This window comes from Rhinoderma darwinii, chromosome 3, assembly GCF_050947455.1.
Source record: "Rhinoderma darwinii isolate aRhiDar2 chromosome 3, aRhiDar2.hap1, whole genome shotgun sequence".
In the NCBI taxonomy this organism is placed as follows: Eukaryota; Metazoa; Chordata; class Amphibia; order Anura; family Rhinodermatidae; genus Rhinoderma; species Rhinoderma darwinii.
The window spans coordinates 161,081,870-161,153,958 of NC_134689.1; positions in this window are offsets into that span (position 1 = coordinate 161,081,870).

The following is a 72,089-nucleotide window of genomic DNA, read 5'->3' on the forward strand; positions in this document are numbered from 1 at the left end:
ACATAGTCCCCTGTAGATAGCGCCACACAGCCCCACTGTAGATAGTGCCATACAGTCCCCTGTAGATAGTGCCATACAGCCCCCTGTATATAGCGCCATGCAGCCCCCTGTAGATAGTGCCAAACAGCTCCCTGTAGATAGTGCCAAACAGCCCCCTGTAGATAGTGCCATACAACCCCCTGTAGATATTGCCATATAGCCCCTTGTATATAGTGCCACACAAACCCCTTGTGTATAGAGCCACATAGCCCCCTTGTATATACTGCCACACAGCATCCCCCCTCCCTGTGTATATACTGCCACATAGCAATCCCCCCTCCCTTGTATATACTGCCACACAGCAATCCCCCCTGTATATAGTGCTACACTGCCCCCCTGCCATTGTAATATACTGCCACGTAGCAAACCTCCCTCGGCTTGTATATACTGCCACACAGCAATCCCTCCTCCCTTGTATATAATGCTACACAGCAATCCTCCCCTGTATATAGAGCCACACAGCCACCCCCCTTGTATATACTGCCACACAGCAACCCCCCTCCCCTTGTATACACTGCCACACAACAATCCCCCCTCCCCTTGTATATACTACCACACAGCAATCCCCCTACCCTTGTATATACTGCCACACAGTAATCCCCCCTCCCTTTGTATATACTGCCACACAGCAATCTCCCCTCCCCTTGTATATACTGCTACACAGCAATTCACCCTGTATATAGTGCTACACAGCCCCTTCTCCCCTTGTATATACTGCTACACAGCAATTCACCCTGTATATAGTGCTACACAGCCCCTTCTCCCCTTGTATATACTGCTACACAGCAATCCCCCCTGTATATAGTGCTACACAGCCCCCTCCCCCCCATGTATATAGAGCCACACAGCCCCCCTTGTATATACTGCCACACAGCAATGCCCCTCCCCTTGTATATACTGGCACACAGCAATCCCCCTCACCTTGTATATACTGCCACAGAGCAATCTGCCTCCCCTTGTATATACTGCCACACAGCAATCCCCCCACCTCTTGTTCATACTGCTACACAGCAATCCCCCCATATATAGTGCTACACAGACCCCCCCTCCCCTTGTATATAGTGCTACACAACCCCCTCTCCCCTTGTAATAGTGCTACACCGCCCCCTCTCCTTGTATATACTGCCACACAGCAACCCCCCTAGCCTTGTATATACTGCCACACAGCAATCCCCCCCTCCCCTTGTATATACTGCCACACAGCAATCCCTCCTCCCCTTGTATATACTGCTACACAGCACACTCAAAAAAAAGATTGCACTTACCTTGCCCCGCATGCCCAGACCGGCGTGATGATGTGACGTCATAACGTCGGCCTGTAAAGGGAGTCTTCACAGCGCCTTATAGGCTGCAGGCCTAACGTGGCCTCCAGCCTATAGTATTCATTTGTATCTGTGTCCTGAGGACGCACATACAAGTGAATGTGGCTGTTGCTAGCACCGCAGCCACTGCATCCGCCCACTGCCTGTGACAGTGTGTGGGCCCTTAAACTTTAATGAGCGGGCGGACTGTGGAAGGTGCGCAGCCACGCACCTGATAGGGAACACTGCCCCAGACCCCTAAATACATCAGACCTTAGACCAGACCCCCTAAATAAATCAGACATTAGACCAGACTCTAAATAAATACAGACCCCAGACCAGACTCCAAAATTAATTCAGACCTCAGACAGACCCCTAAATAAATCTGAACCCCCTAAACAAGTCAGATCCCTGACCCCCTAAATAAATCAGACTCCATGACAGACCCCCTAAACAAATCAGACCCCAGACCAGAATACAGTATTTACTTACTGATCCTCATTACCAGGCCTTTCTCCTCCAGGCACATTAGCAGTAAGTTTGCATGCTGTTTGGCTTCAGTACCCAGTGAGGCGGTGGTGGAGGAAAAAAGACCCGGGACTGGGAGCTGGCGATGACATTATAAATTCGATTTGATTTACATGATGCAAATCAAATCCAATAGCAGCCTACAAAAAAAATCATCATAGACTCCTGGGGGCATTGCGACTAGTACTCTTGCATCTATTGAATTCTATTTGTTTTTTAAAGGCTACATGGTTTAATTATTTGTCTTCCTCTTTACCCTATGCTGCCCTGAGATAGGGAGAAACAAAGGAGCATGGGATACCAAAAAGAACATGTGCTACCAAATACCAAATATAATGTTAAATCTTAATTGCAATAATGAATGAACAGACGACGCATGCGTTTAAAAACACTCACAGTAACGGCAGAAGCACCTTCAATATGATACACTATTCAAGGGACCGAATGTAAATTTATACAGCCAAATAATGCCCTAAATTTAGCCAGCATTAAGAAATTAATGTAAATATATAATACAGTATCAAATAATGGTTCAAATATCGATCCCCAGTGCAATTATTAGATGCATATGCAATTCAAAATAAGTGAAAAAATGGTCATGAACAATGAAATTAAGTAATAACCAGGAAAAAAAAAAAGCTATTCTAACATTAGTCCCCACATCTATCACTAGTTAACTGGCTTCCACAAGGGCTACTTTTACAGCCCCTACTAACTTCAGAAAGAAGAACAAAAATATATCATGTGAATGGATCAGCTATCTTCACTTATACCAAATATTGTTTGTAAATATTATATATCATAGTGCTATCCCAAAAGCTCTCTGACAGGGTCGGCATCAGCACCCGGCCAACCTGGGCAAGTGCCGGGGCCCACTGCTCTTGTAGGGGCCCACACGGCCTCCGGGTGCTTAACGCCACGCACCTGCTTAAATTAACTATAGCCGTCCATGGTAGATTGCAGAGAGGAGGAGATAAAAAATAATTTAAAAAAACCTCACCTAACACATTCCCACAACGAGCTGACCCTGCCTTCCTACTGTTACTTGGTTCCGCTCGCATCCACAATAACAATGCATTGCGGGGCAGATTAAGTAATCATGTCACGCTGACATGATTACGTCATCTGCGCCAAACCGCTTTGTTATTGTGGATGCGAGCAGCGCCAAGTACCAGTAAGAAAGCAGGGACGGGACCCTTCAGCTCGTCGCGGGAACGTGTTAGTTGAGTTTTTTTAAATTATTTTTATTGGAGCAAAGGCACCAAACTGGGGGATTAGGGGGATTAGCTTTTATATGAGAGCACAGGCAGAAGACTAACTTCTATATGGGGGCATGTATGTATGCATAGCCATATATGATACTGTCTGATGGGCCCTGTATCTAAGCCTACCACATCTTAGGCTTAGATACAGGGCGCCAGCAGACAGTAATCTTATACAGTATAAGATTACTGTCTGCTGGGGCCCTGTATCTAAGCCTACCTTGTGGTAGGCTTAGATACATGGTCTAACAGACAGTATCACACATGGGCCCTGTATCTAAGCCTACCACATGTGTTACTAAAAAAAAATTGTGTTTGTGTTTTTTTACAGGTTCGGTCGTTGGACTACGTCGGATTAGAGCAATACTTCGATGATGGCTTTTTTTATTTTCAATAAAATGGTTAATGAGTGTTGTGTGGGGGGTTTTATTTCAATAAAATATTTTTTCTATGCCTTTGTATTTTCTTTTAAACTTTTATTACTACCGCTTTATGAATGGCCGCTGGCTGATTGACAGCATCCATTACTAAGGTGGGGCTTAATGTTAGCCAGTAAAAAGGCTAAGGGTATGTTCACACGCGTAACAAAAACGTTTTTTTCAAGGGAAAACAGCTCCTGATTTTCAGACGTTTTTTGAGCAACTCGCATTCCTGCACTTCTTTTGACGAGCCGTCATTTTACGAGCCGTATTTTGACAGCGACGTGTAAAATGACAGCTCGTCTGCACAGAGCATCGTAAGACCCATTGCAAGCAATGGGCAGATGTTTGCCGACGTATTGGAGTCGTCTTTTCAGATGTAATTCGAGACGTAAAACGCCTCCATTACGTCTGAAAAGAGGTCGTGTGCACATACCCTAACACTAACTCCCATTATTACCCCGGTACCCACCACCATCGGTAAGAGCCAGGTACAATCCAGTACCCGACCATCTGCAGCGATGGCCGGTCATTGGGGCGGCCGCAGCCTGGGGGAGTCCAAAAACAGTGGTCCTTCCCACCCTGGTATTGCTAGCCTGCTGCTGCTGTGTTGTATCTGGCTGGTTATGAAAACTAGGGGGATCCCACGTAATTTTTTTTCTATTATTTTTTTTTTTTTAAATAATTTGAAAAAACGATGTGTGGTTCCCCCCAATTTTTCATAACCAGACAGATACAACACTGCAGATGCAGGCTAGCATTACTAGGGTGGGACGGGCCCACTGTTTTTGGCTTTTCCCAGTCTAATAACACCAGCCTGCGGCTGCCCCAGTTCCCAACCATCGCTACCACTGGTTGGGTACTGGATCGTACTCGGCTCTTCCCGGCAACCCTGGTGGCGGTGGGTACCAATTTGGGTTAGTGTTAGCCTCTGCATTGGCTAACGCTAAGCCCGCCATAGTAATGGACACTGTCAATCAGCCAGCGGCCATTACTAAGGCGGTAGTAATAAAGTTAAAAAAAAATCAAGGACAAATGTCCAGAAATATTTTATTGAAATAAAAACCCCCACACAACCCTTGTTAACCATTTTATTGAGAATAAAAAAAAAGCCGTTATCGAAGTAGTCCTCGAATCCGAAGTAGTCCAACATCTGAACCTGTAAAAAAAACAAACACAAAAAAACTTTGGAACGCATAAACAAAGCAAACAATTCTTATACTTACCTTTCCTGGGTCCAGCGCAAGAGCCGCAATGTCAGCGAGCTGATCCCTATATCTAAGCCTATCATGTGTGATACTGTCTGCTGTACCTAATCCTATCCATAGCTATAGGGTCGTAGTGCTATAGATATGCTGTCTCATATATATATATATATATATATATATATATATATACACACACATACATACACACACATTTTTTTGGGGGGTGGACATATGTTAGTACAAGGATACTTACTGCTGGGGACCTGTGTGTAAGTCTATCATGTGTGATACTGTCTGCTGGGCCATGTATCGAAACCTATCATGTGTGATACTGTCTGCTGGGGCCATGTATCTAAGCCTATCATGTGTGATACTGTCTGCTAAGACAATGCATGCAATTCTATCCAGCGGTGTAGCTATAGGAGCCTTAGTCTTATAGATATGTGATCTCCAATTTGTACGTAAAAGTTTATTTATTTTTCGGGGGTAAATATGTGTCTCAGGGCTTGTATCCCTGATCTCTTAAGACACTAGCAGTGCCCCGGGGCCTAACTAATATATGGGGGCACAATGGAGACCTAAAAAATATATAGGGACACAAAGGGCGCCTTACTAATATATAGGGACACAACTAATATATGGGGGCACGAAAGAGAACTACTATTCTTTAGGGGAAAAAATGGGACATTACTACTGTGTGGGAGCACATAGGGAGGTATTACTGTGTAGGGAGTAGAAAGGTGGCACTAAAACTTAACCATAACTATTTTCTTAAAGGTCATCTTTTTTTGGGGGTTGGTGCCCTGTAAGGGACAGTATAGGTGGTATTGGTAGAGGCAGTTTATCAACATCATGCTTACCTCTAGTTCCTCCAGGTACTGAAATACTCAAGCCTACAGATACCAGGTCTTTCGTTAATCACAACCTCTATGTAACAGGTACATCAAGATTCACACATCACAGAAACTGCACTATCTGGATTCATTGGCCCATGACTTACATGTGAATGGTAAGTGATCCATGGTTACATCCTTCCGGCATTATGTTTCTGCCTTTATACTGCCACCGCTCGAGTTGCACCGCAAAGGGGCGCACTAAGGTTCTGTCACCCAAGGGCCCATATAAACCTGGCGCCGGCCCTGCTCTCTGACCTATATATATATATATATATATATATATATATATATATACACACAGTTACTAACATATGGTCCTAGTGAACTGAAAAGTGTTAGAAACGGCAATAAATGTGAGAATATTTATTTGAAAATTTATAAAAGGAAATAATTGTAGGGAAAACTATATACACACATACGATATACCTAAAATGTTAATATAACTTGAATATGACTCTTCTATAAGGCATAGAGAAGAAGGGGACCTTATGAAATATGTTCTACAATTCACATAGGGGCAGTAAGAGACTAGAAGACGAAAGTAAAAGCTTCAGAGCTACCAGCTACTAGGGAAACATAGAATGTCTTAGAATATAGGATTGTGTGGGTCACGGTCTAACTAGTTATTCTATAATAAGACTTCACACATTTTTTTTTGTCCTAAAGCTATGAAGATTTGATATAGGCTATAATACTTAAGGTTAAAATAAGAAGACAACTACTGCTGTCAGTGGCTCTTGACCCAACCACAGAGATTAGAACACTGCAAGAAGGATGCAACCTGTGAGGTATACACTGTGTAAGATTTAAACTCGCAGCCTAAATATCTCAAAGCTGAAGTTAAGGTAGCTAAAATAAAACTGTTTAAAGAGGTTATTCGACTTGTGAATTTTTTTTTTAAACACACCTGTAAATTTGATAAAACAAAAAAAGATTTGGTTTCCCCCGGCGATCCAGCCCTGAACCTACCATGGTTCTCAAGGGCTTTGCTCACAAGCCAATTTTAACCATGATACCAGGAAAATGGCATGTGGCCGCTGAACCTTCTGATTGGTTGCAGTGGTGAAATGTTGAAAGCTTGTTATCAAAGAGCAGGAAACCCATGGGAACGTCAGCGCTGGATCATCCGGAGAAAGAAGTGAGTACAGATTCTTTTTTTGCTTTATCACATTTGCTGATATCTTTCACAAGTTGAACAACTCCTTTAAATTCTAGGCATTTCCATCTTAAATATTCTGACTGAGAACAAGATGTATAACAGAAAAATTAGAAACAAACATGTAATAGAACATGATAAATGCTGTGTCTTTTAAGTACATTTGAAGCACAGGATTTGAATGCACATGGTACCACCACATATAACTGCAATATAAACAAGTATTACCATGTAAAAGTAAATCTGGAAAAGCAAGACATTTTGTGAAGCCATATGCTGCTCTCCAACAAGCTTTTTATGTACTCTAATTTAGCAAATCAGATGCTCCATAATGTGCTTCTTCCAGCTTGATGTGGTTTGTTTTGGTTATCCTGATAAACTCTCATTAACCCCTTAACAACCGCCCACTGGCTCTTGAGGGCAGGCGGTGCAGGTACTCAGTCTGCAGCGAAGTCTTTTGGCATCGCTGAATTAGAGGGGGTTAAGTAGAGCAGCGCCCTGGAGAAGTCTGCTCTAAAAACTGGCTGTAAGTATGAGGTCCGGTTCTTAGGGCAGCCATCAAGGCCGGCCGATTTCCTTCTAACATCATATGACCGCTGTGACAGCCAATCACAACAGTCACATGCTGTTACTATATACAGAGGCGGATGGGAGTGTCTAAATGACAGCTCCTGCTCTAAGAACGAGATGTTGCCACCAGCTCTGTTCTTAGAGCAGTTATCAGGAGTCAATAGTATTGGTTCCTGATCTTGCGTTCACTATAAGATCCAATCATAGTGATCACAACAGTACAATAAAAGTAAAATATGTATCTGTTTCTCCTCACTCTGTTCTAGTTGTGGAGAGAAACAGATACAAGTGTTAGTGTTTGCATATACTTAGGATCGTACTGTAAAATATATTCAGGTTAGGGTTCGCTGTTAGTCGGCATAGGGCGCGGGTCTGGGCTTGGGTTCATTGTTCGTGTTAGGCATAGGGTTTAGGTTTGATTAAAAAAAAATGTAAAAAAAAGTTTCAAAGAAAAAACTGAAAAAAAAGTTGAATTCCTTTAGTGTTCTCGGTCGATAAAAATTTTTTAAACCGCTAGTTGCATTTATTATTTGCGGTTTAGACTATAGTCATTATGGCTGCCACTAGATACAGTGTTGAGGAAGCCTATCAGATGTTATGTTCAAGTACTGATACAACATCTGAGGTTCACCTTTTACTTGAAAACGACAGCGAAAGTAATTCTATTGAAATGAGACCCAGTACCAGTGATATGGGAGATGGCAAAGTTGCCACAACGTCCGTTCACAGTGCAGTCCCGGAAATTGTATTACCACCCCAAACAGATTTAGTGTGGGTGTCCACAAGTTTATTTACTCCCACCATAAATTACTTTATTGCTATTCCTAGCATAAATCCCATTGTCAGTAATTTTTCACCACTAAATTATTTGAACATTTTTATTACGGACTAAGTAGTAGAACATATTGTGCAGGAAACAAATTGGTATGCCAGGCAGTACATTGGAAACAAACCTTCATCTCTTTATGCTAGGTTGTGGAATCCCACAAATTGAAATAAAAAAAATCACCCTTAACATGGGAATCATAAAAAAACCCTCTATTAGGTCATATTGGGCATCAAGTCATACACATACCATCCCTATTTTTTCTGGCATTATGTCCCGCAGCAGATATGAAATACTTATACGATTTCTCCACTTAAGTGACAATGTGCAGGCACCCCCTTACAACGACAGAAGCCGTGACCGGTTGTATAAATTAAGGCCTTTGCTAAATTTTCGAAATTATTCCTTTTTAGGAGCATATATCCCTGACCAAAACGTAGCATTGGATAAATATCTAATCAATTTCAAAGGGTGACTCTCATTCTGCCAGTTCATACCCTCAAAAAGCTCAAATTACGGGGTAAAGTTATATAAGTTATGTGAAAGCACTACTGGCTACACGTGTGCGTTTAAGATCTACGAGGGTAAAGACAGTGAATTGAATCCACCAGGGTGCCGTGCTAATATTGGTACCACTGATAAGATTGTGCGAAATTTAATGAGCCCTTTCCTACACAAGGGTTATCATGTATACACAGACAGCTTTTATACCAGTGTGCCATTGTTTAGTGCCCTGCATGGTGCTAACACCAGAGCCTCTGGCACAATACGCAGGAATCGCAAAGGTTTCCCACGTCAACTTGTAAATAAAAAACTACCAAAGGTGGAGTCATGCACCTTTCAAATTGAGAAGTTGCTGGCTTTAAAATTTTGTGACCGCAAGGATGTCTACATGATCAGCACTATCCATTCAAGTGCATCAGAAACTGTCAGAACGTGCGGCTCCTGCAGATAGAAAAAACCTATGTGTATCATTGGTTAGAACAAATTCATGGGTGGGGTAGATTTGTGCGACCAGATATTGCAACCTTATCTGGTTAATAGGAAAAACAGAACATGGTATAAGAAAGTGGCAATATACTTAATCCAGGCAGCAGTGCACAATGCATTTGTCCAGTATAAAAACATCAGGGGGCAGGGCTACATTCTTTGAATTTCGGGAGAAAGTGATTGAAGATCTCCCATTTCAATCTGCAGACCAGAGAGTAGTCCATGAGTCAGAGGATGTACGCCGACTTGTTGAAAAACATTATTTACTCCCCATCCTTTCAACACCGAACCAAAAATATCAAAAAACGGTGCCGGGTCTGCAGCAAACAAGGACAGCGAAGTGAGATACGATATTATTGTTCCGCTTGTCCTTCCAACCCTGGTGTATACATAAGTCCCTGTTTTGAAATGTATCATACCATCGCACATACACTACCGTTCAAAAGTTTAGGGTCACTTAGAAATTTCCTTATTTTTGCAAGAAAAGCACAGTTTTTTCAATGAAGATAACATTAAATTAATCAGAAATACACTCTATACATTGTTAATGTGCTAAATGACTATTCTAGCTGCAAACGTCTGGTTTTTAATGCAATATCTACATAGGTGTATAGAGGCCCATTTCCAGCAACCATCACTCCAGTGTTCTAATGGTACATTGTGTTTGCTAACTGTGTTAGAAGGCTAATGGATGATTAGAAAACACTTGAAAACCCTTGTGCAATTATGTTAGCACCGCTGTAAACAGTTTTGCTGTTTAGAAGAGCTATAAAACTGACCTTCCTTTGAGCTAGTTGAGAATCTGGAGCATTACATTTGTGGGTTCGATTAAACTCTCAAAATGGCTAGAAAAAGAGAGCTTTCATGTGAAACTCGACAGTATATTCTTGTTCTTAGAAATGAAGGCTATTCCATGCGAGAAATTGCCAAGAAACTGAAGATTTCCTACAACGGTGTGTACTACTCCCTTCAGAGGACAGCACAAACAGGCTCTAACCAGAGTAGAAAGAGAAGTTGGAGGCCCTGTTGCACAACTGAGCAACAAGACAAGTACATTAGAGTCTCTAGTTTGAGAAATAGACGCCTCACAGGTCCTCAACTGGCAGCTTCATTAAATAGTACCCGCAAAACGTCAGTGTCAACGTCTACAGTGAAGAGGCGACTCCGGGATGCTGGCCTTCAGGGCAGAGTGGCAAAGAAAAAGCCATATCTGAGACTGGCTAATAAAAGGAAAAGATTAATATGGGCAAAAGCACACAGACATTGAACAGAGGAAGATTGGAAAAAAGTGTTATGGACAGACGAATCGAAGTTTGAGGTGTTTGGATCACACAGAAGAACATTTGTGAGACGCAGAACAACTGAGAAGATGCTGGAAGAGTGCCTGACGCCATGTGTCAAGCATTGTGGAGGTAATGTGATGGTCTGGGGTTGCTTTGGTGCTGGTAAAGTGGGAGATTTGTACAAGGTAAAAGGGGTTTTGGATAAGGAAGGCTATCACTCCATTTTGCAACGCCATGCCATACCCTGTGGACAGCGCTTGATTGGAGCCAATTTCATCCTACAACAGGACAATGACCCAAAGCACACCTCCAAATTATGCAAGAAGTGTTTAGGGAAGAAGCAGGCAGCTGGTATTCTATCAGTAATGGAGTGGCCAGCACAGTCACCAGATCTCAACCCCATAGAGCTGTTGTGGGAGCAGCTTGACCGTATGGTAGGCAAGAAGTGCCCATCAAGCCAATCCAACTTGTGGGAGGGGCTTCTGGAAGCATGGGGTGAAATTTCTCCCGATTACCTCAGAAAATTAACAGCTAGAATGCCAAAGGTCTGCAATGCTGTAATTGCTGCAAATGGAGCATTCTTTGACGGAAGCAAAGTTTGAAGGAGAAAATTATTATTTCAAATAAAAATCATTATTTCTAACCTTGTCAATGTCTTGACTATATTTTCTAGTAATTTTGCAACTCATTTGATAAATATAAGTGTGAGTTTTCATGGAACGGTAGTTCATAAGCAATCAGCAGATCGCTTGGTGAAGTCCCCTAGTGGACAAAAAAAATTAAACAGTTAAATAAAGTTTATGAAAAAGATTAGAGTAAAAATAAAGTAAAACCACTTTTTTTCCCCCAAAAATAGGTTTTATTTAGTAAAAGTGTAAAAAAAAATAACATACACATATATGGTATCGCCGCGATCGTAATAACGCGAACAATAAAGTTAACCCCTTCCTGACATATGACATACAGTTACGTCATAGCTGGGTAGGGGAAGTATGGAGCAGGCTCACGGAGTGAAGTCGCTCCATACAATGCTGGTGTCGGCTGTATGTTACAGCCGACACTTCAGAGTAATGAGCAGCATCACGCTCGAGCGCGATCCCGCTCGTTTAACTCGTTAAATGCTGCGGTCAATAGCTAAATCGTTAGAAAGAGGGGGGGCGACCCCCTCTAACAGCTCATCGCCACCCCCGCAACGCAATCGTGGGGGGGGGGGGCGATGGTTGCTATGGCTGCCTGGAGGCCTAATGAAGACCCCCAAGTGCACCATCTTTGTACACCTGCCTCCGGCAGGGCTTAATAGGTGCCTGTCAGAATCACGATATACTGCAATTCATAAGTATTGCAGTTATCGTGCAAGCGATCTAACGATCTCTGGTTGAAGTCCCCTAGGGGGACTAATAAAAAAAGTAAAAATGAGTTAAATAAAGTTGTTTTTTTGTGTAAAAAAAAATAAAAAAAAAACCTTTTCCCATTTTCCCTCTAGAGCATATTAAAAAGTTAAATAAATAAACATAATTGGTATCGCCGCGTCCGTAAAAGTTTGAACTATTACAATATATTATTATATAACCCACACGGTGAACGCCGTAAAAAAAAAAATTTGTAAACGCCAGAATGTCTAATTTTTGGTCACCTAATCTCCCACAAAAAAATGAAATAAAAAGTGATCAAACCATCGCGTGTACACCAAAATTGTATTATTAAAAACGACAGCTTATCACGCAAAAAATGAGCCCTTATACCGCTTAATCGACGGAAAAATAAAAAAGTTATGGCTCTCTTTTTTACACTTAGGTTTTTACTTGTAAAAGTAGTAAAATTTTAAAAAAACTATATATGTTTGGTATCGCCATAATCGTATTAACCCACAGAATAAAGTTAACATGTTGTTTTAATTGCACAGTGAATTCCGTAAAAACGGCGTGCAAAAAACCATGGAGGAATCGCTGTTTTTTTTCATTTTCTACCCCACAAATAATTTTTTTCCCGTCTCCTAGTACATTATATGGCAAAATAAATGGTGCTACGAAAAACTAAACAACTCGTCCCGCAAAAATCAAGCCCTCATAGTACTATATCGACTGAATAATAAAGACGTTATGGCTTTTGGAAGGTGGGGAGAAAGAAACTAAAATTAAAATCTGAAAGTTGTTTATGACGGGAAGGGGTTAATGTGTTAAACCGCCGTGTGAATGGCGTAACAAAAATGCAAAAAACAATTCCTTTTTTTCTCCCATTCCCACCATAAAAAATAAAATAAAAGTTAATCAATAAGTTCCATGTATCCCAAATTACTACCAATGAAAACTACACCTTGTCTTGCAAAAAACTAGCCCACATATGGCTATATCAACGAAAAAAAAAAAGTTACAGCTCTTTAAATATGCAAAAAGAAGTAATTTTTTTTTAAAGGGTTTTTATTTTGCAATCTTAGGAAAACATAAAACCTTTACATATTTGGTATCCCTGTAATCGTGCTGACCCATAGAATAAAGGTAACATGTTATTTATGCCGCATAGTGAACGGCGTAAATTTATAACATGATCTGTTTATTTTCAATTATTTCCTAAAACAAAGTTAATAAAACTTAGTCAATATATTATATTCACCCAAGATTTGTGCAATTGAAAAATACAACTCGTCCCGCAAAAAGCAAGCCCTTATACAGCTATGTCGACGGAATAAAAAAAAAGTTATAACTCAAAGAATACAACAATGAAAAAAGAAAAAATAATCCTTGGCCATTAACGTACAAAATGGCCTGGTCATTAAGGGGTTAAATGGTTCCCGACCGCCGGCTGTATATAAACGATCGCAGTGGAAAAATAGGTAAAAAAATAAATAAAGTGCTCCAAAGATATTTCCGGCCTTTGAGGGACAGGCCATAATAAGAGGAAAATAAAAGTAAAATAAAGTGTAACAAAACGAAATAATAAACCCACATATAATATCCACCCAAAAAAAAATATTCCCGCCGCAATCACTGTCGTAATGCTAGCCCTAACCCATTTACTCTAAAATAGACATGTAATATATCAAAATTTACAGTAGACAATGACGATCACAAATAAAAGGTCTATTTTAGGGTAAAACTATTATTATCAGAAAAAGTTGTTGAAAATTAAAAAACATATTTTACTATTATTTTTAAACTATAAGCCTAAAAATGCTAAAATAGCAAAAACAATGTGTAAAAAAAAGCATAAAAAAAGAAACATGCATTGTCTGCGAAAAAACATTGCGAAAACCTTGTCACTAGCCCAACAAATATAAAAGTTATAGCCGTTTAACTAATGCTTGCTAAAAATGGCTAAATGGTGTCTGGTCCTGAAGGCTCAAACTAGCCCGGACCTTAACTGGTTAATGCCTAAATGTCCAGCCAGCTTAGAATTATGGACTAATTTTAAAACATCACGTCATGTTGTTTCTGGTAAACACCAACAATAAAGTCACATCTAGAATCCTTCTTTGAAGAAGTGATTGACATTCCTTGGAGGGTGACTTTTATATCCATCTTTAGGTAGAGTCAGGTATTATTTTGAATTAGTAGCCCCTACAAAGTTCTTTTCAGATATAATTGTGCTGTTACACTTGTCTTTCTGTGCTGACTCCTTGTAAGCTTTGCCATTTTCTGATCCAGGTCAATAAGCAATAACATAAATTAAATCAAGTAAAGACTAAAATCCCTCTTGGTTGTCTGGAGAATAATCTTTTGGCATCACAGATAAATTTCAGATTTCTATGATCAGTAAATACACTTAGGGCATGTTCACACTGCACTAAAAGAAAAAAAACGTGTAAATGTGTCAAATACGCTAGCGTTTCTTGTGGAGCACTTTTTAAAATACAGGCATTTTTGATGCGTCTTTCACAAGTTTTTTTATAAGTTTTGTGCGCTATTTTTGCACGTTTTTTTTGCAGGCAATTAGGACTCCCATTGACTATGGAAATATTTGGTGCATTTTTTGCCTGTTTTTTGCATCAAAGAATGGACCTGATGCTTCTTTTTTACACTACATGTTTTTCAAAAACGCTGTAGTAAAAAAAAACCATATGTAATAACTGCATGCTTTCCCATTGATTTGAATGGGAAACTTAATCAAGCGTTTTTTTTTAATGCGTATTTTGGCTGTACAGAGCCTTTGAAGTGATTCTGGAATTAAAGGGATAGGATATCGTTTTTTAACTGGGACGTTCTTAAGCTCCCTATACTCAATACAGGGCCACAAGGTGGAATCTTCATCAACAAAGAACATAGGTGCTCCAGCAGTAGATATAGATGGCCGGATAAAACCTTTATTTATATTTTCATTTAAATATTTCCGTAAGGCTTTTAGTTCTGGTTCAGAAAGAGACTGGGTACCAGTTCTATTGGGCAATCGTATGAATGATGTGAAGCTTATCTGCATTTTATGCGTATTTTGGCACGTAAAAAACGGCAAAATACACGTCAAATACACACCGTGTGTACAGGGCCTAACATTATGAGTAATTAACCCCCAAAATATACCATCATTCAGAAGAAATATTTTTTTTTCGCTATCAGTTCTTTGTTTCTGATATCGTAGTTCTTTTCAAAGGAGGACATATGATGAGAAGAAAAGGCACAAGGGTGCAACAAAATCTTGTCTCCTGACTGCTGAGACAGGACTGCAGTATCAGATGCTTTAACCTTGACAGTGAAAGGCAACTCTGGATTTTGATGAATTAATATGGGCGCTTATGTAAAGAGTGTCTTTAATTTAATGAAGTCATCCTGAGCTTCAGGTGTCAAAGTAAAGCGAACATTCTTCTTTTTGAGTTGAATAATTGGTTCTATGATCTTGGAGAATTCTCAAATTAACTTTCTGTAGAAGTTCGCAAAACCAATAAATCTCTGAACTTCTTTTTCATTTTCTGGGGTTGACTTATCTACAACAGTCTTGATTTTTGTAGGGTGGGCTATGATGTGCCCAAACAATTGAATTGTAGCATGTTCAAACTCACATTTATCATATTTCATGTATAAGCAATATTATGGTGCAGACATGTTTGCAATGCTTCTCAAGACTGTCTAGAAAAATTAAGATATCATCCAAGTAGCTAAAATATGATCCAATAAGTCCCTGGAAGCATCATTGATAAAATGTTGGAAAGTGTCTGGGGCAAAGCCCAAAAGACAATACAAGATGCTCAAACTGTTCATACTGTCTCCAGAAGGCAGTCTTTCATTCATCAACCTAGATTGTTAAATCAAGCTTATTATATATTTTAGCTGTACTAAGCCTTTCAAGTGATTCTGAAATTAAAGGTATAGGATATAGTTTTTTAACTGGGAAGTTCTTAAAGGGAACCTGTCACCAGTATTTCACCTATTGAACTTTACTAATCCCTCACTGGCCACTGCTATCAAAAGTTGATTGCCGTTATCCCCTCTCCTAAACTCCTCCTCCGAATGTAAATAACGGTCGGCAAACATTTTGCGCCTTTTATCGTAATAATCCGGTGTCCCTTTGTGCGCACACACCAGAAGAGAACATCAATGCACAAGCGCAGGATTTTGTGTGCTGGGGGAAGACGAGGAGCTGTCAATCAAAAGTAAGGAGGCGGGGTAAACTCAGAAAGACTTGAGGAATGAAGATCTGACTCTTTTCAAACGAAGACTTTACTCTTTTCAAACCCAGATATGACTCTTTTATGCTCATTAGCATACGGTGTGGGAACACTAAAAAACTGAATACTAAAGCTACAGAGCCGACTAAGAAGACAATTCTAGGTTATATAGAAATGATTTTTCACCCACTACCATCAGGTATTTCTGGTTTAATAGGTGAAATGCTGGTGACAGGTTCGCTTTAAGCTCCCTATACTCAATACAGGGCCACAAGGTGGAATCTTCATCAACAAAGAACATAAGGGCTTCAGCAGGAGATATAGATGGCCGGATAAAACCATTTCTATTGGGCAATCGTATGAATGATGTGAAGCTTATCTGCATTGATTTTATCAGAGACAACATGAAATTCTTCATATTATGACAGTAATATGTCTTTAACAGAAAGTTTAGAGCTTATGTGCTCTCAGGTAGTGAAGAAGAAGGTTTAGAAGACAATTTAGCTGACAATATTCAGAGGGAAAATAAATACAGGATGTTTTCCAATTGATGGATGGATTTGGAGTAGAAAGCCAAGAGATATCGAAAATAACTGGAAACTTTAAATAGCAATCAGTTGGAAATGAATAACTTCCTTATGATCAGGCTTAATGAGAACTTGAAGTTGCAGGGGTGCTCCATCAACTGTCTCCATGTCTACTAGTGCTGATTTTGTCAACAATGCCATATTATTATCATGAGTAGAGATGAGCGAACTTATCAAAACTTCGGTTCGGCTAGTTCGCCGAATTTCACAAAAAAGTTAGATTCGGACCGAACTAGTTCGGACCGAACCTGTCACTTCCGTGCGCCGAGCATGCTACTGTCCAGGGTGCTGACAGAGTTAATGGGCTGCACTAACTCTTCAGCAACCTTGACAGTACATGCTCGGCGCGCGGAAAATACAATTTAAATGTAATAAAAAAATAAAAATTATACGTATGTACATGCCAACATACATACATACATACATACATACATGCCAGCATACATACATGCCAAAAAAAATAAAATAATACGTTCGTATTTACTTTCCTCCTGTCCGGCCTCCAGCGATGATGTTTCATCCCTTTCGCCGCTGCAGCCAATCACAGGCTGTAGTGGCGGTCACGCACGTCAGGATGACGCTTCATCCCACGTGACCGCCTCTGCAGCCAATCACAGGCTGCAGCGGCGACATGGATGAAACGTCATCGCTGGAGGCCGGACAGGAGGAAAGTAAGTATGAACGTATTTTTTATTTTTTTTTGTATGTATGTTGGCATGTATGTATGTATGTATGTATGTATTTTGGCATGTATGTATGTTGTCATGTATGTATGTATGTATGCATGTATGTATGTATGTGCATGTATGTTTGCATGTATGTTGGCATGTATGTATATATGTGCATGTTTGTATGTATATTTGCATGTATATATTTGCATGTATGTATGTATGTATGTTTGCATATGTGTATGTTTGCATGTGTGTATGTTTGCATGTATGCATGTATGTATGTATGTATGTTTGCATGTATGTATGTAGTCATGTATGTATGTATATATGTGCATGTATGTTTGCATGTATGTTGGCATGTATGTATGTATATATGTGCATGTGTGTATGTATATTTGCATGTATGTATGTATGTATGTATGTATGTTTGCATGTATGTATGTTTGCATGTATGTTTGCATGTATGTATGTTTGCATGAATGTATGTATGTATGTATGTATGTATGTATGTTGTCATGTATGTATGTATGTATGTATGTATGTTGTCATGTATGTACGTATGCATGCATGTTAGTATGTATATTTGCATGTATGTATGTATGTATGTATGTATGTATGTTTGCATGTGTGTATGTTTGCATGTATGTATGTTTGCATGTATGTATGTTTGCATTTATGTATGTATGTATGTATGTATGTATGTTGGCATGTATGTATGTTGTCATGTATGTATGTATGTATGTTGTCATGTATGTTTGTATATATGTGCATGTATGTTGGCATGTATGTATATATGTGCATGTGTGTATGTATATTTGCATGTATATATTTGCATGTATGTATGTTTGCATGTGTGTATGTTTGCATGTATGTATGTATGTATGTATGTATGTATGTTGTCATGTATGTATGTATGTATGTATATATGTGCATGTATGTTTGCATGTATGTTGGCATGTATGTATATATGTGCATGTTTGTATGTATATTTGCATGTATATATTTGCATTTATGTATGTTTGCATGTGTGTATGTTTGCATGTATGTATGTATGTATGTTTGTTTGCATGTATGTATGTTTGCATGTATGTATGTTTGAATGTATGTATGTTGTCATGTATGCATGTATGTATGTATGTATGTATGTTGTCATGTATGTATGTTTGCATGTTTTTATTTTTGCATGTATGTTTGCATGTATGTTTATATATATATGTGCATGTATGTAATTATGTTTGCATGTATATTTGTGCATGCTTGTATATATGTATCTTTGCATGTTTGTTTGTATGTATGTTTTCATGTGTGTGTGTATGTATGTATGTATGTATGATAGTTTGCATGTATGTATGTATGTATATATGTGTGTATGTTTGCATGTATGTATATTTGCATGTATATATGTGCATGCTTGTATGTATGTATGTATGTATGTATGTTTGTATATATGTATGTTTGCATGTATGTTTGTTTGTATATATGTCTGTATGGCCATGTATGATACTGTCTGCTGGCGCCCTGTATCTAAGTCAACTTCGCGGCAGGCTTCTATACATGGTATAACAGTCAGTATCACACATTAAACTGAATCTAAGCCTACAACATGTTTTATTTTATTTATTTTTTTTTTTTTTACAGGTTTGGTGTTTGGACTACGTCGGTTTCGAGGACTACTTAGATGACAAACACAACAAGATATACACACACACACACATATATACAAACAAACACATATACAAACAAAAACACACATACCCAAACACACACATATATACAAACACACACATATACACAAACACACCCATATATACACAAACACACACACATAAACACACACCCATATACACACATATACAAAAACACACACACACAAACATCTACACACAAACATATACACAAAGACACCCATATATACACACACATATACACAAACACACCCATATATACACAAACACACATAAACACACACACACATATACACAAACACACATATAAAAACAAAAACAGACAAAGACACATACCCAAACACACATATATACACAAACACACACATACACAAACACACACACGGTTTCTTTTAAATGCTGCTGGGGAACCCGCTCGATCCACTATATAAGGCTGCGCTACAGCGCAGCATTTAAAAGAAACAGGATCCTGACCTGTCCATAGAGTTTAAGGCAGCACAGAGTATTTCAAGAGATGAGCGTGCAGATTCAGTGCTGCTGTGAACTCTGCTCTTACCATTACGTAGCTCTCAGTCTGTTACCTCTCCTCCACTCCTGTCCTCAAGAACACCTTCACATGATTGGCAAGTCACCACGTAATGGTAAGAGCAGAGTTCACAGCAGCACAGAGTATTTCAGGAGATGAGCGTGCGGATCTTGTGCGGGGTGGTGACTTGCCAATCATGTGAAGGTGTTATTGAGGACAGGAGTGGAGGAGAGGTAACAGACTGAGCTACGTAATGGTAAGAACAGAGTTCACAGCAGCACATAGTATTTCAGGAGAGGAGCGTGCAGACTCTGTGCTGCTGTGAACTCTGCTCTTACCATTACGTAGCTCTCAGTCTGTTACCTCTCCTCCACTCCTGTCCTCAATAACACCTTCACATGATTGGCAAGTCACCACGTAATGGTAAGACCAGAGTTCAAAGCAGCACAGAGTATTTCAGGAGATGAGCGTGCGGATCTTGTGCGGGGTGGTGACTTGCCAATCATGTGAAGGTGTTATTGAGGACAGGAGTGGAGGAGAGGTAACAGACTGAGCTATGTAATGGTAAGAGCAGAGTTCACAGCAGCACAGAATCTGCACGCTCCTCTCCTGAAATATTCTGTGCTGTTATTTCAGGAGATGAGCACGGGCAGCCGTTCGTTTTTCCGAGCCGTGCTCCCATTATGCACACGACCGTAAAAACACCCGTTATTGCGGGTCGTAATTACGACCCGCAATAACGGGCTCATAGACTTCTGTTACCCATGGGTAAATTTCTGTTTTCTCAAGGGAAGGTGCCCGTGCCGTTAAAAAAATAGAACATGTTCTATTTTTCTATTTTACGGGCCGTGCTGCTATAATTATAATGACAGCACGATTCGCAAAAGCGGCCAGCTGTCCGTGGCCGGCCGTGCCCGGCCGTGCTCGTAATTACGAATCATATTTACGAGCATGGTCCGTAAAATAAAAAAATAGAACATGTTCTATCTTTTTAACGGCACGGGCACCTTCCCGTGAGAAAACGGGAAGGTACCCGTGGCTAACAGAAGTCTATGGGCCCGCTATTTCGGGTCGTAATTACGGGTGTTTTTACGGTCGTGTGCATGAGGCCCCGTAATGACGGGTGGCTACATGTGTGCACCCGTCATTACGGCAGCGTTGCTAGGTGACGTCAGTAAATAGTCACTGTCCAGGGTGCTGAAAGAGTTAACTGATCGGCAGTAACTGTTTCAGCACCCTGGACTGTGACTACCGATCACAGTACCTGTAAAAAAAGAGACGTTCATACTTACCGGGAACTCCCTGCTTCCTCCAGTCCGGTCTCCTGGCCGTTGCCTTGGTGACGCGTCCCTCTCGACATCCGGCCCGACATTCCTTGATGACGATGCAGCCCATGTGAGCGCTGCAGCCAATCACAGGCTGCAGAGGCCTCTGCAGCCAATCACAGGCTGCAGAGGCCTCTGCAGCCAATCACAGGCTGCCGCGTCAGAAAAGAAGGTCGGACTGGAGGAAGAAGAGGGACTCGTCACCAAGACAATGACCAGGTACGTATGAAATGTTTTTTATTTTATTTTTAATCAGCAGCCTCTTTTCTCTATCAGTGATTGATAGAGATAAGTGGCTGCCGATTTGTATAATGTTTTTGACCGGGTTCGGTCAAAACGGGTTCGGCCGAACCCGGTGAAGTTCGGATTCGCTGTGAACCGAACTTTCGGTTGTCCCGGTTCCCTCATCTCTAATCATGAGCAAAGGCTATGCCCATGAAATTTTCTCCAGCCTCAGAGTTTAGCATAGCAGAACAAGAAATCTCATGTGTTGTAGTGCAGATGTGTATTGACACTATTAAATGAGACTGTGGTACCAAAAACCTGACTTCACCCTGTGCCAGAGGAGAAATTGAATATGTTTTTGGATCAAACAGATCAGAAATCTTCAGTTTCATCTGTTATTTTACATCAGTGACATTGTATGTCCTCTGAATCTTATTTGGGCCAAAAAACAGCATAGTGCCCTAATCCCCCGCAATAGAGGAAAATATTTTCTGTACATCATCTCTCTTTTTCTAGTGTAGTTTGAGATTTTTGAATAACATTAATTGACATAGTTTAAGCTAAAGATTTAGTATTTTACTCAGTCTTCAGAGTTTATTGACTGAAGAAGAAGGCAGGATTACTTCAATATGCCCACCATCTTGGGAACCGGGGACTATTCCCAAGTGCAGGCTAAGATTTCGACAGTGATGCTAATGCAGTACTAGTACTTGTAGCAGATGCTAAAATAGTAAATTAGAATCACTCAGGAACAACCGCTGGTTCCCGGGTGCATACAGCCTTCTACATCGATGCTACTGCGCATGCACAGTAGCGCACGCTGAAATAAAAGTTTTGAATAAGTATTTGGGAACAGTCGCTGGTTCCCGGGTGCATATAGTCTTGCTGAAATGCAAGTTTAGCAGAAACACTCGGAAACAGTTGCCAGTTCCCGAGTGCAGGTGGGGATTTGGACAGCTGCTGTGCAGTAGCAGTAGCAGCTACAGGCTTGTAGTCACACAAAGCACTCGGGAATAATCAGAAGTTCCCAAACGCAAACGAAATAAAGCGCGTTCATGAGAACATTGAAAGTGACCACAAAGCCATACTATGATCAGGATGTGTCTTTTCCCGACCATAGCCAGAGGAATGGGTTATGGTCAGATCCAAGGGCAACCAGTAACACAACAAAACTTCTGACAGAGGTATGGTAATAATATATCTTTATAACAGTACATTTTAGAAAGGACATGTAATTGCACATTTATGGACACATTTAACTGTATTTTAGTTCGTGGGAAAACCCCTTTAATGGTTGCCAAAGGACTTGTTCCAGCAGACTTCATATTTTGGCCAGACTATTCTGTTAAGGTCTAAAGCAGATTTGGAGTTCAATGGCTGAAACGATCTGGCACAATCCATCAGGGGCGTGATCAGGAAACAATCCAAGTACGGTAAATAGATAAGTGGCAGTTGTTTGTAGCGTGAGACAGAGATGTGGTCAGCAAACAATACAGGTTTCGTACACAGATAAGCAGCAATAGTTTGTAGGGTGAGGCAGAGACGTGATAAGGAAACAATGCCAGTTTTGTACACAAATAAGCAGCAACAGTTTATAGCATAAGGCAGAGATGTCTTTAGCAAACAATCCAAGTTCAGTACACAAATAAGCAACAACGGTTTGTAAAGAGGCAGCAAAGAACTATACTACAGGTAGAAAGCTCAATAGTCCGGCAAGAAGGAAGTGCAAGGTCCAGACTTGAATAGTCATTCAAAAGGGTGAGACTACTTATGCAATCAATGCAAGAAATATCAAGAGGCAAAATTTAAGATAAGCTAGACATTGAATTCAGCATTGGAGCTCTCCAACATTCCTGATTGCTCAATGAGAAGAGCTCCAACATAGGCCACAAAATGTTCTGGGTTTTAATCCTAACAAGAAGAAATACCTTAATCGCCAGTCAAGGTGATGAGGCTGGAGTCCCCTTTAAATAGTCTGCCAGCCTGGCGTTAACAGGAGGTGCCAGATTTCATGGCATGACGCAGAAGACAGAGAGGAGGAGGGCCGAGCAGAGAAAGTTGAATCAATTTGCCTAGCATTCGGACTTGTGGTCATCAGCAGGCACCCGGCGCTGGAACAGGAAAAGGTGGGTAATAGTACCTCCAATTTTAAGGCCCCTCCTTGAAGGAGTTCCCAGAAACTTGAGAGGATATTTCAAATTAAATTTCTTGACAAGCTTTGGGGCATTGATGTCTTCCTTTGAAATTCCGGACTGTATACCTCCTAGTTGACTAAATAGGCGTTACTAAATTTGCTTGATTTCAAAATCTACAAAAGAATCAAGACTGGAAGCAGAGGGCTCCATCTTGACTTTTGTTAAAAATCTATTAGTGACCAGGGTTTGGAAAAGAGAGATATGAAAACTTTTAGGATTGTGGAGGGGAGAAGGCAACGTCAGAAAAAAGGTAAATTTGTTAATTTGTTTGAGTACCCAGAATGGTCCAATGAAACTTGAAGCAAATTTATAGGATTGAACTTCAAGCTAGATATTCTTCATGGAAAGCCAGTATTATGTAATCAGGGAATCAATGCTTGGCCTTAGCGGCAGTCTATAATCTCTTATGGACCTCTATCCTGATATCCCGGAAATTTCTACAGATATTTGGAACAACTGGCACTTTAGACTGTGCATTATTGGGAAAAGGAATGACCGGATTGACCATAGACCGTGTTAAAGGGAAATTTAGCAGATGATTCAGGGGCATGGCTGTTGTGGGCAAAATCATCACAAAGTAGCAGCCCTGGCCAGTTATCCAGATGGATGCTAGCATAATATTAAAGGAACTGCTCAAGAAGCTGGTTGATACATTCTGTCTAACCATTACTCTGAGAATGATAATCAAAGGAAAAATCCTAGTAGATCGTCAAGGCTTTACAACAGGGCTTCTCAATAATTTTCTACAACCACAACATAGCAAAATTAGTAAAACTAATGAAAATTACCCTAATTTATATTAAAATTTGTTTCCTCTTAAAACATATGCGCTCAGTTCAAACCATCCAGGCAGGCATCTTCAGGTCTCCTCCAATCATTGCCCAGAAGCAATAGTGTAGTCAGGAATGGAGACTAGAGTAGTCACCTGGGAAGTGTTCAGGGAAGCAAAAGGGGGATTGCCAGTGAAAAGGCAGCAATGTGATGGAAAGCAGTTACATTTCTTGTTTTATCGATATTTCAAGCTTTATATAGAATTGTTTCTATATACAACACCAAGCATTTTTAGAGATATTTCACAATTTGTATTGAAGACATTATAGAAACTAAAGATACTGCCTTCGGAAACAAAATATGACATAATGATAATATTTTTGCAATGTTTCACACTGGATCTCACATTAACCTAGTTGGAATTGGAAAACAGCTAAATGCAGATGAAATATATTTTAAGCTAAAATATTCTTCAGTCATAATTCCTTATGCATTGAAGTTCTTTTGTAATAAACAGCTGTTGTTCTTTTGCATTTAATTTGCCCTGTCTTATTCCATAATTTCTAAATCTTGTGACTATTATGGTTACAATCCTTCTAAATGTGCTATAATAAATACTGAAGCTGAAAACACTAGCAAATGTAATTTTTTGTTTATGGATACAAATGTTAGTTTCTATATATTTATAATAAGGCTCTTTCAGCTAGCAATTATAACTACTGGAAAATGAAAGAAAAATAATGTGTATGTAATGGCTGAATTTCAATTCTGTGTACTGAATCTGGTAAACTATTTTAGTTTCATTAACATAATAGTTGTTATATCATAGAATATTCATTTTAGTCATGTGAGTAATATATATTTAGGAAACCCTAAGCATACACTGATATTAATATTTTAATATTTGCACCCTTCTAAATGATAGCTCTTATTTAAATCTTGAAATTAATGGGGGGTGATTTTGAACGTTTTTGGTGCTGATTGCGATGCACTTTCCATGTCAAAATCACTGCCAAAAAACGGTGTAAACTGGGTCTTACATGGTTTTTTTTTTATCCCATTAAGGGATAACTTCATTTATAACTTTATTTTTTACTTATAATAACTTTAGCATACTCTTGTATGCTAATACATGATCTCCTGTGTCCCTATGACACAAGCTGCTGTTAGGGCAGCACATAGTGTGCCCATACAGCAGGCAAACTGAACAGACAGCCCCAGTGGCCCTTTGTAGGTCCCCAGGGCTCACTGCAGATGGATTCCCCAGTCTTCGATCGCGTTACCAGGTTGCCAGTGATGCAATCCAAGAGGGGAGTTCCCTTTCATCTTTGCGGACAAGAACCGCAGCGATCAAAGGGTTAAGCAGCTGGAGTCGGAATGTTTTCCAATCCCAGCTGTGCTCAGCAGGCTGCTCTATGTCCAGGAGCTATTAGTTACAGCTCCTGTTTAGAGGACGAGCACTCACAGGAGTGCTCATCAGGCTCTTTAACGGCGACGCCAAAAGACATTGCTGTAGACGAAGAACCTGCACTGCCTATCCTCAAAAGACAGTGGGTGATTGTTAAGGGGTTAAAGGGTTACTCCCAAGTTGAGTCAATTTTTTCAAAAAATTTATGTTTTTTGTGTTGCTGCATTCTCAAGACTAATAAAACTTTAATTTGAGTTTTTTTGTTTTTTGCCTTAGAGTTTCAAAAATAGCACCTATAAATCCTAATTTGTGCAATTTGTCAAACATACATAGCCAACTGTTACCATCAAATGATTATTCAATAGCTAGCCCTTAATCCATCAGGAATTTTAAGACTATTTACATGAAATTACAATTTTTTTTGGAGATGATTATAAATTTACTTAAAAACGTTCTCATATGGTATAGAATGTGTCCTTATATGACTTTTTGTGTGACATTCTTACTAAGGACCTTACAATACTGCCTGTCCTCAGAATAGGAACATAGAAACCCCTTGCAAAGCCTAAAGCACCAAAAACTTCCATCTATTAACTCCTTAATGACCGCCGATTAGCCTTTTCACGGCGGTCATTAATGGGCTTTATTCTACAGCGCTGCTATTCCACGGCGCTGCTGTAGAATAAAGTAAACAGAGCAGGGAGCCGTCAAATCTCCCTGCTCTCAGCTGCCAGAGGCAACTGAGGGCTGGGGGCGTCCCTGCTCTGCCGGGTGAGATCGATATTAGTATTGATCTCACCCGTTTAACCCTTCAGATGCGGTGCACAATAGCGTGCACCGCATCTGAGTGGTTTTGGAGAGAGGGAGGGAGCTCCCTATCATCCCACCGACACCCGGCTTTAAAATTGCCGAGTGTCTGTGTCTTCTATGGCAGCCGGGGGTCTAATAAAGGCCCCCAGGTCTGCCTGGAGCGAATGCCTGCTAGATCATGCCGCAGGCATGACCTAGCAGATGCCTGTCCGTTTTAAACGGACAGGCAGTAATACACTGCAATACAAAAGTATTGCAGTGTATTATAATAGCGATCGGAGGATAGTGAAGTCCCCTAGTGGGACTAGTATAAAAGTAAAAAAAGTTTAATAAAGTTAATTTTAAAAAAAAGTGCAAAAAAAAATGAAAAACCCACTTTTTCCCCTTACAAAATGCATTACTATTAAAAAAAACTACAATAAAGCAAAAAAGTTACACATATTTGGTATCGCTGCGTCCGTAACGACCCCTACTATAAAGCTGTTACATTATTTAACCTGCACTGTGAACGCCGTAAAAAATAAAATAAAAAACAATGGAAAAATTGCTGTTTTCTGTTAATCCTGACTTAAAAAAAATGTGATAAAAAGTGATCAAAAAGTCGCATCTACTCTCAAATGGTACCAATAAAAACTGCAAGTCGTCCCGCAAAAAACAAGACCTTATACAGCTATGCCGACGCAAAAATAAAAAAGTTATAGCTCTTCGAATGTGACAATGGAAAAATGTAAAAAATGGCTTGGACATTAGGGCCCAGAATGCAAGCAGGGGGAAGGGGTTAAAGCTCACAATACCCCTGATATGAAGTGGTTTGACATGTTACCAAAGTATAAATAGGTGATGGTCAATTGAACACTAAAATAACTGTATGTATTGTATACTCCCTGTTGTATTCACCCTGTTGATGACAAGCTCAGTAGTTACGGCATCAGGAAGAGGAAGGAACAGTTTTTGTTTATACGGGCATACATACCATGGAGGCCTTCCATGTGGCTGTTATGGGGCCCAGGCCTAATTTACCTCTATGCTATTGGGTGGCAATAATCTTTGCAAGGCAGAAAACAAGGTGGTGGATAATTGGCCCGAGGGCAATGGAAAGGACGTGGAGTGGGAAACAAACACTAGACCATTTTGCCTTTGATGGAAAAAATGGGGGCCCAGTTTGTTCATTGTAATGTACGTCACTGTTTGTTTACATACACACTGTAAGGTCCGCTGTCACAGACCGCAGACTCCTCTCATCCTGCCGATGCCTCCCTATCCAAAAATGCCAACACATGCGGCCAACCTGTCCTGCAGTGACCACTAGTGTGTGCGCACTAGCTCAGTACCGGCCTTAATGGTCCAGCTCGCACACGTGTAAGATTGAACTGATAACTCCCAGATCACCCTGGACTATAAGAAGTGCCCTGCTCCTTCACTCATTGCCTGAGCGTTGTTGTGTTTTCCTGTGTCAGTCTAGCAAATGGCCCCCTAGAGTTTTCCAGTTCCCAGTGTTCCCATACTTGTATCCTGTATCCCGTGCTACCTTGTTCCTGTGCCTTAAAGAGTTGGAGTCGTGATGGTTCACCAGTCTGTCTGCTGTGTTACACCACTCCTGGTGTCTGCTACCGAGGTCCCATCTGAGCCTAGTCATCGCTACTGTCTGAACTACCACAGGTACACTTGCTTGAACTATAGACTTTACTTGGTACTCTGTATTGGCCAGCTGCTATCCCGCTAAGGCGGTACGGCCCAGTGGGTCCACATACCCACAGATCGTGACAGTACACTCAGGTGATGGACTCTGCTGGTCAACCCAAGCCCGTGACGACAGCCATGCAAGCAACAGATATGCTAGTTTGCCAGTTATGACAAGACCAAGTCCTCCAGGCGGTGAACGCCATTACGCATTGGCTGGATGCACAAACTGCAGTTATCTCGACGTCCGTTCCTGTTGCTCCGTCTGTCCCTCCTGCAACACCTCCTGTCAGTACCTATGCTGATCCTCGATTCTCGCTGCCACTACCCCCTCGCTACGACGGAGACGCAAGTACATGCGGGGGATTTCTGAATCAGTGCCAGATCCAATTCAGTCTACATGCCAGAGCATTTCCTACTGAGAACGCAAGGATCGCATTTATTATTTCACTCCTCACTGGCAGGGCCCTAGCATGGGCAAACCCTATCTGGGAACATCAGACTTCCAGTGTTTTCTAGAGACTTTTCGCAAAGTGTTCGAGGAACGTGGACGAGTCTCCTCTGCAGCTGCGTCTCTCCTGACCCCTCACCCGGAGGACATCACCCTAGGTGGAACGGAACTAGAGAGGAAGTACTCCTCGAGACTGGCCATTTCTGTAACCATTGGCTCTGTTAAAAAGATGCACCGGGCCTCTGCATATCAGGGTCCGCACAAACTTCATCCGAAAAGACCTAGTGGATCTTCTCCAGCTGCCCACAGTCACTCTGGAGGCACCTTTGGCTGTAGCATCGGTGAATAGGCTGCCCCTGCCCGACCCAATCGTATCAGAGACTAAGCCGCTGAGACTCCAAGTTGCAGCCCTTCATTGAGAACTAATTTAGTTCCTTGTCTTGCCTAAAGCCGTCAATCCTGTCTTGCTAGGCCTGCCTTGGCTCTGACTTCATGCCCCAGTCCTGGACTGGAATTCCGGAGAGGTTTTCCAATGGGGCTCTAAATGTCGGAGCCACTGTCTGGTACAGATTCATCCTGTCCAGCCCCCCGTGCCCCAGTCATTGGCAGGATTGCCCCCTCATTACTCTCAATTTGCGGATGACTTCAACAAGAAGGAGGCTGAGATGCTCCCTCCACACCAGGCATATGACTGCCCCATTGAACTGGTTCCAAATGCGTCTCCTCCCCGTGGTCGTGTATACCCTCTCTCCTTGCCAGAGACTCAGTCCATGTCGAGCTACATCAAATAGAATCTGGAGAGGGGTTTCATACAAAAATCCTCCTCCCTGTCTGGGGCCGGATTCTTCTTTGTAAGAAAAAAGACAGATCTCTTTGGCCTTGCATTGACTACCGTGGTCTCAATCAAGTCACGTTAAAAAACAAATATCCATTTCCACTAATCTCCAAATGTTTTGACCGCATACGAGGAGCCAGGATCTTCTCTAAACTGGACTTGCTTGGGGCTTACATTCTGATTCAAATCCGTCAAGGTGATGAGGGAAGACTGTATTTAACACTCGAGACTGGCACTACGAATACCTGGTGATGCCCTTCGGTGTGTGTAACGCTCTTCCGAGATCTCCTCTATGTCTGTGTTGTGGTCTATCTAGATTACATTTTGATTTTTTCTCCAGATCCGACGACTCATCGAAGACATGTCCGTCAAGTCCTGCTGCGACTAAGGGAGAATCGCCTGTATGCCAAGCTGGAGAAGTGTGTGTTTGAAATTAATTCTCTCCCCTTCCTGTGCTACATCATCTCAGATCAAGGTCTCAAGATGGACCCTGAAAAAGTAAAGGCCGTCCTGGAATGGCCACGTCCTCAAGGCTTGAGATCCATACAGCGTTTTCTGGGATTCGCCAATTCCTACCGGCAGTTCATACAAAACTTCTCTTCACCGATAGCACCCATCTCTACCCTCACCATAAAGGGTATGAACGCCAAGGTGTGGACTCCAGAGGCAGAATCTGCATTTAATAGCCTTAAGAGGGCCTTCACGTCAGCCTCAACCCGCCATCATCCTGATGTATCTCTACAGTTTTCGTTGGAGGTGGAAGCCCCCTCTGTTGGTGCAGGGGCACTTCTGTTCTAGAGAGGTTCCAAAGGAAAGGCAGTGGTATGTGGCTATTATTCTAGATTTTTTTCCTCTGCAGAGTGCAATTACTCGATTGGGGATCGGGAGCTACTGGCCATCAAATTGGCTCTGGAGGAGTGGAGACATCTATTAGAGGGCGCAGCTCACCCCATCCTGATATATACAGACAACAAGGAGCTCACTTATCTCCAGTCCGCCCAATGACTGAACCCCCGTCAAGCCAGGTGGTTGCTGTTCTTTGCTCAGTTCCAGTTTGTGCTCCACTACCGCCCTGCCGACAAAAATGTGAGGGCTGATGCCTTGTCCAGGTTATTCGAGACAGGGGACACTGTGGACTCTCCACAAAATATCATTGATCCATCCTGTATCATCTCTGTTAATCCTCTGCACGTTAGAGACATCCCTTCAGGGAGGACGTTTGTATGCCTGGCAAACAGGAGGAGAATCCTCCGCTGGGGACACAGCTCCAAACTTGCAGGGCACGCAGGTACCCGCATTACCTGAGATCTGATTGCCCATAATTTCTGGTGGCCCACGCTGCCCAAAGACATTGTGGACTTTGTCTCATCCTGCACGGTGTGCGCTGCCAACAAGGTTGCTCACTCCAAGCCTGCTGGTCTGCTCCAACCTCTGCCTGTGCCCAATTCTCCCTGGCAACATATAGCAATGGACTTTATCACAGACCTTCCTTCCTCTGCTGGATACATTACGGTCTGGGTGGTGGTGGACCGGCTCTCAAAAATGGCTCACTTTTTCCGCTGACCAGCCTACCTTCTGCTCCTCAACTGGCCAACCTCTTCATCCAACACATCTTCCGCCTGCATGGCATACCTTTGCATATCGTGTCTGATCGAGGGTTTAGTTCACCTCAGAATTCTGGAGAGTCCTCTGCAAACTCCTTGATGTAAAGTTGGACTTTTCCTCAGCCTACCATCCCCAGTCCAATAGCCAAGTCGAGAGGATCAACCAAATCATGGAGAACTATCTACGAAACTTCATCTCCAGACAGCATGATGACTGGGTGCACCTTCTTCCTTGGGCTGAGTTCCCTTACAACAATCACACAAGTGAGTCCACCTCCTCCACACCATTCTTTATTGTCTACGGGCAACATCCACGAATGCTTCTCCCTGTTTCTACTACGTCCCAGGTGCCTGCAGCTGACACTGCGTTTCGGGACTTTCTATGGATCTGGCAGCAAACCTGGTCCTCTATTCTGCTGGTGGTCGATCATATGAAGCGAAAGGCAGACATGAGGAGAAGAGAGCCGCCTCAGTTTCTTCCAGGTACCACGGTCTGGCTGTCCTCAAGAAATATCCGGCTGAGGGTGCCGTCTTGCACATTCGCTCCCAGGTTCCTCTGACCCTTTGAAATCCTGCTGCAGATCAACCCGGTCTCTTATAAGTTTTGGCTGCCCGTTATCCTCAAGATTCCCAACTCCTTTCATGTGTCTCTTCTGAAGCATATGGTCCTGAACCGCTACTCTAAGACTCTTAGCCCTGCAGCTGCCCCCAGCGGTTCTGCCGAGATATTTGAAGTTAAGTAGATTCTGGACACCAAAAAAGTAAGAGGAAGAACCTTGTATTTGGAAGATTGGAAGGGGTTTGGTCCAGAAGAGAGGTCCTGGGAGCCAGAAAAGAATCTCAATGCTCCTACCCTCATTAAGAAATTTCTCTCACGCTCACCCCAAGAAGAGGGGGCGTAAGAGGGGGGATACTGTAACATCCGCGGTCACAGACCGCAGACTCCTCTCATCTTGCCGACGCCTCCCTATCCAAAAATGGCAGCACATGCGGCCACCCTGTCTTGCAGTGACCACTTGAGTGCGCACACGAGCTCAGTCCTGGCCTTAATTCTCCAGCGTGCACACATGTGTAAGATTGAACTGATTACTCCCAGATCACCCTGGACTATAAGAAGGGCCCTGTCCCTTCACTCATTGCCTGAGCATTGTTGTGTTTTCCCGTGTCAGTCTAGCAAATGGTCCCTTAGTGTTTTCCAGTTCCCAGTGTTCCCGTACCTTGTACCTGTTTCCTGTATCCCGTGCTACCTTGTTCCTGTGCATTAAAGAGTTGGAGTGCCACCGGTCTGTCTGCTATGTTTCACCACGCCTGGTGTCTGAAGTCAAGGTCTCATCTGAGCCTAGTCATCGCTACTGTCTGAACTACCACAGGTACCCTTGTTGAACTATAGACTTTACTTGGTACTCTGTATTGGCCAGCTGCTATCCCACTACGGCGGTTGGGCCCAGTGGGTCCACATACCCACAGATCGTGACACACATGTGTAAGAAAATTATATAGATGGACCTACTGTATTTTCAAAGATTTATGAAAACAACCTATGTCTATTTATGCCCTTACTTAAATAAAATGAATGCATGTCAACTGTTCACTTTATCGACTGCTATGTAAATATTCCCAGAGGAGTCTATTAGTACGTGATCTAAGGTCACAGTTCAAAATGTTTGGAACAGCAGTTTAATTCTGGATGGCAAATAAGAACTTTAAAAGGTCTTTCAGAATATTTCTTTAGTTATAGATATTGGAGCATTGGATGATAATAATAAGAGTTTTGTTTTTGTTGCCTATGGACCTTTTTAAAAATACTGTCCAATTTTGATACTTTGCTTTCAAAGATAAAATCATTCTCATCATGTAAAGGACTCCCTTGTCATCAGAACTTATTAAAGAATGTTATAGACTGTCCTAGTCAGAATACTCGTGAGAAATGTATCTATAGATGCTTGTGTTGAATTGAGCAACTGTTAACTTATACAAACAAAATAGTTAAGTATTTATTACGTAAAGATAAATGTTATTCTTGTGAAGTAATCTGGCCTGTTCAGACCTCATTATATTTTTATAGATAGATGTAATGGCCGCGGTCGCAGACTGCCGGCATCACTTACCCTCCAGCTGCCGTGACCACAGACCGATGAGTTCCAGCTGGCATCTCCCTTCTCGGAGACACCAGCACTTGCGGTCGCACTGCTCAACTGTCCTGTGTAGAGTGTGCACATGCACGCTCGTTCCCAGCCTTAAGGGGCTATTGTGCACCTATTAAAAAATCCCTATACAATCCCGACGTCCCCTGCATTATAAAAAAGATTCTGCCCTCTTGCTCCTTGCCTGAGCGTAGTTACGTTTGCCCATGTTCGTTATTGCAAATGGTCCCTTAATTGTATCCTGTACCTGTGTTCCCATACCCTGTATCCCGTATCCCATATCCAGTAACTGTGTTTGTTCCAGTGCAAAGTGAAGTGTCATCTGTGCCAAGTATCATTAGTGCCATGTGTCTGCTGTGCCATGTGTCTGCTATGCCACGTGTCTGGTACGCTAAGTGTCTGCCACGCCGAGTGTCTGCCAAATCATCTATCCAGGTACTCTTGTCCTAGAGACTGTTAATGACTATTGTTTGACGAGCTGCTACTCCGCTACGGCGGAGCAAACTAGTGGATCCACATACTCCATAGCCGTGATGATAGATAGATGATAGATAGTTTGAAAAATAGATAGATAGATAGATAGATAGATAGATAGATAGATAGATAGATAGATAGATAGATAGATAGATAGATATAGATAGAAAAATTAACTATATGTGTGGATGAATTTATTAATTTATTTTAATATTCATGTTATTTACTGCTGCAGTTTATTAAGGGCCTGCTACAGTTTTTTGTTTTTTTAAAAACTGGTGTTTGTGTGGCATTTTAAAATCACTGAAAAAGGCCATACTTGCTCATACAAGGGCAGGAACAAACACCAATTCCCAACAAGATGCAGACAAACCACAATGCTACATAGAGGGAGATCGCTCAGGTCAAAATACTGATGAACATCCACTTTCACGCCTATTAATCATGAGAGGATGGCTGCTTAGTATTATCATTGCATACAGATACAGCTTCTATAATTGTTCCAGTCTGTAGGGTCCATGGCCGCGGGCCGTCGGGCCTACTCACCTCCTGACGCCCGAAGCCATGGATCTGTGAGTGCTGGTCCCCATCTCCTTCCTAGGAGACGCCAGAGCTCACTTCCGCTCCGGTCCGCTTTTTCCCGTAGGGTGCGCGCGCACACTCGTGCCCGCTCTTAAAGGGCCAGCGCGCACACATGAAGAAAATCATCATCATCAACTCACATGATTTCCTGGACTATAAGAAGGCCCCAGCCCTTCTGATCTTTGCCTGAGCGTTGTTAGTATTTCCCAAGTCCATCTTGCAAATGGTCCCTTAGTTTTTCTCATTCCAGTTGTTACCCGTGCCCTGTTACCTTTTCCTGTATCCCGTGCTGTGTTCTTGTTCCTGTGCCTACTAATTGGAGTCGTGTCTACTGCACCTGCCGTTGTTTGCCACGTCCTGTGTCATCCGCCACGCCCTGTGTCATCTGCCATGTCCAGAGGGATTCACCACGTCTGGCGCAACCTGCGGCACCTGCTGTCATCCGCCATGTCTCGCTTTACCTGCTGCACCCAGCTCCATCCGTGCCAGAGCTGCGGCCACTGTCTGGACTATCCAGGTACACTTGTGCGGGACTTTGTATTGCTGGGGTTCCCTGCTGTTTGGCCAGCTGCCTCCCTGCTACAAAAGGGCAGCCTAGTGGGCACACATGCCCACAAACCGTGACAGTACGCTCAGGGCATGGACCCCGCTGGTCAACCTGAGACCTTGACAACACGAGCCGTGCTGGCCGAGATGCAAGACCTCCAGTCATGGCAAGACCAATTCCTCCTGTCGGTGAACGCCATTGCCCATTGGCTGGTTGCTCCAACCACAGTCATCACCGCACCCATTCCTGCTGTTCCTCCTGCTACACTTCCTGTCTGTACCAGTGCCGATCCACCGTGCTTCTTGCCGCTACCTCCACGCTATGAAGGAGGCCCGAGGACCTGCTGCACCCACCTCCATCCGTGCCATAGCTGCGGCCACTGTCTGGACTATCCAGGTACCCTTGTGCGGGACTTTGTATTGCTGGGTTCCCTGTTGTTTGGCCAGCTGCCTCTCTGCTATGGCGGTACGGCCTAGGGGTCCACATACCCACAAACCGTCACACAGTCACACGGTTACATGTAGTGCACCATGCACCATACTTTGTAGAAGGTGCTGGACAGCCCATTTGATCTAATTGTATGAGTGTAACTAATAGGCTGTATGCCAGCATGGTGGACTACATGTAACCGTGTCTGGCATACTTATAGAAGCTATATCTGTGTGCAATGATAAGAACAAGCAGCCACCCCCTCATGAATAGTAGGTGTGAGAGTGGATGTCCATCAGCATTTTGCACCTGTACTGTAAAGGATCTGCCAGGCACAGCTTCTGTGTCAACGCTCATAGGTAATCAGTCTGCACCTGCTTCTATGTCTGTGAGACTGACTCCATCTTCCACCACTCAGGGTGGCAGGCTTAGGAGTGGGAGAGCCTATCACAGCCTGGCCAGACGGAGCTAGCTCCCGCCCTCTGTCTATTTATACCTGCCTTTCCTGTTCCTCCTTGCTAGTGATTCTTCTCGTTTGGTTTCCTGGCCTTGCTGCAGCTTCTTGAACTATTTGTCCCTGCTTCATACTGACCCTGGCTTACTGACTACTCTCCTGCTCTGTGTTTGGTACCTCGTACACTCCTGGTTTGACTCGGCTTGTTCACTACTCTCCTGCTCTGCGTTTGGTACCACGTACACTCCTGGTTTGACTCGGCTCGTTCACCTCTCTTGTTGCTCACGGTGTTGCCGTTGGCAACTGCCCCATTTCCCTTAGCTTCTTTGTACCCTTGTCTGTTTGTCTGTCATGCACTTATTGAGCATAGGGAACGTCACCCAGTTTTACCCCGTCGCCTGTGGGGGCGGGTCGTTGCAAGTAGGCAGGGACTGAGTGGCGGGTAGATTAGGGCTCACTTGTCTGTTTCCCTACCCCCATCATTACATGTACAATCTCCCGCTATGTAGCATTGTGGCTTGTCTGCAGCCTGTTGGGAACTGGTCTTTGTACTTGCCCTTGTATGAGAAAGTATGGTCTTTTTCTTTTACTTTAAATTAATGTAGTTCTTTCTCTGTGATTTGTTTGTAATATTAGTGTAGGAACTCTCAAGATGACGAGGACCCATGACGCAGGTTGCGAGCTTGGGTATTTTGCTAAAAATATAAATTAATACCTCATGTTTATCATCGTTCTTTATCATGGATATCTTTTCAGGATGCAGCCAGGCCTTGTAATGTTGGGGGAGGATAATTTGTCAGTACTTTGTGTTGTACACATAGAAGGTGCTGGGCAGCCAGTCTGATCTAATCGTATGGGTGTCACTAATAGGCTGTATCCCAGCATGGTGCACTACATGTAACCGTGTGTCTGGCACACTTATAGAAGCTATATCTGTGTGCAATGACTATACTAAGCAGCCACCCCCCTCATGAATAGTAGGTGTGAGTGTGGATGTTCATCAGTATTTTGGACCTGAACAATCTCCCCCTATGTAGCATTGTGGTTTGTCTGCATCCTGCTGGGAATTAGTGTTTGTACCTGCCCTTGTATGAGTAAGTATGGCCCTTTTATGTGATTTTAAATTAATATAGTTCTTTTCTCTGTGATTTGTTTGTGGGGCATTTTACTTCCAATGGTTTATGTAGGAATGGATTGGTTATGGACAACCACATAAAAAATACATGTGTAATGTGTGTTACTTGCAGTATTTTACAGTTTTCACTTGAAATATATATAGTTCAGTTAACATAAGTAAAGGTTTAGACTTGGAGAGTATGTAAAGAGTTGGCAGACCATACGGTCAGGGTACTATATCCATGGGTGTTGACATGCTCTCAACGCCCTAGTTATACACATTCTGACACTTTCCAATCAGTGATGATAGTGTCCGACTATGTTCAGAAATACCCCGTTAAAAGGGGTAAAATTAATGTTAATTTTAAAATTTATTTATGCATTTCCAAGCGGAATAACAGGGAAATGGCGCAATGTTCTAAGAAAATTATCAGAATTGTTAGTTTATGAGGAATGCAAGTATTGACGAAAACAGACATTTTCGAAATATTAAATCAGACCTCTTTTTAATCAAAAATATGTGCTTTAGAGAGTCATCTTCTGTCATTTTTTTGACAGTATCTAATATTCCAATAAAATTCACGGTTGTTGCTTATTAAAACATACAGTAAGCCCAGATTCACACAAACATGTCCATTTTTCATCTGCAAAAAACACGGTTTTTCATGCGTTGCAGTTCCGTGTGCCATCAGTGTTTGTTCCGTGTGGCATTAGTTTTTCATGTCAGTGTTGGCGCACAATTTTTTAATTATTTGTTTTTTCTCAGCATTTCTTTAGCAACTGGTGCATGAATCACAGACAGCACACAGATGACATCCGTGTGCTGTCCGTGATTTTCACGCAACCATAGACTTCAAAGGGTGATGTGGTCCACAAAATAGACCAGAATAGGACATGCAGTGAGTTTCATGCAACGGACAAACCCTGCATGGAAAACAGCACACGGATGTATACAACGTTCGTGTCAATCAGGCCAAAGTATAAGGGTGTTCAATACTTTTTAAAGGAACATTATTTTCTAGCTTAATAGAAAACATTTTTAAATTGTGAATGTTGTTTTAAGGGGTTTGAATACTGCTTATAGGCACTCTGCAGTAGTGCAATGATAATAAACCCAGGATAGTGAACTGATCAATTTAATACAGACGATTTGTCCCAAAAAATCCTAAAAGCCAACAGTTATGTAATCCATTGCAAAATACTCATTATCTGTGCAAGAAATTATTAGCCTCTATAGGTCGGAATTGTAAGGACCTGTTTACATCACTGTCAGGTTGCGTCTGGGGTTTCCGTTCATCTATTTCTTCAGAGGAACAGATGAATGGAAACACGAACAGAAACTATAGCTTTTGTTTGCATTACAATTGATTACAATGGTAATGCTCCCCTTGAAGCTGATTTCCATTTTTTTCCATACCGTAAAATTACCGTTCTTTTAACGGAAACAATAGTGTAGTTGACTGCACTATTGTCTTCCTGAAAAAAACCCTGAAACTTTACGGAACGGAAACCAATTGAAATGGAAGCATTACCATTGTAATCAATTGTAATGCAAACGGAAGCTTATAGTTTCTGTTCGGGTTTCCGTTCATCTGTTCTGACAGAATAGATGAACGGAAACCCCAAACGAAACCCGACGATGATTTGAACAGGCCCTGACTTTTTCTTGTTTTAAGCCACCATCATCCAAAAGGGCTGAATATTAAAATTTCAAATAATTAAAGCTTTATTTATAATAAAGTCCACAAGAAACATTTTTCCTTTTTATCTTTCCTGTCAAGCATGCATAGCAAAAGATGTAGACATTATCCTCTGAATATTTCATGCAGTCATTTTTAACACAGTTGCCTGTTCACACAGTGAAACAGCATTCATTTCAAAGTTGTGAAGGGAAGCTTTTAATCATTACAGCAGCAGAGCAAAGATGTTAAGGATTATTAGGTGTGAGTGCAATTCATATGCATAATGTTGAAAATCAAATTTAACCAAAGATATATATCCATTTACAATTATGGCATAAATCTACTTTTCATGCAACGGATTGTGTTTTTATATTATGTATGTTTAAACAAAGTGTGACGTTGCTCAGAATGATTTGTCTTCATCTACATGACATATAGACAGTGAAGGGAAGCTACAATTTACATTTTCTGAATTATGTGTATATCCAGTATTCAGATTAACTTCTGAGCACCTGATATGAAGTAGAATGTCTGTGATACATCATTTCCTTCTAGCATATTTCTTACTGTTATGAATTACTTACTATAATTTTCTATTATGGAAGTATTTAAAAGTTTAATTAGTAAGTGGATAATTTCATTAGAACATAATTCCTCAAACAGGCATGGATTTACGATTAGGCATGGTAGGCACATTCTAGGAGGTTGCCTATTTCAAGCAAACCCTTCACAACAGAAGAAACAATCATGGACTGCTCCTACGGGGCAAAGAGAGCAAACAGTTACTGTCAAATAATTGCAGTTTTGTGTGTATCTCCTATTCCTCCTGTAAAAGACTGTGCACATGTAACTTTCTGTCAGTTGAACGTACATCATGGGAGCATACGAGAAGTATGAATATGAAGTAGCTTCTTTGGCTACTTGAGGAAAGGGGTGGAAGGTCCTGTTGTGACTACTCTGAGAAGGGAGTGAATCCTTCTGTAACTCATGAGTAAAGACGGCTGGAATGCCCTGCTGTGAATACTGGGGAGGGGTATTATACAGATGTGACTGATAGGGAAGAAGTGACGGCACTGCTATTACTACTGGAGTAATGGTTAGAAAAAGCACTGCTGTGACAACCAGAGGAGGGGAAGACACTTCTGTAACTATTAGGGAAGATGGATTACTCTGTTATGACTACTTGAGGATGAGGGCACTTTTGTGACTAATGAGGGAGGTTCTGGTGTGACTACAGGGGGGTGGGGGAAAGGCACTGCTCTGACTACTAGGTAAATAGTTGTAAAGTCACGACTGTGACTAAGAGTGAAATGTAGAAATGTATTTCTGCTACTACTAGTGGATGGGTGCACTAATGTTAATAAAGGGATAATGCACTGACTAGCTTTGAGGGGAAATGCTGTGTGAAGGAAATTAATTCCACTATCTTGTCCTCAACAACATTTTGTGTCTAAAGATATTTTTACATGCTTGAAAAAGAGACTTTCTAGTAAACATGTTGACAAGGTAAATGTCACGCCACTCAGTTGTATACTGCATTAAGGAGATATGGATAAGGACTGAGACCACCATGCCTATTCCTGTATTGGCTGGTTTTGCACTCAAGAGATAGTGTGGTTGAACAATTATTCAGTCTAATGATATATAAAGAAAAAACTCTTACTTGACATGGGTGGGCGCCTTTTATGCTGAATGCAAAGTGAGACATACTTCACGTTACTTACTTGTAATCTTCTCCTTAAGCAATGAAATAATTAAATAAAATATAATTTAGACCAATTGTTTCATCAATGATTTATCCACAACAATTTGTTGCCAATACACGGGAACTGAAAGTATCTGAATTGGAATCTGGATGGGAACCAAGGACAGGAGACCAAACTGGCGCCATCATGGTGGAAAACTTTTCTGCTCATTTACTCTCCTTCCTCTTGTCCCTCTGTTCCTTGCCATGAGTACCGTTCCCAATAACCTAAAACAGCTATTAAATGTACTAATATCTTTGATATGTATTTGTGAGGCAATGAGAATGTTAGTGGATTCAAGTTGACTTGCATCACAGTGAAAGAGGTACTTTACAGCAAAGTGATTGCACTGTTTCAAGATCCACCTCTACGGAGAACACATGGTGGGGGCAATATCGCATTGATATGTAAAACGACCCTATCATCCTCAGACATGAGAGTCTTTCTATCCTCCACATTTGTCCTTACTTGTCCCTTACTTGTAATTATTTTTATTTGGTTATAGATGTTTGGATAATTCAACCTCCCCTGCATGTGTATATATTTGTTATTCAAGTATTACCCATGGATTACACACCTTAAATCGTGAGAGCATCCCCAAATCCTATATATTTCTTGGAAGCAGACAACCTGACGATTGCAGTTGTTTTGACCTGCTGTTGGCAGACATGTACACCTTAAAAAAAATACATTAAAACATACATTTGTGCCTAAAACTCACAAACAAGCAGAAGTTTACAAATTAAGGCCCCATGCACACGACCGTAAAACCGCGGACGATAACACGGAACACGGTTTTATGGACCCATTCATTTCTATTGGCCACGGACACCTTTCCGTATCGCTAGGGATGGGTTTTCGTGCCGTAGAACTGTGTCGGGAATTATGGAGCATGTCCGTTTTTTTGTGTTTTACGGGTCGTGCTCCCATACTTTGTATGGGAGCATGGCCCGAAAATTCAGGCAACCGTCAGCAGACGGCCGTGCCCGCAATTGTGGGCCGCGATTACGGGCTTGGTCGTGTGCATGGTGTCTAAAACAATGTAAACATTTCAGACCAATGTGTACAGGGTGGGCAATTTATATGGATACACCTAAATAAAATGGGAATGGTTGGTGATATTAACTTCCTGTTTGTGGCACATTAGTATATGGGAGGGGGGGAACTTTTCAAGTTGGGTGTTGACGATGGCGGCCATTTTGAAGTTGGCAATTTTGTATCCAACTTTAGTTTTTTCAATGGGAAGAGGGTCATGTGACACATCAAACTTATCGAGAATTTCACAAGAAAAACAATGGTGTGCTTGGTTTTAACGTTACTTTATTCTTTCATGAGTTATTTACAAGTTATGGGTGACATTATGGGTGTCAGGTAGAAGCATTCCTAGATGAACAGTTTCATGGAAAGTGGATTGGTCATCGTGGGCCAGTTGAATGGCCCCCTAGGTCTCCCGATCTGACCCCCTTAGACTTTTAACTTTGGGGTCATCTGAAGGCAATTGTCTATGCTGTGAAGATACGAGATGTGCAGCAACTAAAACTACGGATACTGGAAGCCTGTGCTAGCATTTCTTCTGCGGTGTTGCTATCAGTGTGTGAAGAGTGGGAGAAGAGGGTTGCATTGACAATCCAACACAATGGGCAGCACTTTGAACACATTTTATAAGTGGTCAGAAACTTGTAAATAACTCATGAAAGAATAAAGTAACGTTAAAACCAAGCACACCATTGTTTTTCTTGTGAAATTCTCGATAAGTTTGATGTGTCACATAACCCTCTTCCCATTGAAAAAACTAAAGTTGGATACAAAATGGCCGACTTCAAAATGGCCACCATGGTCAACACCCAGCTTGAAAAGTTTCCCCCCTCCCATATACTAATGTGCCACAAACAGGAAGTTAATATCACCAACCATTCCCATTTTATTTAGGTGTATCCATATAAATGGCCCACCCTGTACATAGTTCATACATGCCATGAGCATCAACAAGATATTATGATCTCAAAAAATGCTGAAACAGAGCCCATGAAATATATACTGCACATGGAAAACAAGTACTATGCTACCAAAATCGACATTCTTTGAAAGCGCATAGAATACCATGTATAAAAATACAACTTGATAATTGATACACACAACCACATTCACGCAACAGCATCAAACAGTGATTATAAGCAAAAACTTCTTATCAGGGTTGCCAACCACCAATTATTTTTTTTCTGGACAAGTTGGCCCAAAATCACGGACAAACAGAAATTTTACGGACAGTTTTTGAAAATTGACAATAAAGTTTCTCTAACTTAAAACATTAATATAACCAGGTTAGCAATCTTAATTGTGAATTAGAAAGTGATAATAATTAAAAATTATAATAATAGGTTCAGGTCAACTGTGCATTTTTACTTTTTGTAATGTTCTGGTTAAGTTCAAGGCTGCGGCACTAAAACTTGCAGACAATACGTACTCAGCTCTAGAAAGATCGGTGCAATTTATAAAGAGATTGCGACATGGATCACCGGAGATATAGCTACATACTACATATACACACACTAAAAGCACACACACTACATATACACACATTGCACACATACATACATACATACATACATACATACATACATACATACATACATACAGTGGAGGAAATAAGTATTTGATCCCTTGCTGATTTTGTAAGTTTGCCCACTGTCAAAGACATGAACAGTCTAGAATTTTTAGGCTAGGTTAATTTTACCAGTGAGAGATAGATTATATAAAAAAAAAAAAAAGAAAATCACATAGTCAAAATTATATATATTTATTTGCATTGTGCACAGAGAAATAAGTATTTGATCCCCTACCAACCATTAAGAGTTCAGCCTCCTCCAGACCAATTACACGCTCCAAATCAACTTGGTGCCTGCATTAAAGACAGCTGTCTTAAATGGTCACCTGTATAAAAGACTCCTGTCCACAGACTCAATTAATCAGTCTGACTCTAACCTCTACAACATGGGCAAGACCAAAGAGCTTTCTAAGGATGTCAGGGACAAGATCATAGACCTGCACAAGGCTGGAATGGGCTACAAAACCATAAGCAAGACGCTGGGTGAGAAGGAGACAACTGTTGGTGCAATAGTAAGAAAATAGAAGACATACAAAATGACAGTCAATCGACATCGATCTGGGGCTCCTTGCAAAATCTCACCTCTTGGGGTATCCTTGATCCTGAGGAAGGTGAGAGCTCAGCCGAAAACTACACGGGGGAACTTGTTAATGATCTCAAGGCAGCTGGGACCACAGTCACCAAGAAAACCATTGGTAACACATTACGCCGTAATGGATTAAAATCCTGCAGTGCCCGCAAGTTCCCCCTGCTCAAGAAGGCACATGTACAGGCCCATCTGAAGTTTGCAAATGAACATCTGGATGATTCTGAGAGTGATTGGGAGAAGGTGCTGTGGTCAGATTAGACTAAAATTGAGCTCTTTGGCATTAACTCAACTCGCCGTGTTTGGAGGAAGAGAAATGCTGCCTATGACCCAAAGAACACCGTCCCCACTGTCAAGCATGGAGGTGGAAACATTATGTTTTGGGGGTGTTTCTCTGCTAAGGGCACAGGACTACTTCACCGCATCAATGGGAGAATGGATGGAGCCATGTACCGTCAAATCCTGAGTGACAACCTCCTTCCCTCCACCAGGACATTAAAAATGGCTCGTGGCTGGGTCATCCAGCATGACAATGACCCGAAACATACAGCCAAGGCAACAAAGGAGTGGCTCAAAAAGAAGCACATTAAGGTCATGGAGTTGCCTAGCCAGTCTCCAGACCTTAATCCCATCGAAAACTTATAGAGGGAGCTGAAGATCCGAGTTGCCAAGCGACAGCCTCGAAATCTTAATGATTTACAGATGATCTGCAAAGAGGAGTGGGCCAAAATTCCATGTAACATGTGTGCAAACCTCATCATCAACTACAAAAAAGGTCTGACTGCTGTGCTTGCCAACGAGGGGTTTGCCACCAAGTATTAAGTCTTGTTTGCCAAAGGGATCAAATACTTATTTCTCTGTGCACAATGCAAAAAAATATATATAATTTTGACTATGTGATTTTCTTTTCTTTTTTATTTTTATATATAATCTATCTCTCACTGGTAAAATTAACCTAGCCTAAAAATTCTAGACTGTTCATGTCTTTGACAGTGCGCAAACTTACAAAATCAGCAAGGGATCAAATACTTATTTCCTTCACTGAACATACATACATACATACATACATACATACATACTGCCAACACACTACATATATACACAATGCACACATACATACTGCACACATATACTGCACACATACATACATACATACATACATACTGCACACATACATACTGCACACACTGCACACATACTACATATACACACTGCACACATACTACATATATAGACAGAATGCACACATGTATATATACACACACACACACACACACACGTATATCACATACACACACATTACATACACACATATTACATACACAAACATATAGAGCCATATACATACATACATACATACATACATACATACATACATACATACATACATACATACATACATACATACATACATACATTGAGACACATTCCAGTCACCTCTTTGGCTTTAGACACATTGACACTTATCACCTTTCTGTAGTCTGCTCCTTTGGCAACTTCTGTCTCCTCTCAATTCTTCAGCACGGGGTGGTGCTCCAGTGCTGGGGGGAGGGGCGTACAGAGGGAGATTAGGAGCTGAAGGGACTATCAAGAGAGTACTGGGCTGTACAGGGTTTATGAGACATTTTAGCAACAGCTACACAGGTCAGCAGTGCAGACACAGTGAAAGAGCCGGGTGGTGCTGACCTGTACAGCTGCTGGGCAGTGAATTAGATGCAGAGCAGGCCGCGGGTCAGGGGCTTCACACATCAGCAGTACAAGCTGATGTAACGGTACCCCAGCGTCCTGCTCTGCATATATTCTCCTGTGCCACATGTCATGTCCCAGCCAAGCCGTTCTCTCTGCTGCTGTCAGATTTCCTGCTCTCTGTTGTCATCCTTCTACTCCGCTGTGGTGGGCAGGAGGCCCCTTCTAGTACTACACACCAGACATTGTGCGCGGAGGCTGGGAAGGCTCGCTAACTATGTACTACATGAGAGGTCATCACGCAGCCTGCGTGTGACGAAGGCACATAAAACTTGCACATGCGCAGCTCCTTCGACAACAAAAAAATATAGAGATCACGAACACATTCTTTTTATTTCGGACACAACGGACAGTTGCAAAAAGTCCTCTGATTTCACGGACTGTCCATGAAATAACGGACGGTTGGCAACCCTGCTTCTTGTGCAAACAAATGTACTCAGCAAAAAACTATAAGATGTGAGGAGTTCATACATAGCACACATAATTATGTTATGTGTTTTACAAAAATGCTCAAAAACTCAGAAATTAGTCAACGAATTTCTACATGCAAATTATATTGAGGATTATGGCGGAGTTACGACGCATCGTGATGGCAGCTTAATTCTTGAGCTCCTCACTTCACCTTCAGAAACTACAGCTTTATAGACGATATAACCAACCAAAATGGTGAGAACATCAAGGGACAAGAGCAGAGACTCACCCGGTCCTGCAAAACAGGGAAAAAGTCAGTCCGAAATGGACAAATACCTGAAGAAAAAACTTTCTTCTCCTGCGGCCCGGGAAAAAATGGCGCCAGCACAGCATGCAGGCGAGGCTGGAGATGATGACTCAGAGGAAGATAGCTCTGCAGCCTGTTCAGAACCGGTGAGGGACAGAGACACGCTATCACGCTCCTACTTTAAAAAGGTACTGACACAAGCAATCACCCCTGTAATGAAAGAGTTGGCGGATATAAAAGGGGATATTAAACAGATTGGGCAAAGGGTGGAATCCCTAGAAGAAACGCAAACCTCTATTTTAAGCCACAGTGCTGCAGTTTCCAACATGCTTATCTCACATCAGACTCACATAAATAACGCTCATTTGATGATTGAGGACCAGGAAAATCGAAGCCGCCGCCGGAATATCAGAGTGCGGGGCCTCCCTGAAGCAGTAACAGGAGACACATTGCCCCAAGTAATCACACAGATCTTTGCTAACCTCGTGGGTCAAGAGAGAGCCGACAAGATGGTGGTGGAGAGGGTACACAGAGCGCTGAGACCAAAGCCTGCGCCGAACGAACCGCCGAGGGATGTGATTTGCGGCCTGCTGAGTTTCCTAGACACATCAAGCCTGCTGAAAGCGGCGAGGGAACGACAGGAGTATCTGTATGAAGTGTCACAAGTACTCTTTTTTGAAGATATAGCACCCAGTACTTTGGCTAAAAGGAGGATCTTAAAGCCAGTGACAGACATGCTTCGTGTCAAGAAATTGCCGGTGCGGTGGTTATTCCCGTTCGGTTTAGCGACCATGATAGAAGGGCGACAATGCATCATTCGTTCCCCAGATGACCTCCCTAAACTCTGGGAAAAGTTGGGCATTTCACCGCTTGACATCCCATCATGGCTGCCTGTACAAGCAACATCGGATATACCAGAACTTCCATACTTACCGTCGCCAACAGGATGGCAGGTGGCGTCCAGGATGAAGTCTCCGCGATATCGGAAACACCCAAAGACAGCTTTGGCTGATTGAAATGCTCATCATGAACGATGAAAATATTTTCCATCACTACATAAGTGGTGAATTCTAGGGAGTGCGTGAGTGTTTACTGAAATGCTTTTGTTCAAAGCAGCAGATCCCTTTGTACCTTATATTACATATGTAAATGGTCTATTTCAAATGTCCTCATATAATATGTATACTATTATCTGCTATATAGGGGTAGATACAGTGGTATTAGATATTGCTATAGTATATTTGCTCACGATTAGACAGTGTTGAACATTGTTGAGCTGTTAGAAGTGATTATACTGTGATAAAATGAGATGCAATATGGATATACTGGTTTACACTAATATAGTGAGCTGGACGGAGAGGACAGCCCATTCTTACTTTAGTATTGTCGATGAGCTTAAAGTGGATACTACAGTTTCTGGAGGTGGAACCTTGTTTTCTGGCGTTCCAGTCTCCCCCTCCTCCCCCTCATCCCCACCCTTATCCAGGTGCTTTCTCCGGGATGGAGATACTGATGGCAATTGTGGATACTAGAGGATGTGCGGGAATTTTTTCTGCCCTTCCTCTGGGATCTCTTCGCTGCGGGGTGGATAGTTCCACAGGAATAGATGTATATAGTTTAAGTTTTTATGTTTACACCGTGACCGTGCCTAGACATCACTGCGTTTGTCTCACTGTATTACTTCATTATGGCTTCGCTTAAAACTTTATCATTTAATGTTAAAGGCATGAACGTCCCACAGAAACAAAGTCAGATTTTCAACATGTTGAGAAGAGAAAGTGCTGATCTCATTTTCTTACAAGAAACACACTTTAAATCAAATAAGCTCCCTTCACTCCCTACTAAGCCTTATGACAAATGGTATCACTGTTCTTATAATAGTGCCTCGAGAGGGGTTTCAATAGCGATACGAGACACAATACCCTTTGTTCATGAAGCCACACAAAGTGATCATAGTGGTCGTTATATATTTCTCAAAGGAACTATTTTGAACACGAAAATTACATTAGTTAATCTTTATGGACCAAATGTGAGACAGGCGCAGTGGTTGACGAAGGTATTGCATTCACTTCAGCCCTTCTTTGAAGGAATGGTTATAGTAGGAGGGGACTTTAACATGGTCTTAGATCCGAATTTAGATTCCACATCCAAAGCATCACATATTACCCATAAGACCCGCAGAAGATTAAAAATGCTGTTAACCAGGTTGAAATTGATCGATGTGTGGAGAGTACACCATCCGTCCAACCGGGATTATTCCTTTTATTCAGCCCCACATATGTCATATCAACGCTTAGATCATTTGCTAATTTCAGAACGTTTCTTGCCGGCGGTTACATCTTCCGGAATCGGTAACATTACCATTTCAGACCATGCACCGATCTTTATCAAAATTAAGCTGACAGACCTCCCTATGAGAGGGTGGAACTGGAGGCTAAATGACACTTTTCTAGAAAATGTAAAAGATTTTGACGCCTTAGAACTCCGGTTGAAGGAATTTTTTGTGGTTAATGATGATCCTCTTATTTCTCAGCCTATACTATGGGAGACGCATAAAGCTGTTATAAGAGGGGAACTCATTGCATTGGGGTCTAGAGTTAAGAAAGAACGGATGAAAACTATCAACCAGGTGTTGGGTAAAATCTCCTCACTGGAAAATATACATAAATGTGCACAGTTGGAGTCAGCGCAAGCTGAATTACGACACCTTAGGCAGGAATTAAAGAATATCCTTAATGTAAAATCGGCAAAAACCCTTCAACTATTAAAGTATAAAACCTACGCACACGGGGATAAGGGGAACAAAATAATGTCAAACCTCATTAAAAAACAAAGAGGGAAAACGTTCATCTCATCCATCAAAAACAAGGAAGGGCATAAACTCACCACAACAGATTTAATTGCCAGGGAATTTAGGAATTATTATTTGGAATTGTATAATATTAAAAAGGATCCTATACAGGCCAGTAGGACCCCACAGGCGGACGCCATACAAAAATTCTTAACATCTATTGAAGCGCCCTCCTTGTCAGAAGAAGAACGAGCCTCGCTGGTGGTTCCAATTACTATGTCTGAAATTGAAAAGACTCTGATGTCCATACCAAATGGGAAAAGCCCTGGGCCAGAAGGTCTGCCCATAATTTATTATAAAAAATTTAAAAATACATTAATGCCGTACTTTTTGTCACTATGTAATGCCCTGCTGAACGGAGCTACCTTCCCTAAACAAGCTTTAGAGGCCAACATTACTATTCTGGAAGGATCTGGAAAGGTGCAGCAGTTACAGGCCTATTTCCCTATTAAATTCGGACCTGAAATGGTGGGCAAAAATGTTGTCAACACGCATTAATGGTTACCTTTCTAAATTGGTTGGAGCGGAACAGGTGGGATTTGTTCCAGGGAGGGAAGGGAAATTTAATACCATAAGAACGGTTCATGCTATATATCACGCTAGACAACACAAAATTCCCTTGATCTTATTAGGGACAGACGCGGAGAAGGCCTTCGATCGCATAGTTTGGGTATTCCTGAAAGCTGCTCTTACTAAATTTGGATTCCCCCCAAACACTTATAGACATGATTTTCTCCTTATATCAAAATCCTACAGCAAGAATACAGGTGAACGGCACCTTTTCAGATCCTTTCCCTATTCAAAATGGAACAAGGCAAGGCTGCCCTCTCTCCCCCACGTTATTCGTTTTGGTAATGGAAACACTCTTACTTAAAATTAGACAAAATCCCTCTATTAAAGGCCTGAAAGTAGGACAAAACAGCTGCATATGCGGATGATTTATTGGTCCTCATAACAAACCCTGTAGTGGCCCTCCCAAATCTCATACAAATTTTTGAAGAATTCGGTTGGATTTCAAATTTCAAGATCAATTATGAAAAGTCAGAAGCATTAAATATAACTTTACCTAACAGTATTTTATTGACAATTAGCTCATGTTCACCTTTTAAATGGCAAAAATCCGAACTGCAATATTTAGGACTGAAACTTACGGCTAGCCCAAACTTGCTTTTTGCCAGGAACTACGACCCATTGTACTACAAAATTAAAAATTACTTGAACAAACTACGCATCCCATATATGTCGTGGATAGGACGCAAAAATCTCCTTACTACATTCATTCTACCACAAGTTTTATACCTGTTTCAAACTTTGCCAATTGACATTCCGAAGTATAATTTCCTAAAATTTAGACGCTTATTCACGGAATTTATGTGGAATAATAAAAGGCCTAGAATCGCATTTCAGCAATTAATAAGGAAAAAAACTGAAGGAGGATTGGCATTGCCAGACCTAATTTCGTATTACAATGCAATACAATTGGGGAGATGGACACAACTGGCAAAGGCTGAAGGGGGATTGCCACATGTAGCTATAGAGAAGGGGTTATTGATACACAATCAGACTTCTGCATTTTGGGTCGGAAATAGGCTTCCTGCCAGAACATCGGTAGTGAGTGATATGACATGGGGGATGCTTAAGGTATGCCACACTTCCTCGGCACTACATCTACGTGACAGTAAGTTCTCAATGTTAGCACCACTCTCTATACTTCCATGTTTGGTGAACCCCACTTGCTCTAAGATTCCTGATTCCTGGTCTCATTTGAGGTCCTTAAAGATAGAAAGAGTTTTTGACTCAATGGGCCCACCTACACTTCATACCTTACATGAGGAACTGAAAATTCGTAGCCCTTCAAGCTTACAAGTGATAGACTTCACACACACGTGTAAGAGGTTTCTCGCTTCCGTAGCTGCAAGCAAATCTGATCCCACATGGTTGGAAAACTACACTCTATGGGATACGCCCCCTAAAAAGTGTCTCTCTAAGATATACAAACAGCTGATAACAAATATGAGCAAGGACACGCCAGGTTTTATACCAGCATGGGAAAGGGAACTGGGTTGTTTGCTCGATGCAGAGGATAGATCTTACATTTTGCGCCATTCACATGGTTTTTCTAGATGTGTTAGAATGCAAGAAAATTCTTACAAGCTACTAACACGATGGTACAGAACGCCGGATTACTTATACAGGATTCGGGCATCTACTTCAGATCAATGCTGGAGGTGTGAGAGGGAAGTGGGTAGCATTTCCCACATATGGTGGTCATGCAGGGAGATCCAACCCTTCTGGAAAGAAGTAGAAAATCTGATTGCAAGAATTTGTTTAAATCCAGTGTTACTCACAAAAGAATTGATTTTACTGTGGTTACCCACAAAATAGTTCTCCCCATCCTCCAAAAACCTTCCCACATACATAATCTCAGCGGCTAAAATATTGATCCCTACCTTGTGGAGGAGCTCAATACCCCCATCATTGGACCAACTAGTGAACAAAATACATCAAATATGTCGGCTGGAGGAACTTGCAGGGTGGGAAAATAAAAACAGGAACTCATTTCTCAAAATCTGGCAGCCTTGGCTAGCGAATAGGGAGGAACAAGGCTTCAGGTAATCAAGGATAAGGAAAACATGAGTGGGACTCGTTGATAGAGAAGGGAGTCCAGAAAAATTAAATTACAGTAAGGGAAGGACATTGCATGAGTCACGGTCACGGTGATATGTTTACTTGTTTATTTGTATGTCTGGTTGTCTGTCATATCGCAGTTGAGCATACAAGATAGATTGATTATATACATTAAGCATCGGATTGCTATGGCATAAAATTTTAGATGTCATGGAGAGAAGATATTGTTCTCAAGCTTAACATATTGATGTGCCAGGCATAAATGCTGCCTGTAATTGTTGTTGTAATTGACTAATGTATTTCTATGTAACTGCTTCAATAAAAAGAGTTTATACAAAAAAATTATATTGAGGATTATATTGGTATATAATTTTCCATCCCCTATACAACCTTTAAGGCTCTGGTCACACTTCATCTGGTGTGAGCACTTGGTGTTACTTATTTGATGCCGCTATCTGGATGATGGTAAATGTCTGGGTCATGAAGTCAATAAACAGCCTAATTAGGCACAGAGGTGTGATTAGATTAGATTAGATCAGCTACTGCTTATCATTTCACTGCTATTCTGGGAAAAAAAAACATATGTGACAATCAGAGAGCAAATATGTTCTCTGATTGGGGGTGATAGCATGAAGAAAAGTACATGTCAACTCTCCTCCTGGGGTCATTTACAGCCATACAGGGACAGAACGAGGCTCACAGAAAACAGATCCTCTTCTCCCTACATGCTGCCTCCTCTATATGGGCTAAAGTGATAGCTGAAAACATACTGTATGCAGCTTCCATTTCAACCTGCTCTAGCTCGGGCTAGATTGTATTTAAAGCTGTGATCTTGGACTTGATTCAAAGTCAAGAATCTGAAGTGTTGAAAGCAGTCTTCCAGTGATTACACTCTTTAATCTAGATAAGAGTGTAGGCTACACGTAAGTCTAATTTGGAGAAGTAACAAGCTCATTCAATGTGGTCGAACAACCCCGATATCAGTGGAAGTGAGTACCTATTCTTTACAGTGATCTTATTCATCACACAGTAGTCAGTACAATGCCACAAGGATCCATCCTTCTTTTTAATGAAAAATAATCCGATAGGTGAAGAATACTTCTGGATAAGCCTTCTTTTCAGACATCACCTCAGTCTCTTTTAGGGAAAGTGGTTACACCCTACCCCTGGTAGGAACATGGTCTAAAAGAAGTTGAATGGCAACATTTTAGGGACTATGCGCCCAGTGGCGGATCATCATTAGGCCCAAACCCCTTCATGCCCAGTGGCGTCGCTAGCACCGGAGGGAGCCCCGGTGGCAGGACCGCACCTGTCATGTAGCGAGGGGAGTTTATGTCCTACTTAGCAGCACGTGGTCTGTGCTGCGATCTCTCCCTGTTCTGCTTTAGAAGCTCCCCCTCCAGCCCCCCTTCCCTGCTCTACACATCTCTCCTCCTGCTGCTAGCAGTCGGGACATGGGGGAGGGGAGACTGTCGGCGGGCTCTGTGTCGGGCTGAAGTGCTGGAGTGAAGAATCCCCACATCAACCTGCTGAACGCCCTTCACAAATATCCTGCATAAAAGGTAAGTGCATGTGTGTTTACAATGTGTACTTTATATGTGTATAATGTGCATACTCGTGTGTCTGTGATGTGAACATGTGTGTGTGTGTGTGTGTGTGTGTATGTCTATATATATATATATATATATATATATATATAGTGTGTGTATGTGTGTCTGCATATATATGTATATAGTGTGTGTGTGTATATATACGTATATAGTGTGTGTATATATGTATATAGTGTGTGTGTGTGTGTATATATATATGTATGTATATAGTGTGTGTGTGTATATATATGTATATAGTGTGTGTATATATATTTATACAGTGTGTGTGAATGTGTGTGTGTGTGTGTGTATATATATGTATATTGTGTGTGTGTGTGTGTGTCTATGTATATAGTGTGTTTGTGTGTGTGTGTGTGTGTGTATATGTATATAGTGTGTGTGTGTGTGTGTGTGTATATGTATATATGTATATAGTGTGTGTGTGTGTGTGTGTGTGTGTGTATATGTGTATAGTGTGTGTGTGTGTGTATATGTATATAGTGTGTGTGTGTGTGTGTGTGTGTGTGTGTGTGTATATATATGTATATAGTGTGTGTGTGTCTGTGTGTGTGTGTGTGTGTGTGTGTGTATATATATGTATATAGTGTGGGTGTGTGTGTGTGTGTGTGTGTATATATATATATTTGTATATAGTGTGTGTATATATATGTATATAGTGAGTGTATATGTATATAGTGTGTGTATATGTATATAGTGTGTGTGTATATGTATATAGTATGTGTATGTATATATATATATATATATATATATATATATTTCTGCAGAAATTCCGCTGCAGAAAAACAGCACCATATCCTGCATTTTTGCTGCAGAAAATGTTGCGTTTTTCTCAATGTTGGGGGATGGTGACATCTCCTCTGAAAAAACGCATCAATTCAGTCCACTTTCCGCAGCAGGAATTGACATGCTGCAGTACGAGAAATACGCACCCCAGGACAAAATGTCTGGTCGGAAATTTTACGCAGTGTCTGGATGAGATTTGGTAAATCTCACTCACTTTGCTGCTACTGTATTCTGCGTATTTTCCGGGCAGAAAATACGCAGCAATCCGCTAAGTGTGGGCAAGCCCTAAAACCGTAGCGGCAGAGTAGAATAGATGTGAACAATTCTCATCACACGCTGCGTAAATGATAAGTGGGGGAAAAAAGCTCAGAAATTCACCTGCGGTGCGATTTTTTATTCTGCAGCATGTCAATAGTATTTGCGTAAACGCTGCTCAATTGCTTCAGGTTTTCCCCATTTAACTCAATGGGGAGGTAAAACCCACAACAGATAGCAGATGTCATGTAACGCAATTTAGAAAAAATAAAAATCTTATACTTGCCCAGAATTCGGTTTCTTGGTCCAGGCCGGCCTCCTGGGATGACGTTCCACCCCATGTGACCGCTGCAGCCAATCGCATGCCAATCACAGACTGCAGCAGTCATATGGGATCAAATGTCATCCCAGGGCTGCAGTGTGGCTAAAGGAGGGTGCTGATCAAGTAATGAGTACACATCCATATTACTGGGCATAAGACTTGTCTATGCATGCAAAAAAAAAAAAAATCACCAGAGTGCTTCTTTAAATTGCTCCTGATTTACTGATTATTCTCATTGGTCTGATGATTATTAATCTTTAAATATTTTGCATGTTGTAAAACTGTTATTTTTCAGTCTACTGAACCAAAAAACAAGAAAAATGTAAGAAAATGTGTCCTATAATTTAAGTAATTACAGTTGCTAAATATCTAAATATTGCATATATTTCTTTCATTTATAAAGAAATATTAAAACAAACTGAACACTTAACCTCAACACAACACTCTCCCTAAATGTTGCATTCTGTAGAAGGGAAATACATGAATTTATTTATTTTGTAAAAGAAGTGGACATTTTATACATTCTCATAATGTGGCAATTTAGAATAAACGCAATAAGTTGCTCTTTGGTAAAAAATCATTTTAGTAGAAACACATTTCAAATTACTATTTAATGGGTTTCATGCCTCCAATAGTCTATGTTCTCTAGTTTCTGAAACAATATTCAATAACAGCATGAAATGCGTATAATCATTGTTCACACAAAGTGCTTAAATACATTTTTAATGTTTATGTTTTTTATTGTTTGAAATGACATATTCAGAAAACTATATGTTAACCATTTTGGACTAAGACAAATACTCTAGCAATTTAAAAAAAGTAAATTCTATATAATTAATGCTTTTTTTGCTCTAAAATAATTCTGCCACTAGATTCTCTAGTTTTTACTATATAATGCATTTTGCACTATGCAAAAAAAGGACAAACAAATAAATTTTTAAAAAAGAATCCCCCTTGTGTGCATTCCCCATCCAAAACACATGATCATTTAAGTTCTTAATGTTAATGCTTCAAGATGGAGCTGTAAGATAAAGAGTATACTGTATATTGGCACATTGACAATTACCCTTCTTTTAAATCTTTTTTTCGGTAGGCACTTTTTTCCATATGTTAATAAGGGTAGGGATTATACATATTGGGTACCTATATGGGCAGAGAATATTGTCCTTGAAGAAGTATCCACCCCTTGGTGTTTTTCCTGTTTTGTTGCATTACAACCTGAAATGTAAATGCATTTTAAATTGTATTTTACGTGCAAAATAGTCAGCGGAATGAAAAACACAAAAATAACTTAATTTTTTTTTTTTTTTAAATAAACTGAAAAGTTGGGAGTTCACCCCTTTGCTATGAAACCCCTAAATAAGTTCTGGCCATACCAATTATTTTCAGAAGTCACATAATTCGTTGAATAAGGTCCCATGTATGTAATCAAAGTATCACATGATCTGTCACATGATGTCAGTATAAATATGCAAGTAACATGAAGACCAAGGAGCTCTCCAAACAGGTCAGAGACAAAGTTGTGGAGAAGTATAGATCAGGGTTGGGTTCTAAAAAATTATCCCAAAATTGAACATCCCACGGAGCACCATTAAATCCATTATAATAAAGTGGAAAGATAATGTGAATTGTGAAAAATGGTGGTGGCAACATTATACTTTGGGAATGATTTTCATCAACAGGGACTTGAAAACTGGTCAGGATTGAAAGTAAGATGTATGCCAGTAAATACTGGGTAATTTTTGAGGGAAAACCAGTTTCAGTCAGCCAGAGATTTGAGACTGGGACGGAGGTTCACCTTCCATCAGGACAATGACCCTAAACATACCGCTAAAGATACACTGGAGTGGTTTAAGGGGACAGATTTAAATTGCCGAGTCAAAGCCCAGACCTCAATCGAATTGAGACTCTGTGGCATGACCTGAAGACTTCTGTATACCAACACAACCAATCTAACTTAAAGAAGTTGGAACAGTTTTGTTTGGAAGAATGGGCAAAATTCCCAGTGTCTAGATGTGCTGAGCTAATAGAGAGATTCCCCAAGAGACTTGTATCTGTAATTTCAGTAAAAGGAGCTCCACAAAATATTGACTTTCAGGGGTTGAATACTTATGTACATTAAAGTACTCTGTTTTTTTTTGTCTTAATTCTTGTTTGTTTCACAGTAAAATATATTTTGCACCCTGAAAGTTGAAGGCATGTTGTGTAAATTAATTGGTAAAAAAAAATCCCGAATATTCTTTCACAAGACACTGGGCATAAATAGCAGGAACATTTTTTTGTAGCTGTAGTCATTGAATATTTTGTTCGACATATGATAATTGAATACCCTGCATTGCAGGAAATGTCATTTTCAGGATGTAAATGAGAGGCAGGTACATAGTGGCTCCTTTGTAATAAGGGGAATGTGCCACTGGGTACTATAGGCACTAAATGGCCACTGGATGCCCTATTTAACTGGGCAAATGATGACACTTTTTGACACTGTTTTGTAAGGCACTATGTGGATTCAGTACTACTATGTGGGGAAAGTATGGCACTCTGAGCACTGTTTGGAATTATGTTGATACTGTGTAGTTTTATGTGTACACATTATGGCACTATGATAGTACTGCAAGGCTCTATATGGGCATAATATGACACTATGTGGCCACTATATATCTGTATGTAGACATGGTATGACACTTTGGGTAAATTTCTGGAGTAAAGCATAGAAATTAAATGCTATTAGATGACCAGCTGCTGTCAATAGTGATTTGCTTTCCCTCTAGACACCTTTACATATAAAATTATAAAATTATAAGATTATAAAATTAGAACCTTTTTCACAATTTTAGCTTTTGTTTTATAGATTATTTCTAATTTTAATTTATGGGAGTAATTTCAGACTATTCAAAAACCCCACTGCTGTAACATCAGTGATCCATTCATTGCTGCAGTATGAACTACACAAGGGATCGTTGTCCTATTCATATCAATATATTCTAGGACACTTTAATTAAAACGACACAAATAAACCGAACAGAGTCAAAATAGACATTCCCTAAAAATAAATATGAACAATAGTAGCTAAAAGTGATTATTTTGTAAGAAAAATTCCAGGAACTGGGTTAAAGTGTTACTATTAATCATATCACTGAAGGTAACAGGAAATCATTAATCCCTACTGCTTAGAACCAGCCCAGTTCAAAAACGTACAAAAATGAACTGACGGGATGCTGCGTATGCAGAGACACAACAGTTACCAGACAATAAATGCCCTGATGGGTGGGGGTGGTGGGGAGAGGCTGGGGAGGGCTCCTCATGAAAACACTGGGCTCATAAACTTTAAGTCCGGTATATTCTCTGACCACTCCTTAAAGCCAAACAGTACAATATATTTTTGTGCCATTTTGGCTAATAGGAGGGCTAACATAGGGAAGCATATTCTGATGACATATCTGCTTTAAAGGGGTTGTCCAGTTTTTTAAAACAAAATTGTTGAATAGGAAATCATAGAGTTTTCTAATATACATGTATTATAATTTCTGCTCACATACCTTTCTTACATCATTACAGTAGTCCCCTGTCTCTTCACAGTAGAATGTTATAACCCACAGAATCATCCTGTGTAATGTATCCACATGTCAACTGAATATGACTTCACATGACATTAGTTATGTGACCCCCTCCCCCCCACCCACATACATATCATGTGCCCCCTAGCATTCAGGTAGCAACAGGGTTGCATGACATATATGTTCTGGGGCAACATAAAGAGCATATCCATGGTCTGGGTGAATAGGACTGTTGGTGCAATAATGAGGAGACAGGGAGAAGAATGTAATAACTGTGGTATGTAGAAATACTTTATAACTTCTGGTCCTGAATGACCTTTTATTATTCACCTATTAGATTCTTGGACATTGCTACTAGAGTGGCAGTGGACACATGATGTGTGGGTGGTGGGTCTCATGACTGACACCATTTTTAGTACTTTAAGTTATCTTATGGATGCATAACTATGGAAAGGTGAGCAGAATTTCTAATTCATGTATATTAAAAATCTGTATGATTTCCTATCCTCTAAATAAATTATTACAAAAGTGGGCAACCCCTTTAAGCTACACTTTTAGAGACACTTGATTATGTTAGGAAATGGCATTGTAAGACACAAATAAGGACATTGATGGCAGTAGCGACAATGCTGATCAAACTGGTAGTAGTGCCAGTAATGGGTCTTAACCACCTCCTGACCAGAAGCTTTACCCCCCCCCTTCCTGGCCAGGCACATAATCAAGTTTTAGCCGTGTGCCAATTTAAAAGAAAATTGTTGTTCTATTACTCTTCCATCCAACATGTATTTTTATTTTTTTTAAATATGGAGGGAAAAATGTAAACAAAATAGGGCAAAAATGTAAATATGTGATTTTTGGTGATGTTTTTTGACACCTGGTGCATGCCACCGCGTAAACAAACCTGCATACGTATTTGGCAACTTCTGCCAACTTCGGCAATACCAAATGTGTGCGTATTTCTTACACGTTGGGCGCAAGGTGGAGCTTCTAATAAATAGTGTGCAAACTGACATTTGGAGAGCAAATTTTTAAAGCTTGTTTGCTGCCACCATAAGACCATTACAAATGTTGTGAAGTGCCAACACCCCTAAAATGACTATTTTTAGGAAATTAGACCCCCCCCCCAAGATATTCTTTTAACAACATATCAAAGATTTAAAAATCTGCCGTGTAAAATGTCTGCAGCATGTGGATGGGATTTGTAAAATTGAATCTACTTGCCTTGTACTGTAATCCGCTGCAGACTTTATCAGCGCAAATCTGCAGGTAAAATCTGCAGCAAATCTGCCACATGTAAGATCACCCTGCGGCTGTGGCTGCAAGGTGAGTTTGGCCACTACAGAGGACACACAGCCATAGATCTATGTCCCATAACCTACACCGCAAGCCATAAAATTAATTGTGGTCGCGTTGTGAACTGCAAGTATCTGCAACACGACAGTTTGGATTTCCTGTAACTGTCATGATGGGGCAATTTGCGACACAACCACTTCGACCTTTATTACTTGCAATGTAGGCTAGGGGACACAGCAAACTCTTTGGGCATTTTACCTGTGTCACATCCAAAGTCATCATGTAGCCCCAGCCTTAAACTTTACAATACATCAATATATATATATATATATATATATATATATATATATAATAATAGATAGATAGATAGATAGATAGATAGATAGATAGATAGATAGATAGATAGATAGACAGACAGACAGACAGACAGACAGACAGACAGACAGACAGACAGATAGATAGATAGATAGATAGATAGATAGATAGATAGATAGATAGATAGATAGATAGATAGATAGATAGATAGATAGAAAGTCCACCATCCAGCAGCACCAGTCAGAAGTACAGGTGGGTGCACGTCCCAGGAGCCCGATCACTGCTCCCAGATCTTCAATATTCGTCCAATAAGAGACAGCACTCCAATTTGTGATAGAAAAAACGGCTTTTTATTAGCCCCTGTGCGACGTTTCGGCTCTTTACATTTAGCCTTTCTCAAGCATACAAACAGTGTAAAAGCACGTGCTATATATGGAGACCAAACAACTGGTCTCATTAGGCAAGTGATTTAACATAAAACATAAATAAGTACAAAGATACAGTCATGTTGCATCAGTAAAAGTTATAAAATACAAAGAAGTGCCATTGTGTATATATGATGGTCCTCAGATCAATCCGGGCCATCCAGTTTACAGCAGAAAAAATGCTAATTGGTGAACAACTTTAAAAAAAATTGCAGGTGCACATAATATAACAAATTAAAAACATGAGCCTTGTGTTACCTCGGATCCATGTGTTCGGGTTGTAATTCCGGCACCTGAAAAGTGGGGTGGCGACTATCTATGACAGAATAGTCTCTTGCTACAGCGCACTTTCACGCATGCGCAGTGCCACTATGAGGCAGGCGGCGGCCATCTTAGTACAGCATACAAGGCCAGCAGCGGCCATGTTTGTATAATCTTATTGTCAAAATGAAAACTTTATTCAAGGAACCGTGCACACAGTCGGTTGCGTCCATGTACAGCGTAAAGGGAACTTAGAAGATACCAAAAAATGCAATTTAATGGAGATGACAGGGAATACACCCAGTCACCAATCATAACTGCACTGTGAGATATACAAACGCATGGTGTGCACAATATCCTTAAAAAAAAACATTTTAAAAAACATTTTTTCAACAAAAATTTTCCACCCCCAAAAAAAAAAGCATAATTTTTTTTATTTTTGTATCTACCAAAAATTTTTTGCTAGATATATTCATATATAAAGTATTATTTAATGCAATTGAATAAGATACCATAAGAAGCAAATCATAACAATATGTGATAAAGATGGACCGATAGCCCGAAATTGAGGATCCAATGTAAGACACAGGTGATACTTGATATTTTCTGTTTATCAGAGATCTGGAAGAAATGAAATAGATAAGGTTACAAATTTGGTAGATTTTACACTGGTTCATATACAGGAAGACCTATGAACAATACATCCCCACGGAGTGTAAGCAAATCCCTAGACTACACCGTGCGTTATGAAGTCAACATTGAGACCCCTAGGTCTCAATGTTTGCAATCTCTCAATCCATACGTTTTTTGTGGATCTGGGGATGGATAAATTGTGAGCCCTTTCGTATCAGAGGGCAATTGACACAATTCAGACACGGAAAACAGCCTGTTTTGCTTTTGGTAAAATACGTTTGTCTGTTCACTCTACAGTCAGGACAATCTCTAATAAGTCAAGAAAGAATTTTGCCCTCTGATTCGAAAGGGCTCACAATTTATCCATCCCCAGGCGAAACGAACATATGATATTAGGTTCTACTTAATTGGTAACTCAGACTATGTCATATATGTACTAGAATGTCCATGCCACCTCCTCTATGTTGGAGAAACTTTGCTCGAATTCAAAACGCGGTTAAATCAACACCGCTACACGATCCGCAAAAAACGTATGGACCTTCCTGTGTCCAAGCATTATATAGAAGCAGGACACACGGAAAAAGATATACGAGTATATTTGATAGACCATGTACCAATGTTACGTAGAGGTGGAGACCGTATTAAATCTCTCAAATATAGAGAGCTTCAATGGATTGAGAGATTGCAAACATTGAGACCTAGGGGTCTCAATGTTGACTTCATAACGCACGGTGTAGTCTAGGGATTTGCTTACACTCCGTGGGGATGTATTGTTCATAGGTCTTCCTGTATATGAACCAGTGTAAAATCTACCAAATTTGTAACCTTATCTATTTCATTTCTTCCAGATCTCTGATAAACAGAAAATATCAAGTATCACCTGTGTTTTACCTTGGATCCACAATTTCGGGGTATCGGACCATCTTTATCACATTGTTATGATTTGCTTCTTATGGTATCTTATTCAATTGCATTAAATAATACTTTATATATGAATATATCTAGCAAAAAATTTTTGGTAGATACAAAAATAAAAAAAATGATGCATTTTTTTTTTTGGGGCAAAAATGTTGTTGAAAATTTTTTTTTTAAACATTTTTTTTTTAAGGATATTGTGCACACCATGCGTTTGTATATCTCACAGTTATGATTGGTGACTGGGTGTATTCCCTGTCATCTCCATTAAATTGCATTTTTTGGTATCTTCTAAGTTCCCTTTACGCTGTACATGGACGCAACCGACTGTGTGCACGGTTCCTTGAATAAAGTTTTCATTTTGACAATAAGATTATACAAACATGGCCGCTGCTGGCCTTGTATGCTGTACTAAGATGGCTGCCGCCTGCCTCATAGTGGCACTGCGCATGCGTGAAAGTGCGCTGTAGCAAGAGACTATTCTGTCATAGATAGTCGCCACCCCACTTTTCAGGTGCCGGAATTACAACCCGAACACATGGATCCGAGGAAAACACAAGGCTCATGTTTTTAATTTGTTATATTATGTGCACCTGCAATTTTTTTTAAAGTTGTTCACCAATTAGCATTTTTTCTGCTGTAAACTGGATGGCCCCGATTGATCTGAGGACCATCATATATACACAATGGCACTTCTTTGTATTTTATAACTTTTACTGATGCAACATGACTGTATCTTTGTACTTATTTATGTTTTATGTTAAATCACTTGCCTAATGAGACCAGTTGTGTGGCCTCCATATATAGCACATGCTTTTACACTGTTTGTATGCTTGAGAAAGGCTCCATGTAAAGAGCCGAAACGTCGCACAGGGGCTAATAAAAAGCCGTTTTTTCTATCACAAATTGGAGTGCTGTCCCTTATTGGATGAATATAGATAGATAGATAGATAGATAGATAGATAGATAGATAGATAGATAGATAGATAGATAGATAGATAGATAGATAGATAGATAGATAGATAGATAGATAGATAGATAGATAGATAGATAGATAGATATTAATAAAATAGATCAGAGCAGCACCAAATATCAATTGTGCGTGCAGAATATAGAGAGATTTCGATTGGAACTGGAAGAGAAGAAAAGACACAAATGGAACAGGGATGCTGAGGTTTACTGGTTAGGGAATATCTATAACTGGAAAACTAATGAGAACAAACCACAAGGCCAAATATATAAAGAGGTTAACAGAAGTCATAGGAGACCACAGGGAGTTATACAACATGATAATAAAGATGTTGTGCCATCATCTTCCTTTTTGGAGCAGGAAACTGGATCAAAAAACGTGGCCGCACCAGACAAGGCGGTCACAGGCACAGGAGGCATCACAAAAGGAAACAAGGAGAGACCGCAACGACAGACAATATTAAAGAAAAACAACAAGAAAGTTTAGTGGTAAATATATCTTCAAAGGATTTATCTGTTACTGCATTATTTAATAAGGGACTCTCATTTTGTCCACAAGCCAGTGTTAACCGGTATGATATTAAATTGATTTGATCCATTCTTTAGGTATGTTAAGCTTAAATATTGGTTTGCTGAACAGGTTGAAATACCGAGAGATATTGAGTCAAGAGAATCTAAGGTAAGTTTGAAGCAGTTGGGTTTGTTTAACAAAATTTTGTGCCGCCTACATTTGTACCAGCTATTGAGGCTTCTGAAACAGCGGTGAAAAGGGATATAGACTTATTGAGATCCGAATCTGATGGCACACAATTCAAATTTTCCAACATCACCTGAGATGAAGTTGCAGCCCTGCCTGACTTGTCATGTAATGGTGATATCACCATTAAACCCGTAGACAAGGGTGGTGGTATTGTCGTCATGGACACCTCAGCTTATTTGGCAGAAATAAGGAGACCGTTGTCTGAGGTGGGGGGGGGGGGTGTATTAACGAATTTCAGAAGCTCCAAAGTTTAAGATGAGCAGGATGATCAAAGCCATAGTGATGGATGCCCAAACGAGTGGCATCATTGATGAGGTGTTGGCTGATTATTTGATTGTAGATGATCCCAACACCTCAGTGATATACCGTTTACCAAAGATCCATAAAACATTGGTTAACCCTTTGGGACCTCCTATAGTCTCATGTTCTGGCTCGATTTTGAGCAGAGTAGCAACATTTTTGGACAAGATACTCAGGCCTTTTACTATTGGAGGGTGTTCCTACATCAGGGACACAGGCATTTTTTTAAATCTAAGTTGCAGGATGTGAACCTAACACAGAGATTATTATTGCATCATTCGATGTTGTGATATCTATAGGACACACACAAGGACTCAATGCTCCGGAACAAGGAGGGTAAGTACTGTCAGTTACTATAATAACAGGGGCCCGTGTAGTTTATTACACAGGCCACAGTTACTATAGTAACTTTTCATTGACATGGTGTGGGGGGTCGCGAGCTTCTGGGCCCGGTCACAATTTCTACCGCTGCGACCCCTATAGTTACGCCAATGAACTTAACATACCTCACAGTGTTATATAAAATGTCCAACTAGTACAAGTCAGTCGGGACCTCACTCTGGTAGTCTCCGGCTGGCTGGAGCCAATGAGAGACAGTCAGACGTAGGAGTCAAAGCCTGGAGCACTAATCGACAATATATTATATCAATTCCTTTTGGTGGGAATGTGGTGCTTAGATCAAAAAGAGATGTGGCCTTTTTAGTTTTATTTCTGAAAAAGTATAACACCCAATGTGGGTTGCGGGTCAAGGACCGCCAGGTGCCCACTGCACTGCTGCCTTGCTGGGACTGGAGTGGGACTCACCAATCACAGTCACGCTTTTAGCTTTCCTACTTATCACGGGAATGCTGCAAGCGGGGCTGTTATTGGTGAGCCCCACTCACTCACCCCACCCTACCAGGTCCCCCACTGGTCTCGGTCTATGATGACATGAGATTAAATGACATGTCCCCACCCGAACTCAGTCCGACAGAGAGCCTTCCCCCTTTTTGTGCGCATGTAAATTATGGCGCATGCGCAGTGCGAAGTTTGGCGGGTGATTTGGGGAAGTTACAAAAATCCCAGAATGTGTTGTTTTCTGCCGGACACTACGGACAGCAGAAAAAAAAACACCTTTTTTTTCCGACTGTCTGTAAATTCACGGACGGTTGGCAACCCTGGTACACAGGTATATGATATATATGTATGGCATTTTGATATTCATCTGTATTTTCTATTGATAATGAGTTATTAATTGTTATCAAACATGCCCTATAAGTGTTACACACATTCACCCATTGTTGCTTGACAAAGGTCCTGGATACAAGGACTGAAACGTTGCACGTGGGCTAATAATGTCAAAACTTTTTTACACTTATTTTTTGGAGTATTGCCTATTTTCTTATTATTGTATTAGATAGATAGATAGATAGATAGATAGATAGATAGATAGATAGATAGATAGATAGATAGATAGATAGATAGATAGATAGATAGATAGATAGATAGATAGATAGAACACACAAGAAAATGGTGACAGCACACTGCGAACACCAATGCCACCTAAACACTATAAATAAATAAATATAATTGCTGCTGAATCTACTTACAATAGAGAGGTTCTTGGCACACATTTTGATCAAATTGTGTGAGCCCACCTGCCACGGCAAGTTAACCTCTATAACTTGGGTTCCTACGCTGTACATACACCCAGAACTGGGACAAAGCCTACATATTCTTGTGGATGAAATATTAAACAAATTAAAATCACTCAGGGAAGAATGTGTTCCCAATGTGCTGTCGCCATTGGCAGGTGGGCTCACACAATTTGATCAAAATGTGCACTAAGAACCTCCCTATTTTAATTAGATTTAGCAGTAATGCATATTTATTTATATTTAGTGGCTTAGGTGGCATTGGTGTTTGCAGTGTGCTGTCACAATTTTCTTGTTTGCTGTATAATTTTACAGTCACAGGCATTCTTGCACCTGTATACATGTTGTGTTTCATTTTGTTGGAATGTGCTGATCAAACATTTGTGCATCTTATGTATTGTATATATGTGGGGAAAGTGACTGCCTCCATTTCTTGATCTTGCACTCCTCCCATACTGCCCTCGGTGATTTTATTTTATTTAATGCTGAATCCTACCATCCCAAGGATTAGTAGGCTTAGTCCCAGTTCTGGGTGTATGTGCAGCATAACGACCCACCTTATAGAGGTTACCTTGTCGTGGCAGGTGGGCTCACACAATTTGATCAAAATGTGCGCTAAGAACCTCACTATTGTAAGTAGATTCAGTAGCAATGCATATTTATTTAGATTTGGTGGTTTAGGTGACATTGGTGTTTGCAGTGTGCTGTCACTATTTTCTTGTGTACTGTATTGTTTTGCAGTCACAGGCGTACTTACACCTGTATGCACGTTTTGCTTAATTTTGTTGGAATGTGCTGATCAAACTTTTGTGTCTCATAGATAGATAGATAGATAGATAGATAGATAGATAGATAGATAGATAGATAGATAGATAGATAGATAGATAGATAGATAGATAGATAGATAGATAGATAGATAGAAAATTATATTTATTGAAGAAATATATTTATAAAAAAATGGAAAAGTTTGTTATTTATTTACTAGCAAACTTTTTTGTGATCACTGTGACAGCCTGTCACAGCGAACACATGACCGCAAAAACTGATTGGTCTCCGAGTAAAGCTCTGTCATACAGCTGACTCGAGATAGCTGTATTACGGAGCTCCTTACAGTTGGTGCTTCAGCACTAATGGAAGAAGTAATGCGATTATTGTGACCACACTGCTTGGTCTCTGGGTAAAGCTCTGTGATACAGCTTCGTATCTGCCACTGGATAGCGACAAACAGTTTAAATCTGTAGGATGATCTGGAATGTCCTTGCAGAGATAGGTAAACCTACCACCAAAAGGTCAATACTACCACAAAAACTCATAAATTGTAATAAAAAAAATCACTTTATGGGTCTTCCTGGGGGAACTGCTTCATTTTTGTGCACTTTTGGACGTAAGTATAATGTGGGGATAGTTGGTTCATTATCAGTAAGCACTGCCGACAATTCTTTTGTGATGATATTGTTCTGTACAGCTTGAGAAAGGAACTGATGCAATGCTGATCTGTAGGAGAGTATTGGGATAAAGGTCAGTTTTTTGTAACACTGCCTATCTCGCAGTTGCCTGTAGGCCTCTGCCTCATACATACTGCAAGGCCACACTACCACATTACCGCCTTTATCCGCAGCTTTAAATACTATAGCTTTCATTTTCTGTAATTTCTTCAAACTTTGTCGCTGCGGTAAATTCAGATTATCATGTTTGATGCTGTTAGGAATTTTTTTCAAATTCCTTGCTGACGGATTTGACAAACAGATCAACAGCAGGACACATGCTAAGTGCAGGAAACTTTTTAGATTTAATACAGATAACTGGTGGAATTTTACCTGATTTGTCAGGGTGTTGATCGTCTAGAAGATCCTCAAGTGCACATAACGCTTGTTGTTCATCAATAGTGGGGAATAGATCATCATACTTGGACTTATGGAACCATTTTTTTATATATCAATGAATGGCCAAAAATATGAAGATCTTTTACTGCTGAAAAGATGTCAAAACGGGCACAAGGTGCAAATGTAGGACCGCTCTCCATTACCTCTAGATCTATTTTAGAAAATATATGTGTAGATAGATTGATTACCTTGAGGCGATTTGTGGGATCTTGTGTATCTAGTCTCTTTTTATTGGCCGCTTGTCGTTGTGTGAGTTTCCTTTTAGATCTTATGCCAAGTGGTTGATTTACTCTTAGTGATGTACTTTCTGTCTCACTCAAAGAGGAGATCGATGTTACAGCTGAAGTTCGGCTGCGACCCACAGATGCATTAATCCTTCTCCATCTGTATACTCTGTTTTGCTGAAAATCACCCACATCCCTAGTGAATTTCTTGGTTTTAGTTTCTTGGATTTCTTTCTCCCCTTCAGTAAATTGTGCTTCAAGCGTTTGTTTGAAACTTGACATATTGTCTATTGACATGGATGTAATCAATTGAGATTGAATGCCTTCTATTTCGGTATCCATTTGGTCAAATATTTGTTGATTGAGCCCAATCAAGAGTTCCATCAATTTCATTGAGCCATTATTACACACCTCCTCCCATCTTGAAACAAAGGTATCATCACTGATAGGGAATGATGGAAAATTTTGATTCGAAGGCCTCTTGGGATAAGGCTTCTATGTATATCCTTTTCAAGACAGACTTTGTTCCACCAGACCTTCATACGTCGGTTGAGTAAACTTTTATATTTGTTTTGGAGTTCGCTCACATTTCCACACCCATTAAAACCAAGCATTGATGACTCATCTCTAAAAACCTGATCCATCAGAGATCGCCAGGCACATTCTCTGGCTTTATAATCCATGGGACCTGAGGTACTTGACTCTGTGTGGAACACAGAAAGAATTAGCAAACACAACCTATCTGTACATATAAGGAACTAGATGCAAAAATGCAACATGTATAAAAAAAAATTAATAATAATAAAGAGAAAATCTCGTGTGTATCTAAATAGGGACGTCCAAACATATAGACGTGATTTTTGATAGGTGCGGACTGCGGACTGCCCAGATGTTTATAGTCTATTGGCAGTTTGCAAATGCTTAACCTTTCAGGTTCCAGTTGATTCTGCTCTGCTTTTTTCAGTGGCAGCACAGTCGATCTTTGACTATAATTTTCTGTACATGCTACCTCTAAAAATAGCTAAGTAGAGCTAACATTACCTGAAGTGTTAAGGCCTTTTTCCAGCACTGTTGCAACTTCTATTGCTGGGGATCACAATGGTCCAACTCCTGCCAGTTGGAGATTATTTGCATATTCTAGTGGAGAACCTACCGGAAAACCTGTTATGTCCCCAAGTTAAATTGCCACCATACCTTAAATACTGCATTCCTCCTGATTCCAGAGCCTTTTTTTATGTTTCTACGTGCCTCCATTCCTCTGCAATCAGTCCCGTCTATTTCTGTGGTTAAAATTATAATGGATTAATAAATTGGTGGTCTCCATTACCCTGCACCAATATATGAACCTTAGCCACTCTGTCAAGCTTGCCCAGCCGATTGCAGGGTAACGGAGGCTTGTTAAGACATAAAAAAGGCTCTGGAATTATTGTGAAGGCAAATATCAAGGTATGGTGTCAATTTAACTTTTTAATATCTACCTATTAGCTGAATCACTTAATTTATTAGTGGGAGCGTTTGTGATAATAAATAAAAAGCAGAAGTGTATGTTTTTGGATGTATTTAAGTAGGAATTGTGTTTTGTGAAACTTTGTAATTACATTCTATTAAACATTATTTTTACTTTTTAAGATACAGCTGCTTTATATTCTGCATACAGAGCATCTGTATCGTTCGCTAAGACCTGAATTCGCCAGTCCCAAGGACATGTGTCAGTGTGTCCTGCGTGTCTTTGACACGCAGGATCCCCGTTATCGATCACATCTGAGTTATGAACTTAGATGTGATCGATAACAGCTCGATCCAGCTGTATCTCAAAAAAGTTAAAATTGTTTTTTATAAAATTAATTACAAAGTTGCACAAAACACACTGATAGAAATTTTTATTAAAAAATAATGATTTCAAAGGTTTACACAGCCTTTAATCTAAAGAATGCTGGAGTATGATACACTTCTTCATAAATTAGACGCACCCTTCGCCTTCCGTGTGCCTGAAAGTAAAATCTATGCTACCTATGAGCTGGCATAGATTTGCGCTTTAATACACGCCAATTTCTGGTGTAAATTCAAGTTATTTTGTCAGACTGCTGAAGGCCCCACTACCTTATGCTATGCTCCGCCCACTTTGGTAAAAGGCCACAAATGCCACAAAAGTCAATTTGTTTTGCGCAAATTGCATTTTTTGCAGCATTTGCGCCTTTTGTAGGCTAGAAAACTGGAGTAAAATGATTATAAATTGGCCACCCATGTTTTAAGTATACAGTAAAATAAATGATAGATATTGGACTTTATGAAAATTGTACCGCAGGAGAGTCCTTTTATTAAACACTATACATCTGTCTACTTGCTTCACTTTAAAACAAATGAAATGCTTTAAAATCTTTTCCTTGAACATTGCTTTGTTCATGGATCTCAAAAGAATATATTTGATGGTGTGAGTCTTTTTTCGTTCTTTGTAAATCTTCTTATGAGATTAAAGATGTTTCTTGATGTTACTTTTTAAAACCAAAAGTTCAGGTTGACAAAAACAAAACCCATTAAATTTAGAGCCTTGAAAGTAAACTTAAGCTGAAGCATCAAACACAAATAATTATTTATCAGTGCACTGAAACAATTTTATAGAAAGTCCTGAATGCGTTTACATTAAATAGCTTTATCAAAGATTAAAAAATGTGTAGCATACATGTAACTAAATGTTTTAACTCTGTGTCTTTCATATATAGTGATATTTAGTAAATGTTTTCATCTTGATAAATAAACACATTTTCAACAAGGCTTTGAGCGTCTGAGGTTTTGCTAAACCCAGGATTTAAAAATGAAATAAAACGTAGATTTGGGAAAAGTAAATTCTTAGTGATAGAAAAAGATGACATTTTACTAATTTAAAAGGAAAAAACTTCAATAGTGTATAAAATCTGATAATTTCAGCATTAATCCAATTATCCAGATACAAATAGATTATCAAAAGGCTGCTGAATTCTCATTAATTTTTTACATTTTGTAGACTTTAATACCCTAACAGTCACATTAAAATTTGAAAAACAATACTGAAAATGTCACTTTTGTGTTTCTATACTTCTGAATTATGTCTTTTGTAAGTATAATTTGTGCATAATTTGGGTCTCTTTAGCGCATATCAAGCTATTGGCCATAACCCCCCCCCCCCCCCCCACACACACACACACACAGAACAGTATATTGTATACAGAATATTTTTTTAAATTTAGTAAATTATATTTATTTAATAATTTTTACAGCCTGTTACATTTTTTTATAATTTTATTAGGGTGGATTAGCTGGGGAATCCAGCAGCAGGAAAAAAAATCAAGGAGACATGAGCAAAAGTGAAGGGTGAGAGCAGAGCACATACATGGGGCGATGAAGAGGAAAGGATAGGTTACAATACAATACTGTTCTCACGGCAGATTTTAATATAAATATCTCCTGTCAAATGCCAAAAAAAGTTAGTCTGAACTCTCAGGCTGCTGCAGTCACACATGGCGTCATTTTCATTGCAAAAAAATTTGCTGTGGAAATTGACACAATGAATTCCTAAATGTGTAAAAAAAATCTGCAACACATATAAGGTTTCAATTTCCATTTTTGCCACTGCGTGAATACAATCTGCAGCGCTTTCTGCATGTGCTGAGAATTTGTGATGCAAAGTCTAATCATAAACTTCAATACATATGTGAAATTCTGCTCTGAAATACGCAATACAAATTCATAGCAAATTCGCAACAAAACTACAATAGTAATTCTGCTACGGAATTCACTGCAGAATTACTGTTGCAGATTTTGTGGCATATTTTTATGCCACACGTGACTGAACTCTGCTGTGCAGGGAGGAGATGCTGCCGATTATAAACAGCTCTCCCTACACTAAGGCCTGGTTCCCACGGGTTGGATAAGCTGCATAAAAATCTTGCATCGTATCAGACCTGGAACCCGCAGCACCTTCCATCTGAAAAATCGCAACACATTGTGGTGCGGTTTTTCGGACGTAATTTCCTCTGAGTAAAAAAGCACTCATACTTACCCCCTCCTTCCTTTGACGTCTGTTCCGGCCTCCTACAATGACATTGCAGGCCATGTGACGCTGCAGCCTGTGATTGGCTGCAGCGTTCACATGGGATGAAACGTCATCCCAGGAGGCTGGACTACAGGAAGAAGGAGAGCGTTCTGGGTAAGTATGATTTTTTTTTTCCGGGGTAGCGATTTTTGCGGCGTAATTGCTACAATTACACCGCAAAAGTCGCAACACTTGGCTTTCTGTTGCGGGTTTTGCAACCCCATTGAATTCAATGGGGAAATCCTGCAAAAGGAAATCAACAAAAACACAGCATAAATTGACACGCTGGGGAATTTAAAGGAACAGTGTCATCACAATTTTTTTTTAATATGTTAAAGATGTTAGTGCTTTATTAAAAACGTTTGGATTAATTTGTGTGTTTGTGTGTTACTTTTTCTTATTTTTACACTTTTTCTTCCCTATGGGGGCTGCCATTTTTTTTTCCATTTCTGTATGTGTCGATTAACAACACATACAGACATGGAATACGGCAGCCACAGTCCCATAGGGACTGCGAACGGGTCCCGTCCCATCCACTTCTGTGTACGCCGTCTGTGTGGGAACGGCGCATGCGCCGCTCCCACACAGTCCAATTTGAAATGCGCGCCGTCCGGCGCCATTTTCCTGTGGACCGGAAGTCGCGGCCGGACAGTAAGATTACTACTTCCGGTCACGGCTTCCGGACTTGTGCACTTGGACCAGCGGCAGCAGACGGAGCGGACGGGCCGGA